The sequence below is a fragment of the Esox lucius genome, chromosome 18, assembly GCF_011004845.1.
Source record: "Esox lucius isolate fEsoLuc1 chromosome 18, fEsoLuc1.pri, whole genome shotgun sequence".
Lineage (NCBI taxonomy): Eukaryota > Metazoa > Chordata > Actinopteri > Esociformes > Esocidae > Esox > Esox lucius.
Window position 1 is genome coordinate 20,737,994 of NC_047586.1, and position 53,462 is coordinate 20,791,455.

The 53,462-nt window shown below is 44.2% G+C and overlaps 5 protein-coding genes across 10 annotated transcripts; 4 read left to right on the plus strand and 1 right to left on the minus strand.

Moving 5' to 3' along the window:
• Nucleotides 1–5,191: 5,191 nt before the first annotated feature.
• Nucleotides 5,192–15,611, plus strand: naa30 (N-alpha-acetyltransferase 30, NatC catalytic subunit). 3 transcript variants are annotated; one of them, XM_010882234.4, is made up of 5 exons: nucleotides 5,192–6,551; nucleotides 7,682–7,805; nucleotides 7,940–7,995; nucleotides 11,271–11,299; nucleotides 11,840–15,611. In XM_010882234.4, exons 1-5 carry the CDS (start codon nucleotides 5,667–5,669, stop codon nucleotides 12,084–12,086), a joined length of 1,341 nt encoding a protein of 446 aa, XP_010880536.1. In that variant the 5' UTR covers nucleotides 5,192–5,666; the 3' UTR covers nucleotides 12,087–15,611. The 3 variants fall into 3 exon arrangements, with proteins under 3 accessions (XP_010880536.1, XP_010880538.1, XP_010880537.1); XM_010882236.4 differs by having other exon boundaries at nucleotides 5,198–6,551; nucleotides 11,271–11,413; nucleotides 11,840–11,927; XM_010882235.4 differs by having other exon boundaries at nucleotides 5,246–6,551; nucleotides 11,271–11,958.
• Nucleotides 15,612–15,624: 13 nt separating this feature from the next.
• armh4 (armadillo like helical domain containing 4) lies at nucleotides 15,625–26,873 on the minus strand. Of its 4 annotated transcripts, none has more exons than XM_020056304.3 (9): nucleotides 26,614–26,873; nucleotides 23,144–24,215; nucleotides 21,695–22,084; nucleotides 21,350–21,499; nucleotides 19,641–19,796; nucleotides 19,315–19,346; nucleotides 18,952–19,089; nucleotides 17,960–18,001; nucleotides 15,625–17,851 (listed from the first exon to the last, which is right to left on the minus strand). In XM_020056304.3, exons 2-9 carry the CDS (start codon nucleotides 24,108–24,110, stop codon nucleotides 17,777–17,779), a joined length of 1,950 nt encoding a protein of 649 aa, XP_019911863.2. In that variant the 5' UTR covers nucleotides 24,111–24,215; nucleotides 26,614–26,873; the 3' UTR covers nucleotides 15,625–17,776. The 4 variants fall into 4 exon arrangements, with proteins under 4 accessions (XP_019911863.2, XP_010880533.2, XP_010880535.2 ...); XM_010882231.4 differs by having other exon boundaries at nucleotides 18,937–19,089; nucleotides 26,614–26,872; XM_010882233.4 differs by lacking the exon at nucleotides 17,960–18,001 and having other exon boundaries at nucleotides 26,614–26,872.
• Nucleotides 26,874–27,403: 530 nt separating this feature from the next.
• Nucleotides 27,404–35,380, plus strand: actr10 (actin related protein 10). Its single transcript, XM_010882229.3, has 12 exons — nucleotides 27,404–27,594; nucleotides 28,045–28,117; nucleotides 28,225–28,307; nucleotides 28,496–28,604; nucleotides 29,852–30,027; nucleotides 30,235–30,314; nucleotides 31,962–31,997; nucleotides 32,178–32,257; nucleotides 32,408–32,481; nucleotides 32,879–32,960; nucleotides 33,815–34,016; nucleotides 34,319–35,380. The coding sequence occupies exons 1-12, from the start codon at nucleotides 27,518–27,520 to the stop codon at nucleotides 34,498–34,500; spliced, it is 1,254 nt and encodes a 417-aa protein (XP_010880531.1). The 5' UTR covers nucleotides 27,404–27,517; the 3' UTR covers nucleotides 34,501–35,380.
• A 4,849-nt stretch (nucleotides 35,381–40,229) lies between these two features.
• On the plus strand, nucleotides 40,230–46,474 carry LOC105017540 (snake venom vascular endothelial growth factor toxin ICPP). The gene is made up of 7 exons (XM_010882228.4): nucleotides 40,230–40,684; nucleotides 44,049–44,082; nucleotides 44,222–44,418; nucleotides 44,628–44,707; nucleotides 45,228–45,254; nucleotides 45,403–45,468; nucleotides 45,600–46,474. Exons 1-7 carry the CDS (start codon nucleotides 40,505–40,507, stop codon nucleotides 45,619–45,621), a joined length of 606 nt encoding a protein of 201 aa, XP_010880530.1. The 5' UTR covers nucleotides 40,230–40,504; the 3' UTR covers nucleotides 45,622–46,474.
• A 436-nt stretch (nucleotides 46,475–46,910) lies between these two features.
• On the plus strand, nucleotides 46,911–51,543 carry cipcb (CLOCK-interacting pacemaker b). The gene is made up of 4 exons (XM_010882227.5): nucleotides 46,911–47,264; nucleotides 47,919–48,100; nucleotides 48,321–48,487; nucleotides 48,706–51,543. Exons 2-4 carry the CDS (start codon nucleotides 47,992–47,994, stop codon nucleotides 49,636–49,638), a joined length of 1,209 nt encoding a protein of 402 aa, XP_010880529.1. The 5' UTR covers nucleotides 46,911–47,264; nucleotides 47,919–47,991; the 3' UTR covers nucleotides 49,639–51,543.
• The last annotated feature ends 1,919 nt before the right edge of the window (nucleotides 51,544–53,462 follow it).

The following is a 53,462-nucleotide window of genomic DNA, read 5'->3' on the forward strand; positions in this document are numbered from 1 at the left end:
ATTTATCCTCACCCCCATTCACCCCATTCTGCCTCCCAAATGCTCCCTTTCCCCAACACTCTTTATTACTCCTGACCGGGTGACAGATGAAAAGTGCACTTTGTGGAGTTAGGGTTTCATCTGGGCCCAACCCTCAATCTCCCCTGGAGAAGTGTGACTCGTATACCCGCAGCTCAGATGGGAGAGCTTTTATTCATTCTTCATTTAAACAGGTCAGTCCCGCTGAGATACGGATCTCCTTATCCAGGAACCCTGGGTATCTTAGTACTGGTTCAACAGACCCCGGCTGAGAGCAACCCACCCTCACCCTATCCCAAAGAGGAGTGTGGGGGTTGAGTGTTGGGGGTCTGGATGTGTGTCTTTGTGTGTACTGAGAGGGTATTATGGGGTTGTCGTCGGGGTTATGACTTGTCTACTCAGTGCTTTAGCACTTCTCCTCTGTTCCCTCTAATGTCAGGCTAATGTATGGACAATGTATGGACAATGCACGGATAACATTTTCAAAATGTCCGGGGAGACTCCGGTTAACGTGTGGATAACCTTTGGATAATGCATCGATAACGTGCATAGCGTATAGATAATGTGAAGATAACATTCGGATCGTGAGACTGACTAGGTCAGAAGAAGGTGAAAGAAGACTTCATCTGACTGACGTTCCAATCCGTTAAAGCGAAAACAATAATTGTACCATGGTCCTTACAGCTTCCTGATTAGAAACGATTCTCTGCAATTGTATGCCGTTTTCTCCCTCCTCCGTCTGGTTTTCTACCTTTGGTGATTTTTTTCCACACACTTTTTCTATTCTCTCCATCACTCTACCCTCCACCTCTCTCTTTCCCAACACTTTTTCTCTCTTTTCTTTCTTTTCTTCTTTCTTTCTCTCTATTTTCTCCTCCCTGAGTGACAGCTCAATGGCCATCTCTCCCAGGCTTATCTGTACTCAGCAGATGGTGGACTTGGATCTCTGTTCATACGCCACGATCTGGAGTGCTGATAAAGACTAGCTGTGATAGAGGGAGTACACCCTCTCTGTGCCTCTCTCAGTGTCTCTCTTCCTCACTCTCTGGCTCAATCTCTTTCTTGTCTTCTCGCCTTTACGGTGCCCTTCTCCTCACCTCTCTTCTCGTCTTCATTTCCCGACCCATCTCACTGTGATCCTTCCCTCCATCCATCCTTTGTCCCCCTTTCTCCTTCCATCCATCCTTCCCTCCATTCACCTCTGTATGTGCGTGGAGCCTGGTGCTGCGTGATTGTCTCTCCTCCCTGCTGAGTTGGCGTCCGCCTAAAGGGCCCCAGGATGGAGGCCCCTACGCTGCCAGAGATGCCCACTGCACTCCTCTCCTCCATCTCTCTCTATTTCATCAGACTGACATCACTTCATATTGCCGTATCATTCTTTCCATCCTCACCTTTACGTCCCTCTTCTGGGCATCACTGTGTTCGTTCTCAATGTGACACTCATCACTCTCCTCTCCCCTCCTCTCCCCTCCCCTCCCCTCGCTTGTCATCCCCATATCATACCAATCCCTATCTCTCCATTTCAATATTCTGTGACTCACATCTTCTCATCCAATCCCCCTCTCCCCTCTCAGTCAAAGCCTGACTCCACAAGACGTGTCAAAAGGTGCCAGCGAATCTCTCCCTCGTGTTTTCAACTCCCTGCTCATGTTCAAGGTCATGGTTACAGTACACAGCTCACTTTGTCATACTTCTCACATGTTAACAGAGTACGTTAACAGAGTTTCCGTGACGTGCTGAGGTACTTTCTAAATAAACACCTTGATAAATACGGTTTGTAGGTCTGACCTTAATCATGTGATGCGCGTATCACACCTCTTGCAGAGTGGGAAGAAGGACAACTGTCCTACGTTTGCCTGCTCCAGCACTCGGGCATGAAAGGGGCACATGGAGAACCCGGGGCGATGGAGTAGAACACAGCACATAGAACACAACACCTTGTCAGGCAAGACAGCAACAGACAGATGACTTGGCTTCAGCTGACGGAGACTGGCAACCGGGCAAAGACAGTACTACTGGCTCTTCACTAACTAATGCTGCATCAAAATAAAACATAAAACAGTAGCCCAGCCAGGGGAGACTAGATACACTTGATTCCAGCCAACCTGCCTCTGAGGTAGCCAGCTGCGATGCCTCAGGGTTTTTCACTTGTTGTTATTTATAAAACAAAAAATAAGACATTATGGCTAGTTTCTTTACCATTTTCCATTTTTCTACTCCTCAAAAAAAATCAGTTCACTGAAGTCTAAAAGTAAACCCAACAGAAATAAATTAAAATGTTGCCACTACTTGAGTTTCTGGGAGTATGACAGCTCTCTCCACTCCAGGCACTGAGAGGCCATTTTAATCTGAACGCTGGAATCTGGCAACCGGTCCTTAGCACCTGCGTCCGTCCAGCCAGTCCGACTGGCTTTTGTTCCGGTTCGACCCCCTAACTTTTACCCCTTAATTAACCCAACAGAAACTAATTAAACCGGGCTCTCCTGGCCCAAGAGCCAAACAAAGAGAGAAAGAAAAAGAGATAAGAGCAGAGCGGTGGGAGAGAATAGGGGGGATCTAGGAGCCAAACTGACAGTCAGGAGTGGAGATGCAGAAGCAGTGGTCCCTGCTGAGGCCCTCGAACCCCGGGCCCCTGAGACTGCCTGGAGACAGACACAGAGCGAGGGCTTTAGTGTATTGTTTTCTGGGGGAAACCGAAAGGCTGTTTCATGATTGGCCTGGACTGGAAAGAGGGACGGAGGGAAAAGGGGCCTAAAAAACGATCGAAAACGGAGAAGAGAGTGAGAACGAGGCAGCGGTGGAGAGAGGTGTTCGGAGTTTGAGCGTAGGGGCTCCCTTCGGGAGAGGCGAGGTGAAGCCAGGGGCGGGGGGGGGCGGGGGGGGGGGGGGGGGGGGGTTAATGCACTTGGCAGTGGCTGGTGCATACAGGCGAAGGAGGCAGGCTCTCCCTGGAAGCTTTGTGTGAAACTCATTGTTTTTAGTTACTGTGTTCTGAGTCGCTCGTCGAGCGGTTTGTGGAGAGGCTAATTTTGGCCAGCCCATTCAGCAGGCAGCAGTGTACGATTGGCCTCTTTGGAGCCTGTGATTGTTTTGTTCGGGGGGGGGGGGGGTGGGGGGGGGCACACTGCATTCCCTCCACCAACCTAACCCCTACATTGTGCAGTCAGAATATGACACAGCCTTTGCCAGACAGGGAGAGGCAAAATGAATGAGCTAAAAAGGAAGAAAGAAAGATGGAGAGATTGAGTGACAGAGGCAGATCGATATAGCTGGTGGTGAGGACTAGCTATGGGATTGCTCTTTTAGCCCAGTCTCAACCTGCTAAGTGATAGAGAAGGTAATTAAGAGCAGGCTGTTGAAGTAGGTAGGCCTGGAAAGGAGATTTAAAGAGGGGAACTGATTGTGCATGTCTGATTCCAGCTCTTCAGAGAGTTCTCAGCCCCAGGGCTTATAGCTTTCAAAGGGCGTGTTCTCAGTTTCCCTCTCTCTCATCGCTTTCTCTCCTTCTGTCTCTCTTTTCTAAATGAAACCCACTTTATTCATACTCATTACACTAAAATATGACACCCACAGACAGAGGACTGTCAGGGTTTCTGAGATAGGAAACAGGGCCGCAGGGCACTCAGACACTTAGTCCTCTTTAATGCAATGGACTCTTGTAAGGAAATCAATTTACAGGGGCAAATAAAGTTAAGTGTGACTGAGGGACATGTGCGTTGGGGGAGTTCGTCAAATAGTCTTTCCCCGGTGACACACCGCAGCTTTATCATGTCCTCGCTTCTCTCCGCAGTGCCGGTGTCACAGCCAATCTGTGTTGACCTTTATCAGTGGGGGTTGTGAGCTCTCTTTAACTATGATAGGAAAATGTGCTGGGATTTCCACAAAGGCTCCTGGCTTCTCACTGTGTATCATGGCTGTCCATTGTGACTGAGGATTTGTAGATCTGGGCTGGGACTCATAGTACCATCCTCTTTTCCCAAAACACTGGAGGAAACGCTGAGCATGGGAACAAATCCTGGATAGAGGGCTTCAGGGAAGACTTGTTAAAAGTTACAGGGCAACACTGCCCCCTGTCTGTTTTAGGAGAACCCTGCACGATCCGTGTTTTCTTTGCGCGCCCATCAGAGGGTCAACTCGGTCTAATTGCCAGTCAATTCCAGGGTAGAATTGCTTTCCTGTGGAGAATTCCATGTCCAATTCATCTGACAGGAATTTAAGTTAATGGGCTGGAAATCTAGTGTGTGTTTGTGTATGTGTGTGTGTGTGCGTGTGGTTGAGTGTCTCTGTGTGGGTTTCATCAACCTTATCCAGCCTCTCCAGTGCATCTAATCCCCTCCACCTGCTCAAACACCCAAACAGTGCAGGCTGCTACCCACACCCACACACCCACATACACACACTTACCCCCCTCCGGATGGAGTCTCGTTCCCAGTTACCCCCTTATCGCCCAAAGCTGAGGGACCCCCCCCCCCCCCGGTGCCCCGTTGGGCACTGCCACCCCCTCACCGGGTTCCAGCTGGAGTGTATGTACCCCCTGCCTTGTACCCACCAGCATCGCTGGCCTACACTCCCTCGCCTGAAGTTACCCCCCCCCACCCCGTCTGCTGACTAGCATTGCCAAGGGCTGTCACAGTGTTAGGGGTCAAGCAGTGTTGTATGCTCCCACAACCACTGTGTGTCCATTAAAATAATATTTATGGGGTTTGACTGTATAAATCACTTGAAGCTGAAACAGAGTGTAACACTTTCTTTTCTTTGTATCCTACATGTTATTATTCAATAGTCAGTCCCTCTGCAAATTGTTGGGATGTGCATCAAATTATACCTTCCTCATGAAAATAACATTGCAAATAGTTGTGATTAGGTTTGACATGCTCTGTTAGCAGAGTTACGTTTTCATTAAGTTTCAACATTAATCAAAACTCAGACCCCCTTCAAGGGAGACCTGGCCAATGTAAAATAGTACTGTTCTCGTTCCCTTACATAATTAACATCACTTTTCCTTCAGTACTGAAAATTACTTAGAAATTGTTAGTTAAATACATCGCACGCACCTGCAGCACCCTCTACTGGCAAGAAAGTAAATGAGCCCTACTTGCAGTCATTCTTGCGTTCATGAACTTCACATCAGTGTGCAAGGGACTGTATTTATTAAAACCTCCAAATATATAATTTTTTATGGTCACTATTTAATAAATGAAGAATTTCCATCGTCCTTATACTTTCAAAAGCTTTGGAGAACACTGAAATTCCTGAAGCCGAGGGCTCTATTTATACCAAATACAAAATATGATTCGTGCAAAGTAAGATTAAAAATAAATTGTGAGTTTTGTTGACGCCCCAGACGCTTTGTGTAAAGTGTTTTGTGAACCGGGCATTGATTATGATTCCCATGACTGTCGTAAAGCGCAACCTTCTTTCAGCTGCAATAGCGTTTGCTGCGACAGCGCTTTCCGGCAGCTGGGACACCGAGGAGAAAGCAACGACAGGCGTCGGAAGAGAAGTAGAATTTTTTTTAAAGAAAACCCTCGGATTTACACAATAATAGCTCAAGGGAATTTGTCTTCGTTTATAACCTTCTAGCTCTTGTGGATGAAAGTATATTTATCTTTTTTTTTAAACGTGATTCGCCCCCTTAATGAAGTGGGATGGCTGCAGTGCCGACTGGGCCTAGCAGCGCATTGCCAGCATCCCCGGCTGAAATTACTCCCTTCCCTGGGGGTGGAAACGTCGAACCTGGGGAAAGAGGACAACCAGGCTGCGGTCGGGAGGGCTCTGTAACCTCTGGGACAGGACAGGGGCAGCGGGTAAGCGAGGACAAACGGCCAAGCAAGAAAAAACAGAAGAACATGTTATCGCATGCTAACCCGGCTGCGCTACACCTAAAAACGCAAGCCCCGCAGGAACAGCAGATGAACGGCTTGGTCAGTCCGCCTGAAGAAGGCGAGAGCCACAACCACACGATTGAAAACCGATCTGACAATCCGAGACCGTCTACGGAACACTGTGACAGCAGCAGTTTTGGAGACAACGCGAACGATAAAAACAATAGCGACCACCATTGCTGCCAACATGAGGACCACAGTCCCAGTTCGAAAGGCTGCCACCCTCACTTGAACAACAATAGCATGAACGGTATGCTGACTATTACAAGAACTGAGGCTATCCGAAGCCACCCTGTAACCGGAGACAAGCCTAGTGGTAACGCTAGGAGAGGGGAAAGCGACCCCACGGAAGACACTCGACCACCGAACCAGCCCCCAGACTGCGAAGGCCCCTGTGAGCACCGGGCTGGAGTAGATAATGACCCCGTCGCCATATACAAGCCGCCGGTGTCGGAGTTAGCAAGGCTGGATCTGAACTGCTCGACTGGCCGAGGAGAGGAAGAAAGCCAGGGGATTCATTATGTCCGTTACGAGTCCGAATTACAGATGCCAGGAATCATGAGGTTGATCACCAAGGACTTGTCTGAGCCCTATTCCATTTATACCTATAGGTACTTCATCCACAACTGGCCGCAACTCTGCTTTCTGGTGAGTATAAAGACACAACAATAGCTACTGTAATATCTGCAGCAAAACACCGTCATGGCTTATTGCTTATTATATTAAATTAGCAAAGTAAAAGGCCCGTTGTGTCTCTTAATTCACATTTGCTTACTGTGTCTGCTCTGTATTACCCTCTCGACATGTATCTGTAGTTAAAAGTGGGTATTACTGAAGTAACTTGTTGGCTCGCTTGTTTTAATAGCCCTTTCAACCTTCCTTTTTCCTTCGTTGTTCGTGAAACGTGAGTTCGGTTTTAAGTTGGATTGAAAGGGCCGGTGGGCTAGGCCAAGGCTGGGTTCGTTTAGGGCGTGACTGCTACTGTAGACGTGCAGTATATATTAAATCATTCGGAGGTGTGTCACACAGCTACATTGAAACGTGAAATGGCATGTACACACAAACTGAGTTTAACAACGTTCTGACTCCATATAGCATTCTAGCTGACTGCGAAACACCTGCAAGTCTTTTCACGTTGTTCACTTTGAATTTGGTGTGTTGAGGTAAACTCTAGACTAATAGGAAGACATTTTTTGCTCATATTTATGTTAATCTTTCCGCCTTGGTCCAGAGAGGAATCAGCCTTGTCATCATTTTAACTATGATTAGGCTATTTATATTGAATCTGTTTTCTCAGGGTGTTTACACAGGCACCTCCATTTGTTTATACTGTCATTGTAACATGGTTTTTTGATAGTACCATAGAAATAAAAAGTATTATTCTTAAAAAAGCAGGTGGACCAGAAACTTTAAGTATACCAAAATTAGACCCTATTATGAGGGTTTGGCATTGGAGTCTCTTTTGAGGGCTCAGAGTTCCTTTGGCACATTCACATTCCACAGACATTATAAGCAAACTGCTCTGGGATCATCCGTTGGTGGAACGGACCAAGTGTTAAAACACCTCTATAGACCTCAGTGGCCTTTAGGAAGGAGGAAGCCGATTTCCCGAGAGTCGCCATAGAGTTATTTAATCCTCTATATCAAAACGTAGGGTTTATTAGGTTTTCTGAAAAGGGGCAGGTACTCTGCTGTCCTAGATTGAAAAGAGAGAACGCTTCATTAGCTGGAGGTGGGACACATCATAAAAACATGACTCATTGGTTGTTTGTTTCCAGGCCATGGTGGAGCAGGAATGTGTCGGGGCCATCGTGTGTAAGCTGGACATGCACAAGAAGATGTTTCGTCGCGGCTACATCGCCATGCTGGCTGTGGACTCCAAACACCGGAGGAAAAGCATCGGTAAAAACCAGAATACTCTCTGGCAGCATGATTTAAGTAACGTGAAAAAACAATGTTTATCTCAGCTGCATTTTATGTCTGAAAAAATATTTCTATGTTTAGTGCCACTGAGTTAGTGTGTGTGTGTGTTTCAGGTACTAACCTGGTGAAGAAGGCTATCTACGCCATGGTGGAGGGGGATTGCGATGAGGTGAGAGGACTGCTATTGGCCCTGTGGTCCGTCTGGTGTGGAATGCCATATGGGTCTTTGCTTGTGACAATGAACACATTAAATAATGCTATGTGGCACGTTCAATAACTCTATTTGATGCGTTAAATAAGAAACCGGTTATAGAACTCTCAGGTAAATACTAACTGTAGTCATCTTTGATTTTCTTAGGAATGATTTAACTTAATTTTAACCTAACTAATTCACATTATGTTGTTCAGATGTTTTTGGTTTTGTTTGGGAGAACAGCTGTCCCGGCTAAACAGATTTTTTTTTAGGGGAGAGCATTGTTTGCATTCATGAGCTAGTTAGCTTTTTTGAGTCAGCACTACTAGCGTGCTTGGGGTAGATGGTGTGAGCATCATCTCTTCGTTCAAGCCACAACCCAAGTGTACTGTATTGCTTCGGTTGTCACTGCAGTGTCCGATATATAACGTAGAACTATACCTACATCACAGCACACCTAGCAAGGAATCTCTGTGATAAATACATTGCAAGTCATAATGTGATCACTAAGTAAGAAAAGACTGCAGACGTTAAGGAATTACATGACTATGGGATTGGTCAATCATTTTATTTCACAGGTTGAATGATGCTATTTAATGTGTCAGTGTTGTGGGATTCGAACAGGTCAGCTGCCAATGTTTGGCTAAACAGTTAAGGGGCTGTTAAAATCAACTGAACAGGCTTATAGAAGCTTTTTTCTTTTCTTCAGGAATTGATATCATGCATTTTTAATGACCAAAAAGCAAAACCCAGATTACCCCTTTTAACCTACTACTTTCCAGCTCTCCTCACCCTGCCAGCCATGTATAGTGTGAAGATGCATTCAACCCAGGCATGCAGTATGACTTTTGAAAATAATTGCTGGGGAAGCACCATTTCTATAGCGTTCCTCTTACTGTTAAAGAGAAGTGGGTCTGTTATTATTTTTTTTGAGGAACCACATTGGCAAAACTAAGTGGAGCACACCATGTGCCTTCTAGTCGACAAGTGGCCTACAGGCCTACCTGTGGGAAATTGACTTTGAAGGGAACTCTTATTAACGGTAAATTACGTGGCTATCCATCAGTAACCTAATAAGCAGGTTTAGCAATCTAGCTTATATGTCCTAAGTTTCCATGCGGTCAGGTGGTGAATTATGGTGTAAGTAATATATTGCCTGTCGTTCAGGATCCTGTCTCAACATCCTCCACATCTACATAACCATCATGTCATTACTTACAGTATCTCAGTAGTGAGTACACCCCTCACATTTGACTGAAATGAAGGAAAACTCCAGTTGCCACATAGGATGTCAGTAGCATGCCATGACACCTAAATTATATACAGTATCTCACAAAAGTGAGTACACCCCTCACATTTTAGCAAATATTTGGTTATATCTGTTCATGTGACAACACTGAAGAAATGAAACTTTGCTACAATGTAAAGTAGTGAGTGTACTGCTTGTATAACAGTGTACATTTGCTGTCCCCTCAAAATAATTAAACACACAGCCATTAATGTCTAAACCGCTGGCAACAAAAGTGAGTACACCCCTAAGTGAAAATGTCCAAATTGGGCCCAATTAGCCATTTTCCCTCCCCGGTGTCATGTGACTGGTTAGTGTTACATGGTCTCAGGTGTGAATGGGGGGCAGGTGTGTTCAATTTGGAGATATCGCTCTCACACTCCCTCATACTGGTCACTGGAAGTTCAACGAGGCACCTCATGGCAAAGAACTCTGACAATATGAAAAAAATTATTGTTGCTCTAGATTAAGATGGCCTAGGCAATAAGAAGATTGCCAAGACCCTGAAACTGAGCTGCAGCATGGTGGCCAAGACCATACAGTGGTTTATCAGGACGGTTCCACTCAAAACAGGCCTCGCCATGGTCGACCAAAGAAGTTGAGTGCACATGCTCACCGTCTTATCCAGAGGTTGTCTTTGGGAAATAGACATATGAGTTCTGCCAGCATTGCTGCATAGGCTGAAGGGGTGGGAGGTCAGCCTGTCAGTGCTCAGACCATACGCCGCACACCGTGTTAAATTGGTCTGCATGGCTCTCGTCCCAGAAGGAAGCGTCTTCTAAAGATGATGCACAAGAAAGCCCACAAACAGACTAAGGACATGGATTACTGGAACCATTTCCTGTGGTCTGATGAGTCCAAGATAAACTTATTTGGTTCAGATGGTGTCAAACGTGTGTGGCGGCAACAAGGTGAGGAGTACAAAGACAAGTGTGTCTTGCCTACAGTCAAGCATGGTGGTGGGAGTGTCATTGTCTGGGGCTGCATGAGTGCTGCCGGCACTGGGGAGCTACAGTTCACTGAGGGAACCATCAATACCAACATGTACTGTGACATGATCCCCTCCCTTCGGAGACTGGGCCGCAGGGCAGCATTCCAACATGATAACGACCCCAAACACACCTCCAAGACGACCACTGCCTTGCTAAAGAAGCTGAGGGTAAAGGTGATGGACTGGCCAAGCATGTCTCTGGACCTAAACCCAATTGAGCATCTGTGGGGCATCCTCAAACGGAAGGTGGAGGAGCACAAGTATCTAACATCCTCCAGCTCCGTGATGTCGTCATGGAGGAGTGGAAGAGGACTCCAGTGGCAACCTGTGAAGTTCTGGTGAACTCCATGACCAAGAGGGTTCAGGCAGTGCTGGAAAATGATGGTGGCCCCACAAAATATTGACAATGGGCCCAATTTGGACATTTTCACTTAGGGGTGTACTCATATTTGTTGCCAGCGGTTTAGACATTAATGGTTGTGTGTTTAATTATTTTGAGGGGAGAGCAAATTTACACTTATACAAGCTGTACACTCACTACTTTACATTGTAGCTAAGTGTTATTTCTTTAGTGTTGTCACATGAACAGATATAATCAAATATTTGCTAAAATGTGAGGGGTGTACTCACTTTTGTGAGATACTGTATATAAGTTAGGTGTCATGGCATGCTACTGACGTCCTATGTGGCGCAACTGCAGTTTTCCTTCATGGTTGTACTTCATTTCAGTCAGCCCTAGGCAGTGGGTAGCCTTCTTATTGGACTAGTTTTCTGTATAGTAGCAATAATAATGTCAGGACTGATAGTATTAATGATTATAATTACTAATAATATGATCATAATGTTTTTTGTGTGCAGATTCCTTCACTTTTTTTGGCCCTTGGTTTAACCGATCTGTTGTAACTGACTTCTGCTCTGATAAGCTGTATTTTTCTCTTACGCTCTTTCTGTCGCTCTCTGCCTTTCTTCCAGGTGGTTCTGGAGACTGAGATCACTAACAGGTCAGCTCTGAAGCTGTATGAGAACCTGGGCTTCGTCCGAGACAAGCGTCTCTTCAGATATTACCTGAACGGCGTGGACGCGCTTCGGCTCAAACTGTGGCTCCGTTAGAGAGTGTGAGAGGATGACCGGTGTCGCCCTCTTACTGAACCAACTTCACAGCCTCAGTCACAGTCTCAACCCTGCCCTGGACCCCTACACACACACACACACACACACACAGCCGCCTGTATACACATTACATTTATAGTCACATACAAAGGCATTTACACACTAATCACACGCAGCCATTCACACACAGTTCATACAGACCGCCCCCGCCCCCTTTGACCCCCGAACTCTTGGAAAACGGCTCTTTGATCGAGGCTGAACTGAAATGACGGACAGAAGCCCACCAAATGTTTTTATGAAGATGCCTATGCCCTGTTAGCTGTTGGGGACACCATGGTTGGGGGGTGGAGGGGGTTTGGCGGGTGTGTGTGATGTGGTCTGGTGACCTTTAGCCTCTGAACCTTTGCCCTTCCCCTTTTACCCGATGTTAGACATGAGGTCGTGTCTGCCTGGAGGTGTGGACCCATGAATCCACAGGAGGGCGTCACGTCGGTTCATCCACCGGGACACAGATCCGCAGAAGAAGAGAACAAAGAGAATGAAAGAGGAAGTGAGCGTGGGGTGCGGAGGTTGTGGGGGCGATGTGCGGGCGACAGGCTTGAAGGAAATATTTGTGGAGTTTATTTTTGTGTTTATTTTTTAATCTCATTAGTCAACAGGGGGTTGGAGAAGCTATAGTGTGTGTTTGTTTTGCCTAGTGGTTTTGGAAAAGTTTGTTTAGGCTATTTCTTGTGTGTGCGCGGAAGGGATGTGGTTGGCGCAACCGGGTGCGACTGTTTGTGAATTGTGTGTGTGCGCTTGGTGGAAATCGTGTGTGGGCGTGTCTGTCAGTGTTTCTACCCTCGTCTGGGTTTCTGTTGTCCCTGCGTTTTGAGATAAACACGCCCATTGCTTTGCTGTTCAGTTTTGCCTCCTCTGCCCCAGATGCAGACCTGGGGTCTGGGAACATGCATGCCTTTGTTTCAACACGACTGGCGGTAAGGCACGCATGAGTCTGTTAACACTCGAGATGTTGCCCAGTTCATGACACACCTGTGGGCCCTCAGTCCCCGGCACTGGTGTAGGTTGGAGCGGACTTGCCGGATAGAAACATTATGGTGCAAATTCATCCTGGCCTTTCAGTGGTCAAGATCGGGCTACAACCATTTCCCTGTGATTTCAGTTGTGTTGGCGCGAGGGATACTTTCGTGGATACCGTTTGGCCGACACGTCGTGCCGTTTATGGGAACCCTTCCCAAGGGAAGCCTGGAAAGGGAGTTGAGATCCCAACCCAGGTTGTTGATGCGGATTCCACCTAAGCAGTGGACCCCTGTACACAGATGAACATGTGCCCAGTGTTGCTTCAGTACACCCAAGTCTCAGGCTGGAGCAGTAGTGTTATGAAATACGCTGGATTCCTGTGTGTGTGTGTGTGTGTGTGTTGTCTGCCTGTTTCCGTTCGTTCACCTTTTGGTTGACCCTTGGTAGGGGGGGCCGACGTATGGCTACGGCTAACTCCCTATTACCCCATGGCCCCCAGAGTTGACTTTGACCGCTTACCATACACTATCTCGCTATCCCCTAGCGTACAGGCCTAGTGTGCACTTCCTGGGGACACTGCTGGGAACACCCCATGTCCCCCACCCCCGGGAAAGGCTGACACCCCAGGTAGTTCCTACCCATGCAAATTATTGCGGCGAACACGTGCGTTTGAGGCAAATTTATGTTGTTTGTTCGTCTTTATACGTAGTTCTTTCTTTTTTGTCGTTGAGTAAAATGAACAAAGGTCAGATGCACTTTGTTTGGCTAAGGATGCAGTGAGTGTGACAGGTGCTTGTGCGTGTGGACTGATGGTGTAGAGTCAGCTCTTTTCAGACTTCCTCTTTATTATCCACGAAACACTTCTAGGTAGCCCTGCTGTGAAGTAGAGCCACCAGGAGTTAGTTCTGAGCAGTTAGTTCTGTAGTTGCTAAAGAGCTGTCTCGTCTTAGCACAAACACTACGGTACCGCCGAGCGGGAGCGGCTATCAAGTATTTACCCAGAATGCATTATAGGGTATACATCAACATACTCAAGTCCTCTTGGGACAAGTGGACTCATTTGTTTCTAGTTAAGGTGTTATAGCTCCTCTTTTTTTTATCGTCTATTAAAATAAACATCCAAACATTTAGGAACTTTTAGCCAACAGGAACTGTTCTTACCCAATGTCTTGGTCAACTGGTTTGGATTGCAGAATGGGAAGCGAGAGCATGTTAACTGCCAGACTAACCATCCCTAAACTGTGCGTGCGCGTGTGTGCGTGCCCGTGTGTGCGCGTGTGTGTGCGCATATGATTGTGCATGTGTGTTTGAAAAGACAGATCTGATGACCTTTTTTTATTTTTATTTTTTCAATTGCAGATTTGTATATGAGCGTTTGTTCTCTATTAATTTGATATGAGAGCACCTTTTTTCTGAATTGTGGTTTTTGGGGGATTGATTGATTTTGACTGGGTTTTCTGTTTCTTTTTTCTGCTAGTTTATTTGAACTCTTCCAGAGGTGAGTTAGGACTCAAATGAAAATGCATTGGCCAGCTGTGAGCTGATCAGAGATCAGGACGCACAGATGGGAGCTTGGTAACTTTTCCTGGCCCAGTGAGCTAAGAACCGTTCCAATGGCATTCTGTTCCATTTTCCGGGATGACGTCCATTTTGCTCCCTGCGCAGATACATGCCCTGTTCAGTGTTGACTGTCTCTGATCCTGCTTTATTCTAGATTCATTCTAAAGCAGGCTTTTCAGGCTTGGAGGGCAGAAAGACTTGTTTTCATATGTGTGTCTATCTGCTAGTTGGTTCCATTCACACTGAAGGATAATGTTTTTTGGACCTCCAGGGCCAGAAGTGCTTACCCCTGTGATTGAGATGTGTGGGTCTCCTCTCCTGCTCTGAAATGGTCTTTGTTTGGGTCTGACCATCTCTTGTGGAACAGGTCTTTATTTCTCTCCTAGTTTGAACCGTGTGAAACCCTAGCAGGGCCAGTTGGAATCATGGGCATTATAACCGGCCCTGATAGGCCAGACTGCCCAACACAACCAGAGGTCTGTTCAGTAGGGTGCCCCATAGCAGAACGCTTAGCTGAAACTAATCGAATTCTCTCCAAATATGAATTTGTGAATTGTTGGCTCTATACATTGGATTTCTAGCTGCGATGTTCTGAATGTTGCATCTCAGTGAATGTACCCCCGTTGAAGGGCTTCCTCATAAGTCTGTTTGTGTAAGTTAACAGTGGGCTGAAGAACAAACCAACCAGCTGCCAGACTAGCCGATACCTTCCCATCCCTGAAGACTTCATAAGGAATTTAAGACTTTGCTATAGAGAAATCTAAAGTTGTCAAGCCTGTTTAGGGTGTTTGAGTGCCCCCTGTTCTGGAGAGCCAATTGCTTAGCTGCCATTCACCCTTGACTCCAGCCACTCTTCTACAATCTCTGGACGAGAGAGAAAAGGGGACAGAGAGAGTTGTCAAGCTTTCTATTGGACACTCCAGTTGGTTTTAGTCCATAGAGAACGTTCTGCTGAAAAGAAGCTATGCAGGAGTATAGACAAACTCCTCTAGCTAAGATTTCCCATCAGGCACACAGATCTACGATCAGCTTGCTCTGTCCAAATCCTGAACTTCACCATTCAAACAAGGGGATGGCAGTCCATTGCTTAGTTCCCATCTATTCTATTGCCCACCTTATACCACTCCAATTACGCCCCTCCCCCATCAGGAATTCCTCTGACTTGTAAGATGTGCTAAGGGGAAAGAGAAGGGTTTTTTGCATGTCAGTTCTGTTCCTCTGCCCCTCTTGCCTGTCTCCTTTTTTTTCTTCAATCTGAAAGTGTCTGATATCTTTTATTTAATGTGGAAAAAGAACACAGAAATAAATTATTAATTTTTTTTTAATGCTGTAAAGGGGAGTGTCATCGTGCTTGTCTGGTCGTTCTGTTTCTGCATTCAAACATCATGTTTCAAAGACTGTACAAAAAAAAGGTTGATTAGCTTGTGCATTTTGTCATATGTATTTGAAAGCATACACTCAATTTAATGTAGTTTAATATTTTCAGGAATCTAGGACAAAGAAAATGTATTTAGGATAATTTTGTTAGTTTTTATTTATTCAATTTTGTGGAAAGTAGCTTTTTTCGAGAAAAGGTTTTCATGTGAAAGCCAAATATATTAATGAAACCTTCCCACAAACAAACTGTCTTGGGTAAAAGATATCTTTATTGGTCAATACTGCACATTTGGTATTTACTGAAAGAAAGTGTGGCCATCATTTTACAGAACCCATCAATGATCAGGTGTCACTGCATATTCATAGGCAAAAAAATCTCAAGCAACCTACAAGGTGATGGTTGCACAAAATGTGACATATCAAAAGAATGACTACTATACAATGTAATATTACTTAATTACACTGAATTGGATTTTTAAAAACACTTTTTGTTATTTAGTGCTTAAAAGCAGACAAATGCATCAATCACAGAAATGACTAATAATGTGAAGTTTGGCTTTGTCTACATCATAGCTGGGCACAATTAATCAAAAAGTTCACTTTTTAATCCGTTCACCAAAAAGTTTGATAACCGTGATGTCGTTAAAAATGTAACAGAAGTTGGCGATAAACGTTAACATGCATTTTTATAACTTTTTTTGCTTAAAAACATCTAATGACATTACATTTGTCCTTTTCCGTCAAGGCGACGCAATGTAAAATGATGTTGAAGTTACTCCATTATTGGAAGGTTTTGCCCCAGCATAATAATGAATAGCCAATCCATTTCACAGATACTAGAGAGACATTCTTTGATGGCCAATCACAGATGATGTTTACAACACAAGAATAGCTGCTCGCAAGAAATATGAGGGCTCCAGAGTGTTTCTTTTGCTCTTGACCTTCATACAGAAGCCTTGAGACTACTATCTTACTGCAGAGAAATACATTTTTGACTTTGAAAATAGCATCTAGATATTCAGCACAGCAAGCATTGGATTTGGTCTCATTCCCCATTCTGGACTGAAGCAAAAAACTGGTTTAGACTCTAGAGCAGGGGTGTCAAACTGTTTCCACAGAGGGCTGATTGTCTGCAGGTTTTAGTTTTTTCCTACAAGTTGGTTCCCAGTTCAGACCCAAACAACCAGGTAAGGGTAGAAACTCAATCAAGTACAAGGTGAGAGTGAAAACCTCAGCCCTCAATGGAACTGTTTGGACACCTCAGCTCTAGAGGGTTTTAAAGTATATTTATGCAGTTTTTGGGTTAGCGGAATTTAGTTCACAGAAGTTAAATGTAACAGAAGTTAATTAGTCAGACACCATTAACTTAGATGTTAAATCGTTAACGACGATGTTACATTTGTTAATTAACGGATTAACGGTTTAGTGCCCAGCTCTGATCTACATGAAGTGTTTCACCTAACGGAAGTTCTGTTTCCATTACAGGTGTGTCCATCTGAACCTTACGTTTTTACATGCACCGTTCTTTCAGGTCCCAACTAAAATCAATAAAGTGAGTAGTTTGTCAGGCAGTGAGTAAAGTTCCTGATGGGGGAGGTTGGGTGAAAAATTCAAGAGGCTCTGTTTACAAATTGTCCCTCTGCATGTAAATGGATGTAAAGACTGTTGATAGCCTTTTCACTGGTAGAGATGGTTGAATAAGTGTTAACCTTGTATATACGGTTATGAAAGAGCTTACTTGCCATGCACTGAAGAAAAACAAGAGGAATATTGTTACTTGAACTAGACACAAGAGCAGGTTCTTACTACATGCTTTTAAAGGAGGATGATGAACTCCAACATTTGAACATTTTAAAAGAATGGCTGTTCATATTTGCAGTCCATTATTGCATTGTACACCAGCGCCAATAGCTTTGTTTTTTCATCTGTATCTAAGATGTTATCTACAGTAGTAGAGTACATATCGAAGTATCTAAGATGTGTTATGTACAGTAGTAGAGTACCTATTTGAAGTATCTAAGATGCATTATGTACAGTAGTAAAGGATGTGTCAATCTGACATCAGGACCTAACGGCATCTCTAGTCTGACGCGGCATCCTTTCTGAAATTACACCCTGTGGGATTGGAGACAAGGAAAGGAGGCGTCTCTTGTAATACATCGCAAGTCATTGAAAAAGAGGGTTCGGGAGACAAACATTGTAGGTTCAACTTAGTGCAGGTGGTCTCTACCAGGTGTCCCACTTCATGGGTGTGCAAACACTGAACCCTAATTTTCATTTCAAATACCCATCAGTCTGTCAGTAGGGCAGTCATATACCGTGACGACTCATAGCCATATGGCCTGCTGTGATTGGTGACGTGGAAGTCATGGAGATGTGATGGAAATGCGGGCCACGTTTGATTGGTGGGATCAAAACTCATCCTCAGAGCTGTCAGCTAACAGCATTGCTTGGTCCTGACCGTTGCTGCTTGGCTCCCTGGGTGGCTGAAGATGAAACAGACAGGCAGCACATGCCAAGTCAGGACATTTATTACACAGGGTTAAAGGTCGTATACAGCTCAATAAGTCTCTTTCTCTCCTTATCTCCTTTACCTCATCTGCACTGATGTGAAAGAACGTCTCCGGTGTCTTCATCTGTGCAGATGGAGGAGATGAGGTGAGGAAGGTCATCGATACAGCTAATGTCAAAAGATACGTCTCTGAACTCAGTCCCCGCGCCTATAGTTAGCTGGCTACTGGTGCTTTCAAGAAAACTGGGAACTCTTAAAAAAAAAAGGTCAAATCCTTACATCAGTGACATAACGGTCAGAAACTTCAAACTCTAGGGTCTTGCCCCAGTTTCTGACCATTTTTAAGGGTTCCCAGTACTCTTGAAAACACTGAAGTTTGAGGTCGGAATTACCTAAAAATAATATATATATTTTGATGGGTGCAGGAAGTGACTTGGGGTATTGGTGAAGATATGGTTGTGTGAGTGACAGGTCAAACAACAAGCCAGTAAGTGACGAGAGCCCTGGTGTTGATGCCGGTCGACAGTGTTGCTGACCTCTGGGAAGCTGTATCATTCGCCAGTAGTAGCTAACGCTACCAACCTCCTTTCATTACATCACTTATTTCGAGTAAGATAGCAGGCAAAATGACAAATGACTCAATTGTTTGTCACAACCAGAATGTCTGCATGTGACAGTCTAGTTATTGGGAAGAGGGTAGAATGGGAGCACCTCTGATTTAGTGTCCTCTAAGTCCCACAGTACCATGAGGAAAGCAGCTAACCTCAGCTAGTGTAGGCAGTATCAGGGGTGATGACTGAAGAACTGCCCACGACTAGTGATTTTCACCAAATATTTACTATTACACAACATCAACATTTTGGTGGGGGAAAAACAAATAATTGCTTCAATAAAAATAGAATGACTCTAAATACTCTAACCCGACACTTCAGGAAACAACTTTAGCCGGGAGGAAGGGCCTGGACCATGGGATTGGTGGCGTCTAGGCTATTTCTAAACCTAGCTGATCTGTGTGTCGTCGTTCAATAACGTACAGCTAGTAAACATTTTCATATTAACCTCAGTGTGTCTGACCTTCCTCCTGCGCTGGTGTTTAAAGCTGTTCCTTCTCTTACGGTGAATCATCCTGATGCTGTAGAGGGCCCCGACGATGAGCAAGGCCCCTGCGATGCCTATGCCCACAGGGGCCAACATCCCAGACACATATCCTGCCTTCAAGGAGAAGAGGAACGGGGTAACAGATAAACATCAGGCGAGCTAGGAGGAGGAAAGGGCTCACAAAAGTCCAGCATTTCTTAGAGGCCACTCATTTACATGGGGTATTTTAGTTATTTAGCAGAGCCACTTAGTGATCTTTAGCCAGGGGAGACAAGCATACCGTATACCATTCACAGTGGTGGCATGTAGCCTATAATGAGGACGCTGTTACAGCCTTACCTTCTCTCTGATTAGTTCCACCCAGCTACGCACTGCAAGAGGAAAGTAAGAGGGGCTTTGAAGCACATTGAACACACAAGGGATTTTTCACCCACTGTTTCAATTGCACTTCTTCATGAGTTGAAAATGCGTTTCTCTGACTGGATGGCCATATATAGCCAAAGTCCGTTTTTACAAGTGTGGGGGTGGGATCTAGTTCTATGTGTACATATGGGGACCACAGAAAGGTAGTATGGTTAAGTAGGGAATAGGGATTTCTGGGTCAGAGTTAGGTCCCAACAAGGATAGAAAGACACATTTGAGTGTGCGTATATGACTCCTCTCACTCAGGCCTTGATTCCGCTGCACCCAGACAGGGGGTGGGGGGATGAGGCTGTAAGGAGCTCGGGTAGGGGCCGGCACAGGGGGCTCATTCAGGTCCTCTTCGCTGTCTTCTTCTGACTCCTCCGTATTCTCATCCTCCTCATCCTCTTCTAGCTCCTCTATAGGAAGGAAAGTGAGGGAAAATGGAGGAAAACCTTCAGAAAGACCAAGCATTCTTCTATTCCTCCCTATTCTGCTGCCAAAGACACCTTTTCTAAACACTTCTCTACCTTCTCCTCGCTCCTTAACCCTCGAATTCCTCCCCACCATCTTCCCTCTCTGCAGATGACTTCATCGTTCACTTTAAAAAGAAGGTTGACGATATCTGCACCTCATTTACTCAGCCTTGCGGGCCCACTTGTAGTTCACGTGCTGAACTTCGTCATGCATGAACCCCTCTTACCAGAAGATATCCTGCAGCTAATGATGGCTGGCTAGGCCTCCCCTCCCCTCACCAACTCTTCGCTGAGCACTGGTTGTGTCCCAGAGGACATCAAGAGGCCAGATTAGCTCCCCTCTTAAAGAAACTCCTCTGATGTCAAAAACAACTTGTTTCTTTCCTTTCCAAGACACTTGTGAGCTGTCTCGGCCCTCTCTCAGACAATCTCCTCTACCCTAACCAGTCAAGATTCCAAATGGGCCACTTCATCAAGACTGCTCTCCTCTTTCTAACAAAAGGTCTTCGCACTGCCAAAGCTAACCGTCTCTCCTCTGTTCTCATCCTCCTTGATCTATCCCCTGCCTTCAACATTATACACCATAGCATCCTACATTTCATCTAAGCTTATTTTCTGTTTCTCCCCTTCTGACACCCAGACGAAAACACGCATCTTTGGTGTGCCTGACTGACATCTCTTCTTGGATGTCAGCCCATCACCTCAAGCTTAACCTTGACAATGCTGAACTGCTCTTCTTTTGTGGGAAGGCCTGTCCACCCCAGGACATCGTGGTTGACAACTGTAGTGTCCTCCTCTCAGAGTGCTAAGAACCTTTGTGTGACAACATGCTGTCATTCTCTGCTAACATCAAGGCAGTGACTCCTGTAGGTTTATGTTACCATATCTCACTCAGGAAGCGGCACAGGAACTTGTCTAGGCACTTGTCAAACCCTACATCCCTACCTGAGCTCTTCATTCAGCCACCTCTGGGATCTTGGCTGTACCACCCCTTTGGGGAAGTTCCCAATCCACACAGTCAAATCTCTGTCCTGGCACCTCAATAGGGGAACCAGATTATTTTGGAGGCTAAGATAGATGAGTCTCAACCTATCTTCGAAAAACATCTGAAAACTCACCTTTTCATAGAGTACTAAAAGTAGCTCCACTGTCTCCACCTCTGTTGTCTTTTATTAACTCTTTATGTTCTATGTTTATTACTTGTATGGTCTTCTTTCTGGCAAAGACCTTTGTCGATAACTCGCTGATGAGAATGTACTTACTACTAAAAAATGGTCTGCCTCCCTCCTCTGTCTCTTGGCTCCAGTCCCAACCTCTCTTGGTCCAGATACTGTCCCTGACTGTCACCTTGCTTTAAAAAATATCTATACACTTCCTGTAAGACTCTGGATACATGACTAAAATGTAAAGTGAAGGTAAACAATCAATTCAATATCAGTCCTTGACCTGTGGAAATGTGTGCACGTTTGTGTGTAACATGTGCGTGGCACCCATACCTTCAGACTCCAGTTCCTCCAGACCAGATTTGGTTGCAGGCATGCTGGTTGACATTGCTGACATTGTCATGGTAATCTGTGTGGAGGTGGTGCTTGGAAGCTTGGGTTCAGAGGTGGGCGGGGCTTTCTCTGTGTGCTTGGTCTCATAACCTAAATATGACAATCACAACTGGGTCATTAATGTAGATACGCTGACAGCTGATCTCAACCCCTAGCCATTAGATCCCCTAGAAACCTCTAGATCTGAAAAGATCGGATGAGTGTAAGTAGTATGGTGAAAAGATGAACAAGGCAAATGGAAGAATGGGGAGAAATGCAGACAAATCTTATGAAGAAGGAAGTCACCTTTGTCAATCTGGTGTACTAGCTGTTCTGTCTCTGACGAGGGGGAGTCCATAGGTGGACCAGAGGGGCTGATAGGCTCAGATATATCAGCCCCGGATGTCTGCCATGGCGACGTCCAATCTGGCAGCACAGGGGGTGGGACACGGGATGGCCCTGAGTTGTTTGCATCTGCAGTGACCACCTGGTCGAGTTCCGCTTCCGACAGCAGCATCCCCGTAGTAGCTATGGCAACAGATGGCTGTGAGTTGCCAGGCGAGAGAGTAGCCGTTGCTATCTCCGCCCCTTCAGGTGTGAGATCATCAAAGGGGTCGAAGATGAGAGGGAGGTCCTCCGAAGACATCGTACTCTCTGTGGCCGCTTCCTGTAAGGAAGAAGGACTTGCATCCGCAGCTGTTGGTAAAAAAACACACACCGACCGGATTGATGGTCATTCAAGTTCCTGCCACAAATCAGTTTGTGGAATGCAATATTTTGGGAAAAACAGTTATAGTTATTTTTCCTTACTTTACCTTACATGAAACATCCTTTTCTAAAAATATATTTTAACGTTTTTTTATCGTATTCCCCACAGGTTAAAATCAAGTGCTCTAAGGAAGCCTTGTGTCCCTAAAGGGGAGCTACAACATACAGGCTCACATAGGTCCCAGAGGAATGCTAACAGACTGCCGGCAGAACTAACAGGCAATCCTCGGAGGGCCGCCAAGCTGCCGGGGACTGCCAGGAACACACACTGGCTCTGACAGACTCCTCTAATCCTCTAGACAACTGAACCATACTGTAATAACCTGCCTGGATGTTTCTTGCAAAGAGAGGGAGGGAGAGAGATACTGGGGGAGGGAGAGCAAGAGAGGATGAGAGAGGAGGACAGAAAGAAGGAAGGATAGAGAGAATGACGGACGCTTGGTGAAAAAGAGAGAGAGGGAGAGAGGGAGAGGTGGAGCTGGAAGGTGAGTGAATCCCGCAGAGACCTTTATAGCGGTCCCTGTCACTGCTGTCTCCTCGCAGTCATGTGACTCTATTTCCACCGTCAGATATAGAAAGTAATTAGACTGCTTCCCTGGGTCCATGCCTGCTAGGGTTCAAAGTGAAGCGTGGAAAACCAAGCAGACACCTCCCCCCCGCTCATCAAAGGAGATCTTAGCCGCTAGACGTGTCATTTTCATTCCCATAGCTTTTCTTTTTTTTTTAAGAAACCTTGTGATTCTTAGGTGAAATGCAAACAGTCAGAAAAGTACATATCCCTGCCGCAGAAAACGTGTGATGAGATTCCACGGTCTGAACCAACAGTGAGAGCAGCAGTGTTGCTAGCTGTATGGCAGGGCAAGCGTGCGCACGTACAAAAACCCCTCTTAGAATATGGACCCTGAGTGTACCCCCGTGTTGTTGCCCAAAGGCTCTCTCAAACATGTCCAGTATGTACTAATTGGACCATAGCTACTGCTTACTCACCTCCATTTTGCTGCAGTGGTTCGGTCCAAAGGCTGTCAGGATCATCCTGTCTTGAGGAGCCTGTTAGGGCTGGTCCAAGGTCAGGCAGTAAGGGGTCTGGAAGTGCAGGCGCTGTATCTCCATCCTGGGGCCGCAGAGTGGCGTGGCCTGCATCCTCCAGACCACTAGGGAGCAGTGATGAAGCTTCTCTGGATCCCCATGCGGATGGCGGAACGGAGGTCAAAGGTGAGTGTGTGAGAAGGCTACGGGGAGATAGGGAACTCGGTCGTCTTGTCTCTATCTCGTGCCCCAGAAGAACAGCTCCAGGGTCAGGCAAGCTCTGTCGGTGCTCCACTTCTCCTCCCTGGAGGTCTGGCCTCTCTTCCAGGATGAGGTCTCTCCTTTCCCCAGGTGGGTGCATCCCTGTCTGGCCATCTGACCCTGAGCCTCTGGCTGTTGTGGCAGCATCCATAGTTTTATCTGTTCTGAGTTCTTGAGCTTCTACTGGCTGTCTGAGAGTCTCCATCTCCTCAAATACATGCTCTGCCTCCCTCCTCTGTCTCTTAGCTCCTGTCCCAACCTCTCTTGGTCCAGATACACCCCCCCTACTGTCCCCATTTTCTGTCTGTGTCAATGGCTCTATCCCCCTTGGTTTGCTTCCCTCCACATCTGGGACAGTGCCTCCCCTTGCTCCTACAATCTTCGATAGATAAGTAAAGTTGCCAGTCAGGTGTTCTGACATCCTATAGGACGGTCTGCCGGGACCAGAAGGCCCAGATTGAACACTCTGCGATGAGACACTGGCAGGCGTTGCTTGTGTTATACAGGGCTCTCCCTTCATTGGCTCCCCGGCTTGTCCATTACAGCCCCTGTCCTGTGAGGAGGGGGTGTATTTCTGGAGTGTCGGGACTGGGGTGCTGTAGATGCAGAGACAGACTCCTGCCAGTAGGAGGCGATGGAGAGTCACAGAGAACAACATCCCTCTCATCTCACCACAAAGTAAACATGGAGATGAAGTGAGGGGTCACAGTGGCCAGAAGAGACGGGTTAAAGAGACTGAAACAGGTCACACCCAAATGGACAGGAATTTCAGCTGAGGATAGGAAAGGTGTTCAACATAAGAGATACTGTCAACTCCAGATAAATGCAATAGCTAAGGACTGCAATCTTTTGATGAAATTTAGACATTTATACACAGTGATTTACATGAGAAATTAGGGTCAAGTTTCTTGCTCAAGGAAAAAATACATTATCCTTTAAGATCGTTTAGTTTTTTTGGCTTGCGGATTAAACCAGTAACCTTTTAGTTACTAGCTCAAGGCTAATCTGATGCCTTGTATAAGATGTACATGAAACTGAAGAATGTCAATATTGAGGTTAATAAAATAATGTGTTTGAATTAGGCGATTGAAGGTGAGATGTTTGAATTAGGACTGTGAGACATAATGCACCTACACATTTGACAATGTCGCCACTTATTTATTTGTGAACCCTAACATATGCAGAGGTTCACATTCACTGTCATGTAAGCCTTTCCTTTGATGTTGTAGCCAAGCCTTTAAATCAGCTGAATGGAAAAGGAGGACTATTTATCTTCCCGTTGCTGTTTTCTATCATTCTCTGGAAATTGTCCTTCTACACACTTGCACACACACATGCGCACACATTCAGTACAACTTTACACAGCAAATCCCTGCCATTTTAAAAGAAATATAAAGAGCCAGATTTTCTCTCTAAAACAACTATTTAAATACAGCATATAGGGTGAAACCTAACATGTACTATAACATGTACTATATGTAGTGCCTTGCAAACATAGTCAAATTCAAATAATATTTGTTAGATTTTTCTTTAACTAAATTCTCATTTATTTTTAGGTTATACTGGTTTTATGTCGGGAAATTAAATGACGCTTGCATAAGTATTCAACCAGCTTTTGCACACAGTGTGTAAATAATTTTGGCCCATTTTGTCTTGGCAGATTTTGCTCCAGGTTGCTCAGACCATATGTGTGGGCCACAATTTTCCGGTTTGTTTGGTATGGGGAAATAATGCACTGGAAGACACATTCACTGTTGTGTGGGCACATTCTTATCTTTCTATATATATCTCCATACATTTTCCTCTGTCCATTCTTCCTTTATTATTAGCAAGATTATCAGTCCATGCGGATAAGAAGCATCCCCACAGCATGATGCTGCCATGACTATCCTTAAGAGTAAGGGCAGTGTGTCTTGAGGCATGGGAAGTGTTACATTTTCACAAGTTTTGGCCAAAAAGCCCTATCTTGGTCTCATCAGACCATAGTGGGTCACTCTTGTCCTTCCTGATGTGCATTCAGATATTCTTTTTTGAGTAACAGCTTTGAGTACCGTCTTCTTTCTTGCCACCCTGCCATACAGGCCAGCTTTATGAAGAGCTCTTGTTATAGTTGACTGGTGCACCATTACTCCAGTCCCAGCCACTGAACAGCAACATCAATAGTTCTCTGGTGGGGGCCAATGGGAAAATAATGATGTCCTTGTTAGAGCAATTTCTTTCATATATGTAAACTGGGAGCTTCAGGGGCTGAATACTTATGTAAGAAGCACATTTCTTTATTTTCTTTTTTCTAACAAATATTTCGCAACATAAATCTAATGTCACCTTACAACAATTAATTTTAAAGTTTCAGTGTTAAAAAAAATGATATCAGTAATATCTGAGAATTTGTCAAGGATTATTCTGCACAGTACTGTAAATTAAATATAATAACAGAAAAAAACATTAACTTTTTAAATATAAAAATGTGAGTGGTGCCATATTTTGATCAGGGGGCATTTTTTTTGACAAATACAATGAAGAAGTTAATAGGAGAAAAATAATTCTGATCCTATCTGGTTGCCTGGGAGACACCCTAGTTTCCTCAGCCTCCCAGTGTTGCTGCCCTGTCAGACAGACGTCAGACAAATGTCTCAGACACCAACATCAAACCCTAAAACACACAAACACACACACACACACACACACACACACATACACACACACATACACGCACGCACACAAACATACACGCACGTAACTCAAACCAACACCACCGTTGCTCACGCAGCTTTCCATCAGTAATCGATGTTAATGAATGCACTCAAGAGTCAAGAGACCAACCTGCTGGCAGTTATGAGCCTATTATCAGAAATAAAATAAACCTACAGTAAAGAAACATCTTAATCTAAATCCAGGCGATGCCACTGCAACGCACGGACAATCCGCTTTAGTGAACAGATGCAATGCCAAGACATCCAAGTAGTCTTCTAGCGCTTTACAATATGTGCGTTTGTGACTGTGCAATTTAAGCTACTGTAAAGACAGTGCGTCCCATTTTATGAGCATGTCATAAACATATCTTCCCATCAATAGATTTGAACGAGATGTAAAATACATTCATAAAATAAGTAAAATACTAAGTCTCAGAAAAAACTGTCCGGTTACACAGTAAAAGGCATTGTCCTTACCTGCTAGTCGTAGACGGGAATGATGTTTACCTCATTGCAAAGGGCGGTATGCTTTTCTCCAGCTTTTTCTTTAAGCAATGGTTGTATATTACAACAGCATCGATTTCATATTAATAAGCTGAAAATATTGATCCAGAAGAGAGATGAAATAATTGCCTAGTGTTTATTGTTGTGTGGATCAGCATCACACAATATAGGCTACGTTTCCGAGTGCGTGTGCACGCGCGCGCCTGTGTTGGGAAACGCAGAGCGCCAGAATCTGTTGGGTGATTGAGCGCATGGAGAGGTATGATTTATTAAGAACGTTCAGTAATATTTCATGTTGAATGCGTTGCATAACAGGCAATTATTTTAGTGAGGTAATTTAAAAAATGCATTTGCACAGCGTATTGTACAACGCTTTCTTTCCAATATGGTGCTGAATGGACAGCATCTTTCTTAAACTTGCGTTGTGCACCTTAGAAAGTCACCTGCCGTACGAAATTGATAAAACCCCTAGAATGAACAAAACCGTAAACTCTAAATAATATGTCCAAACTATCAAGAATAACAGTATTAAAATGTGTGTGCTTTTGTTTCCGACCTACTCTCTCATACGATCCTTTCATACGAACTCAAACTTTGTGCATATAGGCTGTAAAATAACCTTTTTTATTATATGTATATATTACTATATACGTTTTAAATGCATTTGTATTTCCGATTTAAAACATATACATTAAAGTATAAATCCTATTAATTCATAGGGAGGACAAATATTTTTAATCAGGCAAAATCCACAGACGTAATTTCTCAAGCAGGAAGGACCCAGCCCAACCCAGTAGGGATTCCTTACCTTGCACTTGTGTATCGTATCTTTTATAACTTCACGATTTCGGAAAATAATAATAATAAATACGTTAAAATGCCCTTATATGAAGGGTTGGGAAGTGGTGGAGAAAAAACTGCAGTCGTAATTGATTTAGGAGCTGCATACACAAAGTGAGTATTTAGCTAGCCGGCTATGTGGTTATCGTAGCTGGAGTAGTTCGTTAGCCAGCTAGATGACTAGCTAATAATGTTAACAACATTGCCTGTCACTGTCAGTGATGACTGCTAGCCAAATATTATTCATGATTGATTTAAAATCTTATTCATGTAAACGTAGACGGACCGTCCCGTGTTGAAAACACGTATTTATTTAGACAAATATGTTAGCACAGTAATATGTTCTTTCTGAAATGGGTTGGTCATGAAAACGTCACTAGCTAGCTAACGCCGTTAGCTGGTTTATTTTGGCGAACAGCTACAGCAGTAGGCCTGGCTTGAGGAAATCATATGACAGTCAGTTGAGACCTTCAATGGCAACTGTGTTTCGGTGTTTCTTTATCTTTTGTACAATGAGACACAATGTCAATGTCTGATTAGTTAACTGGGTATATGATCGTGCAGATGTGGTTTTGCTGGAGAGACGGGTCCCAGGTTTATCATTCCCAGCGAGATCCAGAAGCCGGGACAACAGCAGGTAAGCTAGTTAGTGAGCAAATAATTGGTTATTTTCTAATTTATAGATGGGCAGTATTGAAACGGACAGCCTTGTCTATAACCACTTTTGTTTGTCTTCTGTCTCAGTCTGTCAAAGTGGTTCAATACAACATAAACACAGAGGAGTTGTACTCCAACCTCAAGGAGTTCATCCACATGCTCTACTTCAGGTGAGGCTCGTTTGACATGGTAGGGTGTGTAATTAATTCTTGACTTGATTCAGTGGCGATCACCTCCATAGGTAGGATGGCATTTGATATTATGTAAATGCAACCCAGGTCATAAGAGCTGTGATGGTTAAGCGACTGACTGTCTAGTCTGTAATAAATATCTCTGTCTGCTCCCCCATCCCACACAGGCACCTGCTTGTGAACCCTCGTGACAGGAGGGTGGTGATCATCGAGTCCATCCTCTGCCCTTCCCATTTCAGAGAAACCCTCACCAAAGTTTTCTTCAAACAGTTTGAGGTACTGTCTGAGAATGTGGCTTTTCGCTGTCTCTCTGCGACTGCATGTGTTGTTGATGATCCAGTGTACCTGCTACGAAAGCCCCGTCGGCTTCTCCTAACCCAGACAATCAAAATAGGGAATGCCGAGTTAGGGTTGGACGCCATCTCCATACAGTTAGGTCTGGAAATATTTGGACACTCACACAATTTTCATGATTTCAGCTCTGTACACCACCACAATGGATTTGAAATGAAACAACCAAGATGTAATTGAAGTGCAGACTTTCAGCTTTAATTCAAGGGGTTGAACAAAAATATCATATGATACTTTTAGGAATTGTTATTTCAGTGGCTCAAATGTAATTGGACAAATGAACACAATCAAATAAAATTTAAATTTTTACTACTTTGTCTAGAAACCTTTGCAGGCAATGACTGTTTGAAGTCAGGAACGCATGGACAACACCAAATGCTGGGTTTCCTCCTTTGTGATGCTTTGCCAGGCCTTTATTGCAGCTGTCTTTAGTTGTTTGTTCGTGGGTCCTTCTGCAAGTGAAATGCATGCTCGATCAGGTTGAGATCATGTGATTGACTTGGCCATTGCAAAATATTCCACTTCATGCCTTAAAAAACTCCTGGGTTGCTTTCACAATATGTTTTGGGTCATTCTCAGTCTGTAAAATTAAGGGCCGTCCAATCAACTTTGCTCAATTTGGCTGAATCTGAGCAGACAATATATCCCTATACACTTCAGAATTCATCCGGCTGCTTCTGTCTTCTGTCACATCATCAATAAACACTAGTAACCCAGTGCCATTGGAAGCCATGCATGGCCATGTCATCACACTGCCTCCACTGTGTTTTACAGATGATGTGGTATGCTTCGGATCATGAGCCGTTCCAAGCCTTCTCAATACTTTTTTCTTCCGATCATTCTGGTACAAGTTGATCTTTTTAGACATGTATTTAGACAAATATGTTAGTACAGTAATATGTTCTTTCTGAAATGGGTTGGTCATGAAAACGTCACTAGCTAGCTAAAGCCGTTTATTTTGGTGAACAGCTGCAGAAGTAGGCCTGGCTTGAGGAAATCATATGACAGTCAGTTGAGACCTTCAATGGCAACTCTGTTTCTGTGTTTCTTTATCTTTTGTAAAATGAGACACAAAAAAAAAATGTGTGTTAGTGTCCAGTTATTTCCGTACTTAACTGTATTTAATTGTATGGCTACGGTCTCTTACCTGTGATGACTTGTGTGTTTTCCAGGTTCCGTCGGTGCTGTTTGCCCCGAGTCATCTCATGTCAATCATGTCTCTGGGCATCAACTCGGCCCTGGTGATGGACTGTGGCTACACAGAGACACTAGTGCTGCCTGTGTACGAGTGCATCCCTGTCCTCTCCGCCTGGGAAGCCCTGCCTTTGGGTGGAAAGGCCATTCATAAGTATGTGTGTGTGTGTGTGTTTGAGATAGGGCAGGGATGTTGGTATTACTTTGTCTCATGCTGAACTCCAGGGAAACAACCTTTCGGTCTCTTCAGAGATTTATGTTTTAAGCACTCTTACCTTTTTGTTTTTTCTGTTTGAATCAGACAGGAGTTTGCTTTTAGAGGTACACTTGGTTGTAAATGTCTGTGTATTCTGTCCCTCAGGGAGCTGCATACTGTGTTGGTGGAACAGTGTACAGTGGACTCAGACTCCAGTACTGGACAGAGTCTACCAACAGTCATTGGTAAGATCCCTGCATCAGGATTTAGCTGGTCAAAAGCAGCTTACTTAATTTGCTCTCCATCAGTGTTGTTTTTTGAGGTAGCTCTGCACACAATGGCAAAAGTAATGCGATTGGTTGACTCTAGTGAGGGTGGAGCTTTACATTATAAACAGGCTGCATGCTCTTAGTGCTCTCTGGGATCTTAGGGGCGTTGCTGCCATCATCCCTGACGCTGTCGTTAACCTTTTCAATTCAACCACAGCTATCAACCAATCAGCATTCAGGATTTAAAGTACCTGGTTGATAATAGAAATATAACCTGCGACCTTGTAGCCTTGACATTGTATGAACAGTGTTAGTGTGCTGCCCGGTTGAGCCACTTGTTTTCCTACTTGCTTTAATGCAGTCTTGTTAATAAAGTTGTCCAAAGATTGGCACAGTCATGACACGGGTGTTCCATTGTCATACGTAGAGGAGTGAAGGGTTTCTGGGGTTGTCAGTCAGTATTCATACGTCCGTGTTATAGTCTGGGGTAAATGCAGAGGGCATATTGGTTTATACATAAAAATAAGCCTACTTTAGTTCTGTTCTCAGAATGAATCGTCATGAAGAGCATGTCTCCCTAGCTGGCTGACGCAGACCTGGACAGTTCTGACGGGCGTACGTAATTAAAACCCATGTGGCGTAGACCACCTGTCTCTCTGCACCACTGAGCCACAGCGTTGCAGTACCATCTGGAGCCCGTCAAATGAAGTGCCTATTCCATGGCTGAAACATCAGTGGCCCGTCAAATGAAGTGCCTATTCCATGGCTGAAACATCAGTGGGCCGTCAAATGAAGATTCTATTCCATGGCTGAAACATCAGTGGCCCGTCAAATGAAGTGTCTATTCCATGGCTGAAACATCAGTGGGCCGTCAAATGAAGTGCCTATTCCATGGCTGAAACATCAGTGGGCCGTCAAATGAAGTGCCTATTCCATGGCTGAAACATCAGTGGGCCGTCAAATGAAGTGCCTATTCCATGGCTGAAACACCAGTGGGCCGTCAAATGAAGTGCCTATTCCATGGCTGAAACATCTGGAGCCCGTCAAATGAAGTGCCTATTCCATGGCTGAAACATCAGTGGCCCGTCAAATGAAGTGCCTATTCCATGGCTGAAACATCAGTGGCCCGTCAAATGAAGTGCCTATTCCATGGCTGAAACATCAGTGGGCCGTCAAATGAAGTGCCTATTCCATGGCTGAAACATCAGTGGCCCGTCAAATGAAGTGCCTATTCCATGGCTGAAACATCAGTGGGCCGTCAAATGAAGTGCCTATTCCATGGCTGAAACATCAGTGGGCCGTCAAATGAAGTGCTTATTCCATGGCTGAAACATCTGGAGCCGTTCAAATGTATACAGTTTAATTCCAACTACTCAGATGCCCTGCGATGTTTGGGACTTTGTCACTTTCTCCATTTGCCTCCACCCAGGAGTGCAAATCTGTAGTCTAAGGAGGTTTCCTCCAGTCTCAGATGGCGCCAAACCATGCCGTGCCCCTTTAGACTACAAAGACATGCAGTACTTTTGTCCTGAATTGAAGGGCTCTGTCAGATTTGTGTTATGGATAGCTTTTTCTATGACCCACTTAGCCTGTCTTTCTAATCATCCTGTCTGTCTTTCCCAGGTTCCATCCCAGAGGAGGTGGTGGAGGATATCAAGGGTATGTTCAAAAGAGTCTGAAAACCCCTGTTTTTTTACTGCTTTCACACAGACTAAACACTGCAGGGATTCCTGTGTGGCTTTTAAATGAAATCTATTTTTGCTACAAAAGGCAAAAACATTTTCCTCTTTTATAGTGTTGTACTCACATACTCAGTAATGCGGTTTTCTTGTTTTTCAGTCAGGACTTGTTTTGTCAGTGACCTACAAAGAGGCCTTAAGATCCAGGAGGCCAAGTTTAACTTGGAGGGCACAGCTGAGGTCAGTGACCATCAGCCTCCAATCTGACAAGTCTGCATGTCTGTAGTTGATTTGTGTAGAGGAATGGTCATTCCTGTGTTTTTCCAATAACTGCCTTTCATATTGTAATCCAGTGCCTTTGATATGTTCCCCTCCATGTTCTTCCCCTAGCGTCCAACACCACCCCCTGATGTAGATTACCCATTGGATGGGGAGAAGATTCTTCATATCAAGGGACAAATCAGGTATCTGTTTATCCTGTGGTGCCTTCATTCCATGTGAATAGCTTTTAGACTTTGCTAACGCTAGAACAAAATGTCCTTCACAATATTTACAATACACAACAAACTGGTTGGGTTTTCTGACATTATCCATAATTTCCTTCTTGTCCAGCACAGTTAAAACCTAGCTGTTAAGTTCAGTTCCTTGTCTTTCTGGGTCACCTTCTATTATTGAATCTGGGTTGTTTCTGCAAAGTCGTTCATCATGACTTGTCTCTCGGTTCCTCTCAGCAGCTAATGAGACTAGTTTAGCGCTTTAGGGCCTTAAACAAGTTTATTAAATCTCAAGGAACTGCAGGTATTCACAGTAGTGTTGTGATGATGTAATGTAGAGTGACTTTGGGGTTGTTTCATTTCTCAGGGACTCTGTAATGGAGATGTTATTTGAGCAGGACAACGAGGAGAAAAGTGTGGCCACTCTGCTGCTCGATGCTTTGGTCAAGGTAAACTTTTTGAATTAATATTGAAAAAGAACATGTCTTTATCTCTTTCTTAGAAAGATGAGTGGTTTATTTTTGCCCAACAACGGGAGATGAGATGCTGCTGAAATAGGCTGCTTACAAATTTGCGAGTCGCGACGCTCTCTTCATTAGTAATTACTGGGCGATGTTGTCTCGGTCACAATGACCTTTCATCAGGCATCTGCACCTTCTAATTGAAATGGTCTGCCATTCTGTAATTCCTTCCTCCTTTTCCGTTTTCGTGACGAAGCACAAAACGCACTGGACTTACTTTAACCCTGTTACCATAGCAACACTTTGCAGACTCGGGCTGGCTGAGGTGAAAATCGTCTTGGTTCCTCCGAGACGGGCCGGATCAGGCTAATGACAGACCATTAATCTCAATAGGCAGAGCAGCCTCTTACTCTTCCTGCAGGGCTGTTGCGGTACCAGTCTGTAAGCACAGTAACATAAGTGCCTATCCATCTTGGACCACTGTGACGGGCCACGCAGAAAGCTTGTAAACAGTCCACTCCACAGGGTATACTTGGTCAATGAGGTTTTCCTCCTGAGACAGCCAAGTCAGTAGCCTGGGCCTCGTTTAGCAGATTTATGTCCGTGTGAGCCTATTAATGCATTTAAGTAGCATACATGACCATTCTCCCTAACGCAGGATGTACGTGCATCTGTTGCAAGCCCAGCATGCTGAACTCTTCAACCCAGTCGTTTGGAAAAGTCTTGGTGCTCCCTGGGCTCCAGATATCTTAGGGGAAATATGGAAGGTGACTGATGCATAGTGACTGATGAATTAGTAACCACACACGTTACTGTTTGTTGACCCCCCCCCCCACCACCAGTGTCCTATTGACACCCGGAAGGCTTTGTCTGAGAACCTGGTGATCATCGGGGGCACGGCCATGCTGCCCGGCTTCCTGCATCGGCTCCTGGCCGAGATACGCCTCCTGGTGGAGAAACCCAAGTACCGCAACGCCCTGGCCACCAAGACCTTCAAGATTCACAGTCCTCCAGCAAAACCCAACTGCACTGTGTGGCTCGGAGGTTAGTCACGGATAACACGCCCTGTTCTCAGACACTGGTGATGTGCATGGATCGGATGGCTTAACTGCTGTGTGACATGCTATAGCTCATCTATTTAGGGTTTAACGATTAGTAGACAAGTGGAATCGGGGTGTGCTAGTTATGGAATACATCAACTACATGGAACGGTTAGGGGTCTCCAAGCATAGGTTTGAGAACCACTGTCCTTGTGGAAATTGGTTGGATCCGTCAGTACCCGCTGATTATTTAGAGCCCGGTTGTGATTAGTGAGTCCATCCCCTGCTTTCATCTCCTTTGTGCAGGTGCCATCTTTGGAGCTCTCCAGGACATCCTGGGAAGTCGCTCCGTGTCTCGCGACCACTACAACCAGACGGGCCGTATTCCCGACTGGTGTTGCCTCAGCTCCCCGCCCCCCGAATCGGTCTACGATGCCGGGAAGACCCCGCCGCCACTCATGAAGAGAGCCTTCTCCACCGAGAAATAAACCAGCCCACTGGGCCATTCTGTGCCTGTTATGCCACACTATTCCCTCTGAAGGGCACTCATTTGGTCCACAGTGAGGCACTCTGTAGGGGGAAAGGTGCCATTGTAGACATAGTTCAGTCTCTAACCATAACATACTTATCCCAGACATAATATGTGGCTTCCACTGCCCTTGTCCTTCCCCTCATCTTTGCTGAACTTACTGATTAACGGTGAGGACAGTGTGACAAACCCTAAGAGGAGCCGATTATGTCCATTTAGCCTGTGGAGATGCGTCCAGTCTCTCGACCGCCAGACCATCGAGAATTGTGGGGGTTTTAGTTCAAATATGTGACCACACGGCTCCTGTTTGAGTTCTGTTCCTCCGATTGCACACTGGCACCCAGACTCCGCCCACTCTATCAGCAAACTAGATGCTAATGAGCGTGTGGGCACAGTGGCTGGCTTTCTGATTCGTTGCATTGTGTGTCATGTCCATGGATTCAAGAAGCCATGGTCACTTTCTGGCTTGGGTGATCTTGGAACAGTTTTCTGGCCATGTGTTGATTACCGTCTTGAGGCAGATGTGTGGAGTTGAATTGATGCTTTTCATTTGAAAACATGCGGTTAAGCTGTATTTGAAAACGCTAAGAAAATGTACTGAAGGTCAACCAGATAAATTGCAGTCCACTGTGGCTCCATCAAGTCGTTCTTTGTGTAGTCATTGTGAATGCTATCCCCAGGTGTTGTTTTTCAGCAAAAATGAAGTGTTTTTATTTGCCCTTTATTTATTGTTTCATCTTTGCCATGTAAAACATTGGAATATCAGTTTCAATCTCTCAAGAGCGCTTATCTGTAATGCATCACGTCGATTGGCGGTAAATAAACATTCCTAAACTGTTCCCACTCTGGCTCTTGTCCTCCTTATCTTTTCATTCTTGTCTGTTTTATGTTGCTCTGTCTTCACGAGACCTCTGGCTCACTGTTGAGAGCCTTCAAATAATGTTTCACAAATTCACACATTCAGATATTCCCACAGTTTACAAAATAAATAATGGGCCTCTTAAGGATATGAGAAGACTAATGGTGAGTATTGTTTGATGATACTTTTCAAGCCTCTTGTCTTTACATAATGATTACCAGGGCGCAGTTAGCATCATGAATGTGTCATTCTGCTAATACGGAGCGATATTACATCTGAAAAGCAAGGACCAAGTTGCTTTGACTACTTTTTATGTGAAATGCACTTGTATTCACTGTTTAGGGAGTAGCTAAAGACAGCTGTTCAGGAAAGCCAGCAAGCACACTTATTAATCCTGTTAATCTCTGCTGGATCTGATGACACCTATTTAGTGAACTTCAAAAGTATTCATCCCCGTTTTCACATTTTGTTACGACATGAAAACACAATAGATTTATTCAGGAGTTACTTCCCACTTGTCAGCAAAAAGTCCATAATGTCAAAGTGAGAAGTAAAATCAACAATTCATCCTAAATTAATTAGAAATGTATAACCAAATATAGTTTATTGCATAAGTATTCACTCCCTAAATTATGACACCTGAAGTTAACTAATCTGTTGAAGGGAAAAATTTTTGGTTAAATGCCCCTGTCTCAATGAGGTTCAACAGGTAGTACAATTCCTAAAATTCTAAGCAAAACTGAAACAAGGTTCTTCAAATGTACCAATCAGGCAGAGGATATAACATTTCCAAGGCATTGAAAATACTCAGGCAACTCAATATCTGCAGAAGGGCACTAGCAAAAGCCTGTTGAAATCTGCAAGAGACCTGTGGGGGAAGATTCATCTTCCAGCAGGACAATGCATCCAACGCCACATTGGAGTGGCTTAAAAACAAAAAAAGTCAATGTGCTGGAGTGGCCCTGTCAAAGCTTGGACCTCAATCCAATTGAAAATATGTGGAAATAGTCGAAAATGGGTCTTCACAATCTGAATGGACCCCATTTTGCCATTTGAAATTTGCCTTTTGAGATTTGTAATTGTTTTCTGGTAACAGACTTTCAATACCTTTATTTTGTTTTCTGTTCAGTGATTTCTTTTTTTCTTTTTCTTTCACAGTTTTTTTTTTCTGGTTCACAGGTTTTTAGTACAGCATGTTTTGCCCACTAGAAGGCACCATAGTAAAACCAGAGAGAGAGAGAGAGTGTGTGTGTGTGTGTGTGTGCGTGCGTGCCTGCGTGTGTGTGTGTGTGTGTGAGAAAGAAAGGGTTTGTGGTTGTTTAGCCTCAGAGGTCAAATAAATCCTAAACGTTAGGCGTTTGCTACTGTGTTTTCCTGGGAACTGACGTGGCGACATTACCCGAAATGCACCTGGGCCCAGAGGCTGGCACAGACTCTGGGAAATCTTTTGCTACAACTCGTACTGTAGTTCAGTTGCATGTCATCTACGCTTTTACTCACACACACACCCTTTTTCCCTCTTTCCCAGGAGCTTTCTCTGTTGGTCTACCCACTGTGACCCTACAGGACCCACTCTTGTATTTTTGTGGTAGTGACCACATCCAGATATCACTGACCCACATCGCAGACCAAACCACCCAAGGGGTCACACTACAATTCTCCTTAGCATCCACTCTCTGTTCGGAGACATCCAAGTACATCTTATGAATCTCTCTCGCTCTCTCTCGCTCTCTCTCCCTCCCTCTCCCCCTCTCCCCCTCTTCCCTTCCACATCTGGGTCTCCCATGGAGATGCTACACAGCATAGAGCCACCTGCTGTTTCTCTATCTAAAGGAAGCTCCACCAGCTCCTGCACCCCAGAGCCTGGTCCACGTTTCCCCTCCTTTGAGACTGGGGAAGCGCCAAACTCAGGGGCTACACTGGGAATGGGACTTGGGCGTTGACTAAGTTCTCAGGGAAAAAAGTCACAGCTGTTACCTCTGACCCTGCTAGAGAGCCCTCCCTGATTAAGAAGCTGACTGACAGATTGTTATGCCGTTCTATTTATTTTAACTGTTACGTTGTTCTGGTTAAGAGTGTTTGCTGTTACTGAAGTGCAAATGCCCTGTGATGGTTGCTCAACTCAATGAATTCTAGGTATGTGGTGGCAAAGGTAAACCACTGAACATACTTCACTCAGAAGGATAACTGTCAAGTCAACTCCTGTATACAATGTGAAGAGAAAGTGATAAGGAAGCAGCAATAGGCGGGATCATCCTTCTTAGTATCTCTTCTCCAGACACATTTAAAACAAATGCCCTAATTAGCTTGTCATCAATCACTCTACTGTTAATCACAGAAATGTAAGATGGTTCCATACTGGACCACCATCAGTAACTATATTTATCATTGGTGTGAATGTTTGTTTGTTGAACAGTATTATCACATGCTCATGCATGGCGATAAATTGTATATTTTTTTATATGTAATAGCTTAGCTAATTAGTGAAACATCTCGGTGAAATGTACACTGGTTCCACTGAGGGCGTTCCCTGTCATGGTCTCACCCGACACAATGAGGTTATCGCACCATAGCTCCAAAACTGAGCATAAAGGGTTAAGGAGAGGTCAAGAATGAAGAAAGGTCCTGTTGCCTCTCTGAGCATGGGGTGCTTTTTTGACAAGAATAAACCTAATGAATCAAGATAGAGGCCTACATGAAAAAACTTTTTCTTAAAACGTGTTCATACAGGTTTTGGTGTCATAACGAGCATACATTACAATACATTACAACTGCTCTTACAGTTTGGATAGACCGAGAAACAATTTTGTCTAAACTTCCAGATTATTCATTTACAGGCCTTTCCCGACCTTGAGAAAACGACTGCATACACTATTTGATGCAAGACTGATACCCTCCATAAGAAATGTGCTAAAGGCCATCTGTTACATTCTAAATGTAATTTTAATGGTACAAGTCTTGCCTGGGAAATTCTCAACATTAATGAATAACTTATATCACTTATACAGATGGAGTCACTCAATGCTTCAAACTTTCCAGCATCCAATACAGACAATAGACAGTTTTTGTTTCATATAATGATCATTTTGTGGAAAAATAATTTGATCATTTTTCTTTTCCCACAGAATGGGGATGGACAGACAGACAGGGAGTAGGGCTGGTTCAGGGGTATGGGGATGGACAGACAGGGAGTAGGGCTGGTTCAGGGGTATGGGGATGGACAGACAGGGAGTAGGGCTGGTTCAGGGGTATGGGGATGGACAGACAGGGAGGAGGGGTGGTTCAGGGGTATGGGGATGGACAGACAGGGAGGAGGGCTGGTTCAGGGGTATGGGGATGGACAGACAGACAGGGAGTAGGGCTGGTTCAGGGGTATGGGGATGGACAGACAGGGAGTAGGGCTGGTTCAGGGGTATGGGGATGGACAGACAGGGAGTAGGGCTGGTTCAGGGGTATGGGGATGGACAGACAGGGAGGAGGGGTGGTTCAGGGGTATGGGGATGGACAGACAGGGAGGAGGGCTGGTTCAGGGGTATGGGGATGGACAGACAGACAGGGAGTAGGGCTGGTTCAGGGGTATGGGGATGGACAGACAGGGAGTAGGGCTGGTTCAGGGGTATGGGGATGGACAGACAGGGAGTAGGGCTGGTTCAGGGGTATGGGGATGGACAGACAGGGAGGAGGGGTGGTTCAGGGGTATGGGGATGGACAGACAGGGAGGAGGGCTGGTTCAGGGGTATGGGGATGGACAGACAGACAGGGAGTAGGGCTGGTTCAGGGGTATGGGGATGGACAGACAGGGAGTAGGGCTGGTTCAGGGGTATGGGGATGGACAGACAGGGAGGAGGGCTGGTTCAGGGGTATGGGGATGGACAGACAGGGAGTAGGGCTGGTTCAGGGGTATGGGGATGGACAGACAGGGAGTAGGGCTGGTTCAGGGGTATGGGGATGGACAGACAGGGAGGAGGGCTGGTTCAGGGGTATGGGGATGGACAGACAGACAGGGAGTAGGGCTGGTTCAGGGGTATGGGGATGGACAGACAGGGAGTAGGGCTGGTTCAGGGGTATGGGGATGGACAGACAGGGAGGAGGGCTGGTTCAGGGGTATGGGGATGGACAGACAGGGCTGCTGACCCTAAAGCTGCATCTGTTGGGCTTGGCACCAGGCAGGGGCAGAGACAACTAATTCTGGATCAACAGTTTGCTAAAAGTTTGCCTGCATTGATTAAATGTTGACTAAAAGAGGAATGAAATGTAAACACTCAGAATTTTCTGTGAAGATATTACAGTGGATATAAAAGAGGAAAAAGTTCTGACAAGATTTATCTTTGTCTCATTCTTTTACATCACAAGAACCTGGCATTTTAACAGGGGTGTGTAGACTTTTTATATCCACTGTAAGTATCTAATGTTAGGGGAGCAAAAGTAGCCTATTTCACTATGGAGTAAGCCATGACTAAGCTAACTTAATTTCCACCACTCACTGACTACATCACCTTCTTTAGAAAAATTGGGTAACATGCTGTCACCTTTTCTTTTCGTTTTAGGCCACCTGATTTTTCTTCATTGATGCTCCACAAGCACTTCCCACTCGCAATTCACTGATAAGTACCGTTCGTGTCTGGTTTGGGGGCACAATTCAAAGGCTCTCTGAGTGTTTTATTTTCTATAGGAGGAATTTTATTTTCTATATATGAAAATAAATTGATGATTCAAAGATTTCAATTCTTACCACAAGCTAGCAATCTGGTTCGGGTGGTCAAGGACTTGAGTCCTTTCCTCCAAATGTCACAATAGTGAACTTCCCAGTTTCTTTCCAACAAATATCACCAGGTATCATCCCGTATCTTGCATGTTATTTTCATGAAAATGCCACTATTCCAAAGTGAAAATACATAGCCTACAATGTGTGAATGCACATTTTGAAAACGCAATCTCAGTTCGGTTCTGGGTAAACATCGTGAGTGAGAGGGAGGGAGGTATAGAGGGTCAGGGAGGGGGAGAGAGAAGCACGGGCTTGGGAATGCTCTCCATAAGGGACATTAGAACGCTTTAATAAACACTCAGAGCAACGTCATTAAATGTTACTTATCGCATTTTGATTATGGTCCATCGACGCAATATCGAACAGAATGTTGTATGTCCTCTGACTCCTGTTCTTCAAAGTCAGAGATGGGCATTCGAGAAGCGCTCAATCAGTCCGTCGTGTCCTTTCAAGATGCAAAGTCTCGTCTGCGTCTCGCAAATTTTTACAACTCTTCTTTTCAACTTACTGCCTGCCCAGGTAAAGTTTAACTTTTTAATAGCCACGTATGAACAGACAACACGTAACATATTTTCTGGAATTTATGAAACGCTTTAGTTTCATTAGGCTGCATGATTAACAATGGTTCTTAATCTGATTAAAAACACCTACTTATTTTTAATATAGCAACGCACGAAACATGTTTTTATTAAATATATTTGTGATTATGCCTAATGGTCAAAACTGGGGTCTCTATTCAGTTTTGCAAAACTTCTATTTATCTTCAATTTCTCCTCTGATCCCGAAATGTGACTCTCATTAGCACTGAGTCACATTTAGAGCTATTTGTAAGGCTACTTTACTTTTTGTATTTCTCATGAGGTCTAGGTACAGGTCTAAGTGAATCATGAAGAGATTTAAATAATCAAATTAACTACCGGTTCATTGTGCAAGAAGCTACAGTAATTACATCAGAACTATAACGTTTTAGAAGTAATTGCCCATAAACTATCAACACATTCAACAGACATTGAGGGGCCACCCCCTGTATAGGGCTCTTGAGGTTTTCTGGGAAATGTAGTGTGACGTTTATACCGGTTTAGCTATTTACGCAGGGATGTTTACCATGCTGTTGAGAGCAGATATTTACAGGAGCTGAAGTCACAGTAACAGATAATCCATCAGCAGCTGCTAGCTGGAACATCTGGGACACAGAAAATCTGTTCAGAAAAGGATTGTGTTTATGTCTCTAAACGCAACTCTAAGAACGTCTGGGGACTTTGGTGCAATGTTTGTGGTGCTAAACCTACAGTGGCTATGCTCAGGGCGCATTAAATATTTATTTGCAGCACTGAGTTTTAGAAACAATGAGTGGGTTTGATAGTGAAAAACTAACATTATATTGTCAAGGAGGGTACTTGAATTGTATAATCTTAAACAAAAGGCATCTAATTAATTATGAATTATTGACTAATTCATTATTACAGTTAAATCACACTCTGCCTCATAGGTAATGCTCAGTTTGGCCCTTTTGTAGTACCAACCTGAGCCCCACAGCCAGGTTTGAGCCATGACTGTGCGGTTTGCTGACAAGTGGCTGTGAAATCTCATGGGTGATACAAATTGGCCATCATCACCTGTAGAATTGGGAGGCATTGTAAGCAAGGGTATCCTGATCTCGTCACTCAACTTCGCCAGGCACCTCGAGCCAATTTAACTTAAGTCGTCAGGTGAGGGAGATTGCACTCACGCATTAGCCTTTATTACCTCCTGGATGGAACAGCAAAGTGGGAAAAAACAACCGCTTGGCTGGTGCCTATGAGGAAGACTTTCTGTGATCCTCAACTCCCTTGAATCTGTTGGGAGTTGTTGTGATAACAGGGCCATAGAGACTGGATGTGAAAAACTGTTAAAAAAAACAAAAAAAAACCTCAAAGGAGACTAAATATTTATCTCAACATCAGAGGTGGAGCTTTAATGTGTGTGCGGGCCCTCAGGAAGTTTATCTTATGTTGAAAATAACAAGCATAAAAAATATATATTATTATTAATTTGCTACATACTATTTAGTTGGAATTGAAGTGATAAACATCTTTATTTTTTATGATTCAATAATGCATTGAATAATCGACTCATCAATGACCTGGGTGTGTAGCCAGCGTTGCCAGATAAGAAAATGTCCTGAAAATTGGCTATTTTTATGACAGCGTGCGGTTTTTATGAGGAGTTCGCGGATGATTGTTCATATTTTGTCTGTGAATCTGGCAACCCTGGGTACGTAGGATTTTGTCAGCTCGTATGCTAAGGATCTGAACAGTGGAAAATGAAGTAACAAAACATAAAAATGGAACGTAGATATGTCTGGCAGGAAAGAAAAGCAATCCATTATAAAAATAAATATAATGATATGTGCCCTTGACAAAGGTGTTTAGTTAAGTTGTTGAGCAGCAGAAGCAAGAGAAAATTGTTAGATCTGACGTTACAATGACAGGAGCAGCATCGCAGTTTATAGCGAAACGGGATTACAGTAGTGATCCAGGTCCAACAGCAGCTAGCAACTGCAGCTACGTTTTGTTGTAGCCAAATAATGTTCATCATGGTACGTGAAACGTGCGTACATTTTTGGGAGAATAGAACTAAATATTTATATTAACGGGGAAATCAGGTAGGGGTGGGGTCCTCCGCGGTTCGCACCCAGGGGAGAGTAAGCTATGCTTCGCCACTACTCAACAGCCTAAATGGCATTTTATTTCCATCTCTGCCAATAACCGCTTTTTTCGTATCAGTACAAATGGACATTGGTTTTGAATTTTGATTGCTCCACGCGATTGAGTACACAACCTGACCACCATTTCAGCACAAGGGTTGTGTGGTCACATAGCAAACAGAGCAAATCCATAGTGAAAAAAACTGCTCCTCTGTTTACTTTTAGTTTCAACTGTTCACATATGATTCTAGGATGGTTGAAAAAGAGTGAAGTGGGAGATTCTTTAGAGAAATTGATTTAAATGAGCCCAGGTGGGACCATGAGCTCCCTCGGGGGAACACAATATCATAACCTCACAAACATAATTTTCTCTCTAAGTCTGCCTGGATAGAAAAACTGACATTTATATAAAAATAGAACTTATGAGAGTAGAAATGGAGAAAGACAGAGCAAAATAGAGGTAGAGAGAGGTTACAAGGAGGAATGGAGTGCCATTGAGGTCATGGATGACAAGCCAGAACTGTAAGAACTCCCAAGTCTGAGTCTCTCCCATTGTCTCTGTGAGCTGCCTGTCCACTTACTGTGCTTTTATTTGTGTTTGCTTGTGTTCGTATTTCCTGACCCGAGACATGTCTCACACTGTGTCCAAACAAAGACTTACAGTTGAGATGTCCTGGGATGCCTTTTTTATACTTCAGTGGTCTGTGGGAACAGTCTAGTGGTCATGTATCGTTGGTTCTGGTTGATTATGTGGCATCGCTACGGCTTCAGGAGTGGACGGCTGCAGAATTGCCACATCATTGCCTCTGGTTGCTGATTGATGACACGTAGCTGCTACAGAAAAAAACCTCAGCTGGACTATAACATATAGGAAAATACTGAAGACGTAATGCAGTGTGCTGGACAAAATGAGTTTGACATCCCTGATTTAGTCAGATGCCCTGCAATGTAATTTGGCTCAGTTTCATTCTGGCCCCTCAACCTTGGTTGAACTGAAGCATGTTATAATAGAATCTTTGCTGTCTCATAGCTTTATCATTCTACCAAAAGAGAATGCTAATCAGCTGTCCAACCTCTTTTCATAGTCAAAGCTGTTGTAATTGGCTGAGTCTGTTTCAACTGTCACAGGCTTGTTGTTACGGAATCATGTAGTAATAAGCTCCTATCTAAAATGATACTGTTTTCTATTTATTGCAGACTTCTCACTCCCCAGTGGAAATGCATTCTGAAGGTAAGGATAGCTCTATTTCCAATTACTTAATGTTACACAGTTAGGTCACATTATTTCACTCTTAACAGACACTGAACACAGTGGTTAGCCGTCAATTAACATGAGTCTGAGTGACAGTTCAGGCCCACTCTTGTTGCAGTGATGCTTTTCCAGGAGGTTTGGGGGAGGAGCTTGTGTCATTCAATGGAGCTGTTGGTGAAGGTGGAACACGAGTACCCTGAAGGGGTGGAGCATATCTTTAGCCCGGCGTGCGTGCTCCTGTGGCGATGCGCTGGTTGCTGCGGAGACGAAAACCTGGAGTGCCACCCGACCACCATGCGTAACGTCACCATGCAGGTGGGGATCACTCCATGTCACTGTCCCATTGTTTGTGGGTTCGTGCCCTGCAATTTGTACTTCCTCCAGGAATCCAACATGAGGCCATGGCTTCCCCTGGGCTATCTCTGTGTCAAACATGTCAAAGATGGTTAGAAAAAGCATTCACTTCCTCACCTCAACAAAGATTTTTGTTTTCCTGTGTGTATTTGTGTGTGTGTGTGTGTCAGCTGATGAGGATAACTCCAGCTGAGAGAACAGGGAAGCAGGTTGAGTTAACGTTTGTGGAGCATCAGAGCTGTGAGTGCAGGTAATGAAACCAGCGTGGTACATACATACGTTTTTTTGGTATTATCATTATTGCTTTATTCAAGTTTTACAGGTATCTAACCAACCAAAAAGAGTTGCTGGAGTGAGCGGACGCAAGACAACCTTGGGTTGACACCAACTTCATACAGGGACGTAGAAATGGGGGAGACAAGGGGGTCGTAATCACAACCCCCAATTTTACAGATAGGTCAATTTGACTCAACCCCAGGTAAATAGTGAAAATGGCGGGGACAATTGACCTTGACCTCTTAAAATGCAACACAAACCTACGCCCTTGACCCCATCAACCCTAGACAGTGCCAGACTTATTTTCCCAGCCGGCATCATTGGAGCATAGTGAATTTCTCAAAGACACATCCTTTGTCTAAACTTTGTTACATTTATCTGAACACATCAAATAAGGAATCCCTGTTTTTGTTTTCCATCACCAAACATTGTGCTATGGTGGCCAGAATTAATGATCCTGTTTAGACTCATGAGACATTTCCTTTTATTTTTAGACTCAGGATGATGGATTTGAATGAAAGGTGAGTTTGATTGATTATTTTTGTGGTGTCAGAAATGTAATTAGTTCCTACTTTATTTCCAAAATGGTAATCACATAGTAACTACCTAAGAATGACATGTTTGTTTCTGTAAATTGTTTTACTGAAACGGCACTTTCCTATTGTTTAGCAGTCCCAGAGACAGGATCCGTCCTCGGAGAAAGAAGCTCAGGAAGAGAGCCAAAGACTGTCGCAAGTATGTGTTACTAGACTGCCCTCTTCTGGTGGAAGAAATTGTGAAACGTACACACACACACACACACCCACAGAAAGACAGAGAGCGATAAAAAGATAGCTTACTGTTACTTTACACTGTTTTTTTTCCAGGTGCCAACAGCCTCTCAGCTAGGTGGATCCTCATATCATCGTACAATAACCTCTCTGCTATGGAATGAACCACCCTTCACCCCCTCATCAATGCCTCAGTTTGTCCCCCATGGAAATCCACTGCAGGGAGACATGTATGTCAGAACGCACTAATCCCTGAACGGCAAATTACTTCATCCCAGATTTGTAACAACCTTTGCTTGCCTTGAGAATACTTTTAGGGAAAATATTCTACTTAAATTGGAGTTAGTAGCTCCACCTCATGGACACAGAGGAGATGGGCACAGGAGATGGCAGGACAGGAGAAAACTAGTTGCCAAGGGACAAGGGATAAGCCCCACCGTACATGGAATTTTCCTGAAAAGCTGTTGGAAAATGAAGGAACTTAGCTGCCTATCTGTATAGAACAACAACAAAGAAGGCTGAAACAATACAGAACCGTTGCAGACTGCACTTAGGGCAGGACGTACAACTTCACAGTTTTGACCACTGTTTTGAGTTCTGCTCGTAACATTTGTATATTTGTACTGAAGGCTCAGAACATTGTTTCAGAGACATGAGTGCATTACCAAAGGAGGAGATGGACATATGTATTATATAAAAATGTATGAAGTTCTAATATTTGACTACTAATGGACCTGAGAGGCCCAGAAGATAATCACAATCTGACTGCTGTACACTCAGACGCACACACATTTACATTCTTCAAGAGTGTTCATATGTAGAATTATGTTTCATTCAAGCTAGGTGTGTGGTGATATGGTTTTATTTAGAAATGTGGAAGAACTGCTTAAGGCTCTGATTTTCATCAGAAAAAAATAATAACAAATCCATATGGAGTACACTGCCTTGAATATAAAATGTTGGTAATTGTGTACATTTTAAAGTGTACATTTTTATTCATTTTAATTATTCACCTGTGCATGGCACCTGTGAATTAAGTTTGGACTTCAATGAATGAATGTTATGACTATGTTATAGTTGTTTTATGATATAACGGAATGACTACCGAAAACAGTTCTCTTTGTACAATTCTGTGTTGACTTCTTCAAGAGGAGATGACTGTACAGCCAGACTATATAATTTCACAAAACAGGATGGTCTCGGGTCACGGATTCCCGCTAAATGCGAAGTGCCTGTATGCCTACTGTGCGAAACGGGCAAGGTTTACTGTTGAACACGATGTTCTCATCGTGTCACACTTTTTTTTGCATGCGGTCACGTTTCAAGGCATAGTGCCGAACCGTAAACCAATGAGAGGCATTGACATTTTTGTAGTGGGCGGGCAGTACAGCCCAAATATTGTGACGCGTCTACACTACGACACGCCCATATACGTCCAAATATGGAAATATGAGGTACAAAGATTTGACATTCTCTTGTAACCTTCCAGCTTTTTACCCCCCGGATGACGTTGTTGACTGTCCGGGAATATTAGAAGTTGGTTTATGCACGATGTTGATCATGAACGTGTTATCTCCGAGGATTTTTCTGAAATCTCATCCTGCATGTGCGCAAGTAGACATGGGTGTACCAGAACTCTAGTCCCGTGTACAGCACCGTGTGTATTTTGTACTCGGTCTAGCCGACTCCTACAATAACGTTCACATTCTCACTAGACGGAAAGAGACTGGCGAAAACTGGGAGCAGACGTCATATCACAAGGTAGGGTTGACCAAGGGAACGAAGTAGATTTGTGGATTGATTATGTCTACGAATTTTTTGACTATTTTTTTATTATCGTTTCTAGCTAATACCATCCAGGAAGTTGTGGTTGGATGCTATTCAGACAAGTTACGTTAGTTAGCTGGCTAACTTCAATTTGAGTAACTACTGTAGCTAGCTATTATGCTGAACTGCAGCAATACAGAAATATGATCCTATCAGCAAGGACATATAAAAGGAACATTATAACGGGATAATACAAACAATAGTATTTTACGTCCTGTCTTAGCTTGCTGGGAACTACCATGTACCTAAGTACTGAGTCTGTACACATCATACAATGAACTGTACTGTCCGTACATTTTGGCACCATGGCATGAAGCCAGGAGTACATGCAGGTTACATTACCTCGAAGTATTGAGGATCGTTTCTGCAAGAAAATCACACAAACACATTTATCTTTCTGCTCAAGATCCTTGAGTTGAGATGGCCTACAAAGCCACATGCCATTGGGCAAAATGTGTTTGTAATGTACGCTAGCCAGCTGACTACAAAACATCTTATGGCACCCCCTTAGATAACGGAAGGAGTTATTATATACATGAAGTAGCCTAACCGTTTAATAACCAAGACATTTCTTTTTCTGCCTCATAGGTTTCCTACCCATCTTATTACATTGACGTGGGTGTAGCTAGTAGTCTGAGCGACTAACAATTAAAAAGACAACATGAGTACCAAGAGGAAAGCAGAAGGGCACTCTAGGACCATGGGCAAACTACAAACCATGAAGTCTGGAAGCTCCAGAACAGACTCAGAAAGAGACTCTGGCTTCTCAGGTTAGCCTTCAATTATGCTATTATCCTATTAATTATTACCAACTATCGTCCCCCACCATATCACTCCTGACGTCCACTCTTCATCTTAAAACCCATTGGATGAGAAAGCTGGACATCTCAGTCCACTCTTACCTCATCCAATGCGATTTGAGAAGGAGGCAAGTAGAGACGATGCGACAGGCATGCAATTGAGAATCTCCCATTTTCTCTTCCTCTGCAGATGCCAGCAACATAGATTCTGATGGCTTGTCTCGTTCCGCATCCAAGAGAGGCGCTCAGCGCCCAGGGTCGGTGTCAGGGTCTCAGCCCCCACAGCTAGCTGTGGTCGGAGGGTCCTACTCCAACATGTCCCCCATGATCATAATGAACAATGTCCTCTTAAAACAGGTATATCAGAAATGTTCCTCTAAAGCAGTGCATAGTAAGTCAGTAGGGTCTAGCTTTTTTGATTATATTATCTTGTTGGGATGACTAATGATGAAGGATAAAAACAATTCAATGGGTCCAAGAACATTCTGCCCTTTCCACATCTTGTCCTTTGTTTGTAGCGTAGTGATGTCACTGTTTGTTTACAACTCTTTCTGTTTTGTGCCCTCCTACTCCAGCCTGGGGACATTCCTCCCTCTCAGAAACCATGGGAGTTCAGCCCGGCTGTGGAGGTGGTCCAGCAGCCCCAGGTGGTCTTTGTCCAACCCGTGGTCTCCCAGTGCACCAACTCCAAGGAGGCCTCCACCAAACGCCGGCGCCCCAAGAAGTATATTCCCATCCTCAGGTCCTACCCCAAGATCGCCCCTCACCCTGGAGACACTTCCGGCTGCTCAGGGCGAGGAACCTCTTGCTCGTCTTCTTCGTCCTCAGGGTCGGAGAGAGGCAGTGGTTTGGCCTCCAGCCACCGGGAGCGCCATCACATCCACAGAGGCAAGCAGCAGAGGCACCAGTCTGGTAGTTCTGGTTCTTCTGGTTCCAGCACCCCTGGTCTCGCTCCTCACTCAAGCTCCCTGTCCCCCTCGCCCCAGCTCAGGCTCTCCCTCACCCCGTCGCTCTCCCTCACAGACTCCAGTGCTTGCAGCAGTCCTGCAAGACCCTCCCCAGCAGTCAGCAGGTCAGAGTTCACCCCTGCCCCTTCCCCCGCCTTGACCCTAACCCCATCACAGTCCCTCACCTCTGAGCCCACTAAGAAACCCCAAGCCCTCCCACAACCCACCGCAACGGACGACGACAAGAGTCGTGATGACGGTAACCGAGGTGGCGGTGGGGGCGGCGTTGGCGATGACGTCAAGCGCAAACGCTTCTGCAACACATACAACATCCTGTCCAAGTCCGGCCTGCTGGACATCACCCTGAGAACCAAGGACCTGCTCCGTCAGAACCGCCGGACCCAGGGGGAGCTGGACAGGCTCAAAGAGCAAACCAGCCTCTTCCTGCAGGCCTTGAAGACAGGAGACACCAGCGTCTGGAGCAAGCTGCAGGCCAGCCTCCAGGAAGAGAAGGAGAAAGGTGGTGGTTGGCAGAACAGCTTAACACCTGACGCAGATTAGACCTGGGCTACGTAAACGTAGGGTTTGATCCATTTGGACTGGGGAAAGGCTGGGTCTGATTGAGGCGGCTGAGCCTGCAGTATGCCCACACTGATCATGCAGACAGATACTCTGACCTAAATACGGGTCTCCCTGCTATGCTGCCTGGTGCAGTTACCCTAAACCAGGCCAAGCACACTTTCTGTATACGTGTTGTAGCCTGCCTGCCTTACTCTGAACCAGGCCAGGGTGGATGGGAGGCTTCTGCACACTATTCAATTGTTCTGTTCCCTATATAGTCCCCACTATGAGAATATAGTACACCACTTTGACTTATATGAGGATGTGGGTGGTCTATGTTGAATTTTTTTCTGTCACACCTAGAGTGACTTGCCCTTCTTTCCGTCAATACCGTCTTCCTGGTTTTGACAATCGGTTTTGATGTTGTACTGTACCTCTGAGACACGCTCTGGGGGCTTTTTACTGGAATATGAACGTTTCCGCCAGCTGACAGTTTCAACTGTCACTGTGACAGCTTGTAACATGGCATGGGGTGGGGGTAGGGGGGCTTGCATTATATGGTTAGTTAGAGTGCTAAGAGTTGGCAACTGAACACAACTAAAGTAAAACAGCTAAAATAAGGATCTTCATTGATAGTTTTTACAGTTGCCACAATTGTAGTTCTAAGAATGAAAAGCAACCAACACCAAATACTTTTTTGCTCTTGTGACTTCTGAACAAGTAAACCGTTATTGACAATTATTTAAAAAAACTAAGAAAAGAATATATGAGAGTAATGAAAGCTCCTGAAATGAGAATAGGCAGACAACTTTTTCTTGTGTATTGTCAATGCCTTATCTAAAAGCTGAAGTTTATTTAAACCCTATTATTGTATTTGCACTAAAACAATTAGAAAGTAGTTTGAAAGCCATTTATATGGAGTATACTTTTTCTTCAAGGCAGCTGGGACAAATCATTTGAGAACATCGAACCTGATAATCTTTCATTTGTTAAAAGGGAGTTTTTTTTCCTTGATGGTTTGAATATTTGTCCTTTTACTTGATATGGAATTTAACAGACATAAAAATGTTGTTATAACTCTGAACTAAGAGCTTATTACAGATATTTCTTTTCACAAATGTCATGCCTTGAAATGGAAAAAGCAAAAATTGTGGTGGGGAGTAGCTCTAAAGTAACACAGCTTATCATGAGGTTAAGGATTTAACATTTTTGTATTATCTGTGATTTGTGTTTTTCTAATAGAACAAATATCATATTGCATTGTCCTATGTTAGGGTAGTCTTGGCCCTATTTAGACAATTGATTATGTGGTGTTCAAAGGATTTAAGTCACTTACACATATATTAGGCCCTAGTGCCAGATCTTGTCATATAGCCCTGCAAAGCATCTGTGTGCCTCAATTGTTTAAAACACAAAGTCCGTAAATCATGTTTGCTTTTAAGCCTGAAATGCAAAGAACCGTAAGTAGTATCTTCAGCGTAAGTAGTAATAGGTCTCCGCAATTTTGAAACATGCGCTTCCTGAATATATCAATGATAAATTCATCATTGTAAATTCCTGATCTAAAAAAGGCTTTATTTGCTTCTTACCAGAATTGAAAGCGTTTTGTTTTTTTTAAATGGTCATTTTGCTTATTTTAACATTGTTGGTTACCTATCTTGAAACTTGGCTCGAATTGGGAGTCTTATATTTATATGTTGGCAGCTGCCTTTCTATCCTTGCTATGTTGCCTCCTCATTGCAAAGAGAACTGAAATGTGATATTTATATTTCTTAAATGTTTCAGTTACACAGCAGTAGTAGCTTGTGATTGATAACAAAATGTTCAATAATCCTAACAGACAATGTTGAACCAATGTCTTTGTATTACCATCCTTTTCTAAACTATAAACTGTAGCAAAATTAATTTATGTGGATTTTGAATTTGTAAGAGGTTGGACCTTGAAAACATGCCTGTTTGCCTAAACTCCTTGCCCTGGCCAAATGCTAACCGCACGCACAGTTGTTATGTCTGCTATAAATTTGGGTCTGACTCCAAACAGTAATTAGATGGCCCATAAACCCCAAGCCCTCAGCCCTTTAATTATGTTTTACATTGATATGTCCTAGTGTACTTTCAAGCAAACTTGCCCATGCAGTGGAGAGTTAAGAGTTAGTTGAATCGCTACACACCTCACAAGGGGTCTGAACAATGAGGTTTGAGTCTGACAAAAAACTTCAGCCGCGTTGATTAAAAATGCTATGTCCACTGGCAGTGGTGTTCACTTGTCCACTCGAGCTAAATCAAGTATAGAAGAGGGCCGCTTTTCTAAATTGAACATCAGTTAAAGGTGGCAGTTCAGTTTTGATGGGGATTCCCATCAAAGTGGCTATGGCAAATGCTTAGGGGCTGTCTACATGGTCTTTGTAGTCCAGCCTGAATCCCAGCACCTACCTGGTAAATTCTAGAATAAAAACACATTCCAACCACTCATTAATCCAGAGCCAGAATGCACATGGGTAAAAAGTGGCTTGCGGGCATTGATTCTCTGATTGTTTGGATATACGTCCTATGGCAGAATACAATCCTCTTTTTAACTTACCCACACACAACTTCAGTTATTTCAGTCTCGGACTGAAGAACGTAGTGAACGATACAATACACGGCCCTCATTCAGGGGGGTTGCGGTTGGTGGGCGTCCCTTTGGTTGATGCCTGGCAATGTGGTTGGATTGATTTCCTGCCTGTTGGGCCCTGTCCGGGGCCTCCCCCGGGTCGGGCCACAGTGTCACCGGACCCCCCCGTCTCAGTTCCAAGGTGTCACGCTGCTATATTATTGTGCTGGGGGATATGAGGAATGCACTTCTAACTTTTCTCAGTTTCCTCCAGTTTTATATTTTAGGAGGACATGAGGTCCTGGTCCACACTTGCGGATTACCTGGTTTGGGGGGCCCGTTGCTGTCTTTGTCCTTGTCCACCTGGTCATACTTTTGACCTAGTCTAAAATCAAATAGCCTCTGGATTTAGGCCAGAGAAATGTATTAATAATTCCAATTGGACTCTTAATATCTCACCCGGCACACCCAGAAGAGGACTGGTCACCCCTCTGAGCCTGGGTCCTCTCTAGGTTTCTTCCTAAAATTCGGCCTTCTTAGGGAGTTTTTCCTAGCCACTGAAATTCAGCACTACTGTTGTTTGCTCCTTGGGGTTTAAGGCCGGGTGTCTCTGTAAAGCACTTTGTGACAACTGCTGTTGTGAAAAGGGCTTTATAAATACATTTGATTGATTGATTGAACAATAAAACACTGGAAGAATTCTGTTTGAGTCATCAGGCAACTTCAAGCTCTTATTTGCAAAAAGGCAAATCAAAACAATGATCAGTAAATGCAGTATCTGTGTTTCAGTTGCTCAAGTGAAATGTTTTTGTACACTTTTTTTTAAAGATACACTGCTTGCTTAATAAACTTTATTTACAAGAACAATATTGTCAATCTGTAGTGAAAATACTGATAAGATCCAAATCAGTGACATCGCACACAGGAGAGAATAATATTATCTCACACTATTTAGTTTTACAGTCCAAATGTTAGAATTTATTGAAAGAATTTGAGGAGCTCAGGATGGAACCCGTTGACATTTAAAAGACTGCAGATCCAACTTTTAGCATCCATCTTTTAAACAAAATTAAGAAAAGAAACGCCAACGCATTCAATCACTTGCATTAATGATAAACATGTTTTAGTGGTAAAACATAATTTTTGTGTAATTACTAATAGATCTCAGTTTCAATTAATGGGGAAATGCATCTAGATCTATGTGTAGGTAAGGGTTGTTCCAAAGTTAACC

What these genes read in the sequence shown, in the direction of transcription:
- naa30 (XM_010882234.4), top strand. Translation starts at nt 5,667, where the DNA reads ATGGCTGCAGTGCCGACTGGGCCTAGCAGCGCATTGCCAGCATCCCCG. An exon ending in GGCCGCAACTCTGCTTTCTG is followed by an intron (nt 6,552 to 7,681) that starts GTGAGTATAAAG and finishes GTTTGTTTCCAG; the next exon opens with GCCATGGTGGAGCAGGAATG. An exon ending in TGGAGGGGGATTGCGATGAG is followed by an intron (nt 7,996 to 11,270) that starts GTGAGAGGACTG and finishes CCTTTCTTCCAG; the next exon opens with GTGGTTCTGGAGACTGAGAT.
- armh4 (XM_010882231.4), bottom strand. Translation starts at nt 24,110, where the DNA reads ATGAGAGGGATGTTGTTCTCTGTGACTCTCCATCGCCTCCTACTGGCA. An exon ending in ACCACTGCAGCAAAATGGAG is followed by an intron (nt 22,085 to 23,143) that starts GTGAGTAAGCAG and finishes TTTTACCAACAG; the next exon opens with CTGCGGATGCAAGTCCTTCT. An exon ending in GGAGGAACTGGAGTCTGAAG is followed by an intron (nt 19,797 to 21,349) that starts GTATGGGTGCCA and finishes TCCTTCCTATAG; the next exon opens with AGGAGCTAGAAGAGGATGAG.
- actr10 (XM_010882229.3), top strand. Translation starts at nt 27,518, where the DNA reads ATGCCCTTATATGAAGGGTTGGGAAGTGGTGGAGAAAAAACTGCAGTC. An exon ending in GGTGGAAAGGCCATTCATAA is followed by an intron (nt 30,028 to 30,234) that starts GTATGTGTGTGT and finishes TCTGTCCCTCAG; the next exon opens with GGAGCTGCATACTGTGTTGG. An exon ending in CATATCAAGGGACAAATCAG is followed by an intron (nt 32,482 to 32,878) that starts GTATCTGTTTAT and finishes TTCATTTCTCAG; the next exon opens with GGACTCTGTAATGGAGATGT.
- LOC105017540 (XM_010882228.4), top strand. Translation starts at nt 40,505, where the DNA reads ATGGTCCATCGACGCAATATCGAACAGAATGTTGTATGTCCTCTGACT. An exon ending in ATGATGGATTTGAATGAAAG is followed by an intron (nt 45,255 to 45,402) that starts GTGAGTTTGATT and finishes CCTATTGTTTAG; the next exon opens with CAGTCCCAGAGACAGGATCC. An exon ending in AGAGCCAAAGACTGTCGCAA is followed by an intron (nt 45,469 to 45,599) that starts GTATGTGTTACT and finishes TTTTTTTTCCAG; the next exon opens with GTGCCAACAGCCTCTCAGCT.
- cipcb (XM_010882227.5), top strand. Translation starts at nt 47,992, where the DNA reads ATGAGTACCAAGAGGAAAGCAGAAGGGCACTCTAGGACCATGGGCAAA. An exon ending in AAGAGACTCTGGCTTCTCAG is followed by an intron (nt 48,101 to 48,320) that starts GTTAGCCTTCAA and finishes CTTCCTCTGCAG; the next exon opens with ATGCCAGCAACATAGATTCT. An exon ending in ACAATGTCCTCTTAAAACAG is followed by an intron (nt 48,488 to 48,705) that starts GTATATCAGAAA and finishes CTCCTACTCCAG; the next exon opens with CCTGGGGACATTCCTCCCTC.